General features: G+C 38.0%; 1 protein-coding gene across 1 annotated transcript; it reads right to left on the minus strand.

The window, feature by feature from the left end:
* Positions 1-593: 593 nt before the first annotated feature.
* On the minus strand, positions 594-37,517 carry SYNJ2BP (synaptojanin 2 binding protein). The gene is given in 4 exon segments (NM_001242552.1): positions 594-1,332; positions 3,376-3,471; positions 13,899-14,035; positions 37,430-37,517. Coding segments are annotated over 4 exon segments (438 nt in total). The 5' UTR covers positions 37,494-37,517; the 3' UTR covers positions 594-1,191.
* Between the last annotated feature and the right edge of the window lie 34,572 nt (positions 37,518-72,089).

Genomic DNA, 72,089 nt, shown 5'->3' on the forward strand with positions numbered 1-72,089 from the left:
GCCCTGGTGATCTAGTGGTTAAGAGGTAGCACTCTCACCACTACAGCCCAAGCTCGTTTTCAGGTCAGGGAACCTCACCACCCATCTGTCGGCTGTCAGGCTGTGGTGGCTGCATGTTGCTGTGATGCTGAAAGCTATGCCACCAGTATTTCAAATACCAGCAGAGTCACCCATGGTGGACAGGTTTCAGTGGAGCTTCCAGAGTAAGACAGACTAGGAAGAAGGACCTGGCCACTCGCTTCCAAAAAAACTGGCCATGAAAACCATATGAATAGCAGCAGAGCATTGTCTCATAAGAGCATCAGGTGAGAGGATGGAGCAAAAAGACCGGGCAGGGCTCTGCTCTGCGTACACAGGGTCACTAGGAGTCGGAAGTGACTCGACGGCACTAAAAACCAACCTCAACTTCACCATAGCTATTATGAGAAGAAATATTGTTCTAAGATTTTTAGTTAGTTGCTCCAGTTTTCTTTTCTTTTTTGATGACTCAGATTGGATATTATCTTTTAAGGCTCACTCTCTCATTCCCACTATATATCAAATTCTTCAACTAAGTTCACCCCTTACATCAGAAACCTAGAAACCACAGAGTAGCTTTCCACCTCTTTAATTCTCCATAAGGCATCACTATGATACTATCATATGTGCATATGTATGTGTGTGTGTGTGTATACATATATTTCCTTTTTTAAAAAAGTAAAAATGCTCTTATTATCCTTTGTTTGATATAGGCACCCAAGTATGTAGTTAGAAATTAAATAAAGGCCACAAAAACTTCCCAAGGAAGATCATTAAAAAGAAAAATCTTCTTTTTCTCTTTTGTCACACCGCTGGCCTTTGAGGCATGCCAACTAAGGAAAAAGGTATCAACCGTGGTGATGGAAAGACTGGACCTTTCCCTCTTTGGGTTGTAGCTGAACTTCTGTGGGTGGTCCTAGTAAAATATACAACTCCTCATTTGTTCTAAGCAAGTCTTTTCTTTAGCTTTCCTTCAAACAATGCCTTTACTCTCTCATCAGAATACGAGGACTTGGGAGATGTCGAACAGCAAGGTTCTGGTTGGGTAGCAGTCTCTTTAAGTCACGTGTTGGCTATGCAGAGAGAGGGAAAAGGTTGGGAGAATGGCAGGGGAACAGGATGAGAGAAATAGAAATGTATCTTCATCGCGAGCACTGGAAGAAAGCAAGCTTTTCAAAGTTGCTGCCGATATCTCATGAAGGCCCAGGCTGCTACCATGGTGAGGGCAAACACTGGCAACAGCACCATAGCTATGGGAATACCACCTGGCTCCCCTTCACCTCGATGTCCTATAGGCCCATTCTGCACCTGTAACTAGAAGGGAAAGACACATGTTAACTCTAGTGACCAATATGTGTTTACCACAACTGAAATGTCCAGGTTGACATATTACCTGGGTCTATAGTCTCTAGGCCACCCAAAGCTGTAGACCCCAAGCACTATCTAGCAGAAGGAATCCCCTCTGTTTGTCCTGAGTTGATACATCAGTGTCACTGATTCTTTGGAAACAAATAAGTCTGATGGGGAGGCATTTAATCTTGCTGTGCTTCTGACCTAAAGGGACCACTGAGGGTAAGTCAGATAACCTCTGTTTCTGTACTGCCTCCACCAAGCTACATGTGTATTCTATCATCAGGAAAATGAAGATATGAGATGAAGCCTACTGATCCAATAGGGAACCTGGAAATTATCAGGCAGGGGTGGGAGGTGTCTATCTTCCTAGCAATGTTTACTTAGAAAGATTACCAGTCATCAGAGTGCAATAAGAGCAGATCTGAGCAATGTTACCACAGGTACAATGCCATTATTTGGAAATACTTGCCAATTCTCAAAAGGCACCCACTCCATCCTAAGATGGGGTTGAGTTCTTCATCCCCTAATCTGTAATACTAGACACACATAAAGGTGAAAACTATATGGAACAGAGGTAAAAGACTCAGAGTTAAATAAGTAAAAAGAAATCATATCCTAGTGGTTATAATTTTCCATTGTCTAAGCATTCCTTTTTGAGGCTGATGGTCTTTCTTCATTTCAGCCATTTTTTTAAAGGTGGCCTTTCTTAATATTAACTTTTTATAGCTAACTTGCAACAATTATGGCACCATTTTGTTTCAGTTAGATTTAACCTCATTACAATCCAGGAAACTCTGACCCCTCAATCTGAAAGGCAAGACTCCACAAACTACTTTTCTATCCTCTCTCTCACCTCTACATCTTTCATTCATTTCCTGATGAGATGTCCTGAGTGGGCGTGCTCAATAGAAGACATGGTTTGTAGGGCTAGGCCCGAAAAATCTCCCTGACCACAAGAATCTGTTTTATTAGGAGCTATTTATGGATGTTTCCTAAAGAGTGAACTTCAGAAATCATTCCCCACATGCCTTCAAAAAGAACTCTAATCACAGCTGAAGTGTATGTCTATATTTACGTGCCTTTATCTATTGCATAAATTCTCCCATGTTTTAGAAACAGAGAAGAGCCAGGGGAGAAGCAGTTGATGACCGAGAGTGTCTCCCATTGACCTATTTTCTAATCCCTCTAAACCCAGATTCTGCTTGCAACCCCAGCTGTTTTCTCAGAGATCTTCATGACTTGCTCTCTCTACTTTTTTACTATCTCCTGTTGAACTCTTCTTCAGCCTCTGAAGCCTCACTCAGGAGCTGAGTGAGGCAAAGACAGCATCGATTTAAGAGGGAGTAACTTTAAAAGCACATTGAACCTGTGTTGTATATGTACTCTGAAGTCCTTGGTGCTGTGGGAGGAATTATGTCTATCCAGGCTTCTCTTCCCATTATCCAAATTATAAAAGCCCAGGAACTAAGAGGTAGACGCAGGGATAGGTATCAACTTCACTGAATTCTGAATTCAATTTCCCTTTTCCTGGAACTCCCCTTTGGGGACCTGAGCCTTGGTCAAGAGGGTCAGCAAGGTGATGAAAAAGGGTTTCACGGCAGTGACAGGGAAAAGTACACAGCGGGTATCAGAAAACCCACATGTACTTACAGTTTTATAAATAAAAATGCTCAAGGGCAGACATATGTTTCCTTATCTACTAAAAATTAAAATCGATTCTGGTTATATTTTTTTCCCCGTGTATTTTAATTTTGTTCTTGAGCTTTATCTTCAAGGCACATTACCTTGAAGCTAGGGGCTGGGTTGCAGGTGTACTGTTACGAATTTCCTTCAATAACAAGAAGTAGTCCCAGAAGACGCCTGCCTGTGCCAGACAAGCCCTTCGGCAGAGTGAGAGTGAAAGAAAGAAAGGCAAACACACTCCTGAAGGTGACACCACAGGGTTTATTCACCAGAATGGGACAAAAGCTTGGTGCCAGGCTGCTGGCTGCAAATACCACCTACCCTGTGCTGCACCCTCAGGGACACGGCATAGCCGGCGTTACGGAAGAGGTCTACAGCATCCTGGTGCAGCAGGTTCTTTAAGTCTTGGCCATTCACCTGTCAAAACAGCAGGGAAAAGGAGTAAGAGAGGGGGAATGCGAACTCTCATAAGTCAAAGATTTACTTTCATGTGACCAAACAGTTAGAAAACAAACTCTGACACCAAGGGCTAGGAGAATGGGTAAAGTGACTTAGAACTCAGAATAACTTTTTTCATTTTCAAAGCTATATCTTCCTAGAACTGAGGTTCCATGGGCCATTTGAAGAGCTCCTAAGTCAAAAAAGGAAAAAAGGTAGTCTCCTCTTCCTCCTAGCTCTACTGTCTGTCTCGTTTTGACACTTTGGATTCTGTTACTGGACTTCTATGTCTTCCACGAGCAGAAGCCTGCGTCCCTAGAGTTAACGCAGTCTTCCAGGTTACCACTCTATCCTTCATACTCCTAATCCCTGGCATTGCCAGCTTCAACTCTAGAAATATAACACTATGAAACTCTCCCACAATTTATTCCAATGTGGTGCAAATCTAGCCCATTCTATTGATCTTGCTCTATTGTGAATGATTTCGCTTGATTCCATGGATACTCCTATCCTCCTCAAATTTACTAAACCATATTTCTGTAATGATATAAACTCTTAAAAAATGTTTTAGTGTAGGTCAGTCCTACCACTTAGAGGTAAGAGATGTGACGGACTTCCAGTATTAATACTTTTCAGTGTCAGAAGTGACACTGACCAGAAGTGATATCTAGCTTATACTGACACAGCATAGCCCACTTTATGCAAGATCTACATATCTTTCACACAACAGCAACAGCAGCAAGAACATCTAATATATTTATTTGGTAGGTTCTGTGCTAAATGCTTTACATACATTATCTAATTTAATTCTCATAATAATCCTATGAGGTAGATACTATTTTTACCATGTTTTCACAGATGAAGAAACTGAAGCTTAGCAAGGTTAGGTAATTTATCCAAAGTCATAGTAGGTGTAGGAGCTAGGGTTAGGGTTTTTAAATACCGGAAGGAAGATGAAAGTACCTTTTCCTTTTACTCTTCCTTCTGCACTATTATTCCTCCATCTTGACTCACCAACTACTCTCCACTCAGCTGAAGCTCAAGCCGTTGATATATTCAACCCTCTCATCTTCCTTGTCACAGTCTCCCTTCTCTAAGAGGTTCATAGTCATCCCTCCACTCTATCTCCTGCCAATATCCTTAGTGAATCAATCTAACAATACTTTGGCCTTACAGTATGTCAACCTTCCCAAATGAATAGTTTCCAGGTCTAGTCTACTTTAGTCACCAATTGGCAGAAGCCTTGGACTTCAACAGTAGGCATGCTTCAGCTCGAGTATCTCAAAACTCTTTAAAAAACTGGCTACCATTTCTACTCCCTTCACACTTCTTATTCCTCTACTGAATTTCCTCTTTATCCTCATCAAAGCTTTTAACCTTTTTAGACTTGACTTGCATCCTTACCCATCTAGGAGTTCCTGTTGTTATTTCAACAAACCACTTGGTAAACTATTAGAATCCCGTGTCCCCATGGTCTTCTGTCATCTTTCCAGTCCTGGGCAACACACTGCATTTACTTTCCTTGTCATCACTGAGTTTAATATTCCTGGAGAAAGACACACAGTCACACTCTCCACCACAAATCCATGCTAGCTGACTCCAGCTATATCCTCACAACCCTTCTACTCATCTGGTGAACTCAGTAATACTCAGTGGTAGCTGTTCCACATCCTATCATCAAACCCCAACTCCAATCCCATCTCTCCTCTTAGCATTCCTTTGCCTTATCTTTCTTGAGAATATTAAGAACTTCTCACAGACACTCTCTCCAATTTCTTTCCTTTCCTCTCAAAGTTTCTTGATATCCTCTCACTGCTGCTTTCTCCTTATTTCTGAATTAGATTTATTTCCTCTATTGAGGCTAAACCATCCACTAGTGCTCTTGATCATATACCTTCTAGCCTCCTTACATAATAAGCAGTCATTTACTCTTCTTGATTCCTTAATTATATCCCTCTCCATTCCTTCTCAACTAAAATTATCCTCATCCATAAAGAAAACAGCTAGCCCTGGTAGTCTAGTGGTTAAGATTTGGTGCTCCCAACATCACGGCCTGAGTTGGTGTCCTGCTCAGGGAACCACACAACCCATCTGTTGGTTATCATACTGTGGTAGCTGCGTGCTGCTGTGATGCTGAAAGCTATGCCACCAGTATTCCAAATACCAGCAGGGTCACCCATGGTGGACAGGTTTCAGTGGAGCTTCCAGACTAACAGACTAGGAAGAAGGACCAGGCTGCTCACTTCTGAAAAATCTGGCCACGAAAACCCTATGAATAGTAGCAGAGCACTGTCTGATATAGTGCTGGATGGTGCAAAAAGATCAGGCAGCGTTCTGCTTTCCTGTACACAGGGTCACTAGGAGTCAGATCAACTTGACAACACTAACAAAAAGTAAACAATACAAATATTTCTTGGAACCCACTATCATCCTCCTCCCATCTTCTCTCCTCTTTTCTTCATTGTAAAACTTGTTGAAAGAACTGTTTGTATGCACTACCTCCACTTCCTCAGCATCCATTCACTCTTTATTCCATTGTAATCCCAGAATAAATGAGGTAGGAGGGAAGAACATGCTGTCCTGCAGGTCAGCAGTGACTTCCAATCACCAAGTCCCAGAGCTCTTTTTCAGTCTTCAGACCACCTCCTCCCTTTTGCAGTTCTCTCCTGTCTTAGCTTGTGAACACTTAGCTCCCTTACTTCTTGAACTGTTCTTTTTCAGATTCCTCTTCCCTTCCTTCCTTCTTAAGGTAGATAAATATTCCTTAATGTCGGTAGTCTTTTGTCCTCATATCTTCTCTCCTATGGTGATCTTTCACAAATTCAACTGTAATCTGCAAGACAACTCCCAAATTTTTATCCCTACTTCTACTTCTGGATTTGTCAACTTCCTGCCAAGTGCCTGTACTCGGATATTCTGGCTAGACCCCAATTCAACATCTCCAAAGCCTCTTTATTACTTCCCACAAAAGCAGACTATCCCAACTTCCCTCTTATTGTCACTCCATTCGACAAAAATTTTGAGAATATTTTAAAACTCTCTCCACTCTGTCAATCTTCATATACCATATATTGCCAAATCCTGTAGTCCAACATAATGACATTCCTCATATGCTATTTTTCTCTAAGCTGTGGATATTTTTAGACGAACTACTGTGATCACCTTCTCTCTGATCTACTTTCCTCTAGGTCCTCCCTCATTCTAACCTATTCAAATACTAAGTCTCCAGATCAATCTCCCTAAAGTGCAATTCTGTTTATCTCACTTTACCACTCAAAAACAGAAACAAAACTGGAAGCAGGGGAAGAAAGTGCATGCTTGTTTTCTCATTCTGGTAGGCAAAATCCTCTAGGAATTGGCTCCAACTTACCTTCCCAGTTGAATCTCTCATTACGCCCTTTGATATATCCTATGGTCTAGCTAAATCACAGAACTCACTGACTCTGGGACATAAAACATATATTCTTACCTTCATAACTGTGCTCAAGCTATATCCACCATCCGAATACCCTTCCCTTTTAAAAAAACTCTATCTTCCAAGATTGATATTAAATAGGATCAGTCCTGCTACCTATAATGTAGAAATGAATACAGGGTTTTTAATTGATGGACTTTGATTTCATGCTACCAAGCCTCCTTCTGATTATGCCTTGGTTTTTTGGGTAGATATGCCACAGGGAAAGAACTTTAGGATTTCTAGAACCATCACAATAAATTTTCAATGAACCCATTTTCTAGGTAATTCCTCAGGAGAGAGAATAGGTGTGAGATTGCTGATTGTAGTGTGAATGCTCACTTGACTAATCTAGCCCACGTGATAACTCTATTTATCATTGTAAAGAAATAGGTATTTTCTCTTAGAGATAAACAAGTAAGTTCGTGATGCAGTTATGTCAATGAATGCGAAAAATGTCATAGCTCAATATCAGAGCCAAGTTTCATAGTAATATGAATGCAAGTGGAAGAAGTGAGTCACTACATGACACTCAATGGCAGGAATACTGAGTTCAAAATAATCTTTCCCATAGTGTCAGTAATAATTGACAGAAATCATTGCATATTATGTCTGGAGCTATCTAATTCATTTTACATGCACTAACTTATTTAAGTCTTCAAAGGAGCCCTATAAGTTAAGAACCTTTGTTTTATAGGTGATAAAACTAGGGAGGCCATGCCAACTTGTCCATGGGCATGTAGAATGGAAATAGCAAAACCAGGATTCAAATACAAGCAGCCCAGCCCCAAAGCCTCTACTTTAAAACACTATAGAAATTTACATTGTAAGCAAGGATTTTATTTCAGCACATATCATTATCCATCACAGTAATGTTGCAAATTGAATCTGTATTGGTTTTGCAGTTTCATTTGTACCTATACATTATATACACTTTAAAATTTTACAGTTGTATAAAAACATAAGGTGTGTATATATTAATATTTTTATTCATTTGTATATATTGAAGTAACAGCAAATTAAGAAAGGAATTTAGTTAAGTGTCACTTCATTGACAAAGCCTTTCTAGAAAACTCCATTAGATGTGACTGATTTCCTTCCTAGAATCTCCACACTACATTACTCTCTTAAAGCTCAAACTGAACTTTGCCTTATATGATTATCACTTTACAGGCTACTATAAATAACCTGGAGAGGCTTTATCTCAACCCATCACTATAACCCCTATCATACCTGGATAGTGCTTTGAACAACACTTGAGTGTAATAAATGTCACATGATTTCCTGAGCTTTGGTTGTAGAGTGCACCCTGCAAAGGCTATAACTCTACAAAGCCTGACTGACATTAGTCCTGAGCTAACTGCTGCCAATCCTCCTTTTTGCTGAGGAAGACTGGCCCTGAGCTAACATCCATGCCCATCTTCCTCTACTTTATATGTGGGACGCCTATCCATAGCACGGCTTGACAAGAGGTGCCATGTCCGCACCCGGGATCCGAACCAGCAAACCCGGGGCCGCTGAAGCAGAACCTTAACTGCTTAAACACTTAACCACCGTGCCACCGGGCTGGCCCCAGGCATGGACTCTAACGGCAGCTTCCATCCTGATGACTCAGTGTGTAATCTTGGTCCTCACCTGAGACTCCTTCTGCTAACAGGGAAGAAAACACTGGTGACATCAGGTGCTATACAGGGCACAGGCTAATTATGCCAGTTCTGCCTTACAACCCTCTCAGTTAAGCCTAAAGCTATCTTAGTATAAGAGGACAGTTATTTTCATTGCTTTTTAAAAAATAAAACCCCAAACTGGAGACCTTTCAGAACTGCAAAGGGAATTTCTTTTTTTATTTTTATTTATTTTTTTGCTGAGGGAGATTTGCCCTGAGCTAACATACGTTGCCAATCTTCCTCTATTTTGTAGGTGAGCCACCTTCACAGCATGGCCAGTGATAGATGAGTGGTATAGGTCCACACCTGGGAACCAAACCCAGGCTGCTGCAGTGGAGCACGTTGAACTTAACCACTAGGCCACCAGGACTGGCCCAGGAATTTCTTTTTTAAAGAACCCTTTCTCATCCTCTGCCCAATGTAAACCAGTCCCATAAAGTAAATTGTGATTCTTTCTCTCTTGACAATGTCATCTCTATTCCAAAGCAGAATTTGTTTTCCAATATTTACCTCCTCCAAGCATTTCTATAGATTCCAGTTGACACTGACTAACCAACAAGCTCTGTTTTTTTAACTCCAAATATATGTGGAATCCACTCTCTTTATGACTATCCTTACTAATATTATAGACCCGAGGTTCTCAAAGTGTGGTCCCAGGACCAGCAGTATTAGCATCAACCTGGAACTTGTTAAAAATGCAAATTATTAGAGCCCATTGTGGCAATCTGTGCTTTAATAAGCCCTCCAGGTAATTCTGAAGTTTGAGTTATCTTTAACCTAAACTGCCTGAAATGGTCCTCTTACTGGTCTCCACACCCAGCCTACTTACCCTATTTAATACATACTCTATGCATCCATGGATTTCATCAGTATTTTTCCATTTGCTGGAGTAGTGGTTTTTCAAATATGGGTCTGCTGACCCATTAAAGAGGAAGTTGAAGTCAATCCAGTGGGTCAAGACCAGTATTTAATTTTTAAAAAAGCAAAATTAGAAGAAAAGACAACATACCAGACTGCGTCACATATAGAAGAGATAGGTATTATTTTGTTAAACTCTGCTTCAATTATATGTGCGTATGTGTGTATTTCCTATTACAGGTCATAATTTAAAAGGTTTGGAAAACACTTGCCTACAGCAGTGCTTCTCAACTTTATTCACAGACTCACCCAGGGATCTTGTTACAATGTAAACTTTGACTCCATAGGTCTGGGAAGATTCCTGAGACTCTACATTTCTAAGAAGCTCCCAGGTGATAACAGATGGATCCCTGGACCCCAACTTTAGTACCAACAGCTATTCAACTGCGAAACCATAGAACACTGCTAACTAAACTTGCTACTTCAGCTTCTGTAACTCACGTCATAGTAAGTTTTTCTGAACCTGAGATATGGCAAATTTGCAACGTGCTTGAAAATTTTGCTGACCAAATATTCAAGAATTAGGATGGTGGTATTCTAGTTAACTGATAGGGAAATATATAATTTTTTGCTTTAACTATAATTGTTAGCAGTCTTTAAAAATGAGTTTCCTATCTCCTGCCTTAGGAAATGAGTACACTGAGTTAAAATTAGTTTTCTCCGATGATTAATAATTTTGAATTGCCTCAGGATAATCTAACACTATCTCAGGCTCATGTTACAGTTACAGGAGCTCTAACTATAGGATGACACAAATGTAGCTGTAAATGATGTGGAGAAAGAATAGGCTCAATTTAATAAACACTGACCTCAGATTATACTTTGGATATTTTAATTTTTTATCAAGAACCTGAAATGAACCACAAAGTTGGGGGGGGGTCCCCTTTTTTCATCAGTTGAAGGAAGAAAAAAATAGATTATCTAGTTCCAACTAATCAAGCCCAAACAAAAAAAAGTCTGTTACACTATAATTCATTCACAGAGCAATTAACTTATTAGATGCTTACTCTGTGCCAGCTACAGGCCTAGGTGCTGGGGACACAGAGACGAGAAGACAAAGACTCTTCCATAGAGGCACTTTGTATTCTGTATATTTCAACGCCTCTGCAGCTGACTGGATGAGGGCTTCTGGTGGGTCATTCTCATTGATTTCTAAGCTAAGGGCAGAGACTAGTCTTTCATTTTCTTTTAATTTTCCATAGTCCCTGGCACAGCGCTCTGCAGGCCATCAAGTACAATAGTTGATAAATGCTGATGACTACTCAACTCTTTTATTCATCAAATTAAGAACCGTATTTGAAGAGAATATGAAATGCAGCTGACTAATGACCCAATCTGTGCCATTTTGTTATATAAGAGGTTTGGTCAAAATGGAACATTCATCTGTGCAGTATAATAATCAGCTGTATCATCCTGAGCTTCATAAAATTGTGGAGTTCACTGAGGGTTGACTATTCTTGACTATCCACCTCCCTTCATTTAGGTAGACACACAGGGGAAATGAGAAACCTAGACAGTTTATATTTCCCTCACAAAAATAAAATTTCCCCAGCTTCCCTGGTAACCTATACAAATATCAAACCATCCTCACAATCATACACACAAAATGAACTTTGGGTGAGAAATCTCCAGCCCTCAGCTCAATTTCAGGCCTGTTCTTCTATAGGTAATATCTGTTTTTGTTTAATGGTTCTTTGTCAAATGCAACAGGGCCTTAAAAATCATTTACATTCACTAATGAAAGAAATTTCTGTTCTTTTTTCTTTTTTGTTTAAACCATCCACAATGATCACAAAAAATTAAATTTCACTTTTGTTGAGAAAGGTAAATTGCATGATAAGTCATGAAGTTATTTAATCTTAGAACTTGCAATTAAGACAAAACATGGGCATTATTTAGGGAGAAACGGAAAGATTAAATTAATAGTGAATAATAACTGACAGGAAATTTAGATCACTTAATGATATTTCTATTAGTTATCCAAAATGGATATGTACTAAAGAAGGGACATATTCTTAGTCTGATTATCTAACAAAACTTAAATGAAAGAATTGGGGCATACTTTACAACACGGAAAAATAACTCATGTGAGGAAGACAGGAAGGCCCATAAAGAATAAATGGGAATATAGGCTAATAAATAATTTGGTATAATTTTACAGAGATGTCAAAGCCAATAATAAATGAGTACATAAGTACATCAAAGGGATGAAGTGAGCTAAAGAATTATAGATGTAACTGTTAAATGGTTATGCCTAACAAATTCACGTAAGGATAGAGAAGGAATAGGATGGTGAGTCAGGCAACAGAGGTGATGTTTCTCAAGGAATGGGATCTAGAAAGAATAATTGTGGAGTAAACACTTGCAAGGGAAACTGGAGTCAAAAAATATAGCCCTGGATAGAACGGAGAGGATAAACTGACCTTTTCCTCTTGTATATGTGCCATCTTTTTCTCTTTCTCTGTCCCCTTTCTTTCTATATCTGTCTTATATTTTTGCTTTTACTTCCCCCTCTCTTCTTTCACATGTCTTCTTAATTGGCCACAACATAAACTTGAATCTTCTTTGTAACATGTCTTATATATTTGTAATGTTTAATATCTTAGATAGATCTTTGTACTATTTCTTCTATTTTGATAAAGTAAAATCCTCTTTGCTATAAATTTTAAAGTCAAGTGAGCTGAGTTTTTTAGACATCGACTTTTCTCTTCATTGACATTTATCTCCTACAATACCCTTTTTAAAAACTTGAGTGGCCTTCCAAGAATTTCTTTTCTCTATAACGCAACGGCCCACATAAGAAAGGCTCTTCATCTCAGCTTATGTCTAATAAATTCTCTCACATTCAAGTTTTTTCCCTGTCTAATTCTATCCTTTATGGAAAGATTAATTTCAGTTTCTACATAAGACCATACACAAAATCCAGTATTAATTCATCATACAACTTTCTGTTTAGGATACCTAATCCTAGCTCCTCATTTACCTTTTGGGAGGCAGTACAGTATACTGGTTTAAGAGTAGAGGCTCCAAATTCAGACAGACCCCAAAGTTTTAGTCTTCTGCCACTTACTAGTTGTGTGACCTTGGGCAAGCTGCTTGACCTCACTAAGCCTCAGGTTCCTCAGCTGTGAAATAGGCATAATAATTGTACCCACCTCATAGGGTTACTACAACAGTAAGTAAGTTTAAAGTTCTTAGCATATTGTGTGGCATATATAGGACTCAAAAACTTCTAACCATTCTCATGTTTCAATAACCTACCTTTAACCAAAGCTTTCTAAATAACAGGCTCTCTTCTAAACCGCTATGCTTTTCAAGTCCCTCTTTACCCATGGAGCCCAGGGCCCAGTGTTCTAGAGAGAATGTGGTATGTGCCAAAATATAAGCTGCACAGTTTCTAATGACATGCCATAACTTTAACTCACTCTCAGGTTTTCCTTACTCTAACACTCAAGGTGATGTGTTTTTAGAATGTCTTTCTCCTGGCAGCTGTAGGAAATAATCTGCTTCTAAACTTCTCAATATCCTTTTGAGATAAAAGGAAGATTATCACTCTCTCTGTCTCACAGATTAATATACCACGTCTAGGAGAAGCTTAATGGACTGAAAAGAGGCAAACCAGTAAAAAGGACTAAAATAGGATATTACCATCCATGATACTATATTTATATTCTGGATCAGCCAACCTTTCTAAGTTTGCCTGAATTTCCTAACTTGTTCACTTGTTAGATATATATTGGGCACTGTGCTAGGATGTAAAACATTAAAAAAAGATCTGGTCCTTGCCCTTGATGAACTTCCAAAAATAATACAATTAATGGTTATCATGTATTAAGTCTCTTACTAGAGAAATTAGCAAAGAGAAATGGGAGCACGGTGGACAGATATCCAAATCAGACTGCATTCCAATTTTTCACATTAACAACGGATGAAAAAGGGCTGTGAGTCTCAGGAGGACACTTAATTGCTACCCTACTTTTCTGTCTCTTTTGGAGGAAGACACACATTAGTGTTTTAATTAACAAAAGGGAGGTGATAAAGTAAATGGAAGAACGACAGAAAGCGTGGGTTTTAAGTTCCCTTCCCCCATATCAGTCCCTCACCCTCCCTGTTCCATGTGTTTGGACCTTGGCTAAGTAATTTCACATTCTGGACTTAATTTGTCTAGTCTGTCAAGCGAGAAAATGTCCTCCACGCTCTTTGGTAGGGCTGAAGATGACTGATCAAGGTCCCTCCCACTGAATGCTATAATCTGGACATTTTCAGAGCCAACAAGGCAGGCAGGAATCGTCCCAAGGAAGGGTTAGAGGGTGGGAATAGGGTCTAGGGAGCCAGGGACAGTGAAGGAGGCCGAAGCCGGTTCTCACCGAGAGGATCTTATCACCCTCCTGGAGCCGCCCATCCAGGGCCGCAGCCCCATTCTCTTTGATGCGGCTGACGTAGATGCCACTGTCGTTGGAGACATACTGCTGATCTGTCCCACCGACGATGTTGAAGCCCAGCCCTGAGAAAATCATGGAGGAGTTGTGAAGGAGATAGGGGTGAAGAAGAAAGAAAAGGAGTTAGAGAAGAGGAGGATAAAGAGAGAGGAAAGGCCTAGCAGGGAGGGAAGGCTGGCAAGTCAGACTGTGACATAGCTAGTGTATAGTCACGAACAAGGTCAGCGACTAGTATCACCAACAAAGGTCAAGAGTACTCAGAGTTGTCCACTCAGACCAGGCAGGACTAAAAGTACAAACAAAGTGATCAACACGGTTTGTTGAATATAAAAAGAAGGATCTACACTGAACTCAGTGAAAGAATAATGGTGATTCTTGTAAGATGTGCTTCTGCTCACATTTGATTTTGATTCTGCTGGTGGCATTCATAGGATCCAGTTCTTGACTTTCCTGCTACTAATGTAACAGGGTTAGCTGTGTTCATGAGAAGAAACTACTTTTAACTAATTAGCAAATGAACTGTGCTTAATTTAGTGGGAGAGAGATACCTAACCAAACTGTCCTCCATACTTCTCTTCTTCCAACCTTTGAGAGAGTTTGTGTATGGTGGTGTTTGGGAAGAAATGGTCTTGGGAGTTTCATTAATTGTTTCTATTTTGAGTTGAGGGGGCAGTAGTGTAGGTGTTGGCAGGAAACTGGTGAACTAGAAAGGTAACTAGTGCTTCATGATAGGACTAAATCACCAAATTCACTCTTCTTTCCTTTTCTACCTCAAGTGCAAACAACCACATACTTGGGTGCAGTGATTGCCAAGTTTTATTCACTGTAGAAAACTGACTACCCATTGATTAGCAACTCCCCATTTCCCCCTCCCTCTAGCAAACACTGTTCTGTTCTTCGCTTCTTTGTGTGACTATTTTAAACAGGTGTAAAATTTCAGTTATGCAAGATGAATAACTTCTGGAGATCTGACGTATGACACTGTGCCTACAGATAATACTAGTGTTTTATACTTAATCTGTTAGGAGAGTAGGTCTCATTTAAGTGTTCTTACCACAATGAAATAAAATTAAAAAAAGAAAAAAACCTGACTGTCACTTTGACAAGTACCATTTCCATGGACCAACCACTAAGTTGGGGGAAGAATTTCACTATAAAAAAACCTTTGTTATAAAGAGATTTTACCTATGCATTAAAAAGAAAAGAAGAAAAGGAACTTCCTGAAGGTTTTCTTTATGTCAGGTACTGCAGAATTCAAAGCCAAGGTACAAAGAGAAAAGAGAGAGTTTAGAAACGATTAAAAAATCAAAAATCCAGTGGCACAACTGGAAGAGCCATAATCACTAGCCTACTATTGCTTTCGACAGAAAACAGATGCTTAAAGAGACACAGGTGGACTTTCTAACAAGTTCTCCCTATTGGTGGGATGAGAGCTTACACGTAAAGCTCACAGCATTAACATAAGCACTAGCAAACCAATCTGTGACTTAAGGAAACACATGACCAAAGAGAGAAGAAGCAGGAAACATCTAATTTAAATAGCATATCTTATGGACAGAGTATCTATAGCTGGAGAATGAAATGCAGGATTTAGAAAACTACTTCTGGAAGATGGCTATTTCAAATTCCTTGAAGGGTAGGGTATGAAAAATCTAAGTCACTAAATGGTTTCTCCTAGAACACTTTTAATTTGTATCATAGCGGTGGAAGGTATTAGAAAGGCGATGGTGGGTAATTATTTGAGATAAGATGGAAAGGTAGGTGGAGCCTAATTATGGAAGGCTTTGAAATGACTTCAAAACTGCGACAGGTTTGAGCAAGGAGGCTGAGGCTAATCAGCCTCTCTCAATACTGGAACAATTTGGAGAAAATCTTTCAATGAAATCCAACACCCTCACCAAACACTACAGCTGCCTCTGGCGATCTTGGGAATAGGAAGCATGTTATACGCAGCTGAATGCAATATATTGAGAGCGAGGAGGAACTTTGTTACTGGTTATTTAAAGCTACAGATCAGCGTCTAGAAAAGGAGAGTGGAAGAAATCTTACCAACATTTTCTATTAACAAACAATTACAGTCTACTCCCCCACAGAAATCACATTCCATAGGCATGTTTATAACCTATTATAAACATTTCAGTTGTAAAGGACCCACACCACTTAACACGAGAACTCCGGGACCAATGGGAAGTCCCTTTCTTCAGCCAGAACATTTACAGAACTGAACTTACCTATAATTCGAAGCACTGCTGCAATAAACAGGAGTCACCAAAGCCCCACGTAGCAGTATCACCAATTCAAACCTGGGCCCTGCGGATACCTACCTAATTCCCAGTCATCTGATCATTAAAAACTATTGATCATTTAGTATGTGCCAGGCACTGTGTGTTATGTTCTGAGGAAGACATAAAGCTAAATTGGATAGTCCCTGCTTTAACCACAAACAGAAGTTTATCCTTTTCCCTGCCTCTTTTAGCTTTTGCATAAGCGAATGAAAGCCGGAAGACCGGGTCACAAATTCAACACCATAACTTCGCAGATATGTGGACTAAAACAAGTCAGTGTATCTCTGACCCTCAGCTTCCTTTTCTGTAACATAAAGATCACAAATTTTGCCCCCTCCACCTCAAAAGGTAATTGTTAGGGTCCAATAACACAAAATCATTAAAAAATTTTTTTTTTTAATTTTTTTGAGGAAGATTAGCCCTGAGCTAACATCCATGACCATTTTCCTCTACTTTATATGTGGGATGCCCACCACGGCATGGCTTGACAAGCGGTGCGTAGGTCCAGACCCGGGATCTGAACCGGCAAACCCTGGGCCACTGAAGCAGAACATGCGAACTTAACTGCCGTACCACCAGACTGGCCTGATATAACACAAAATCTGAAAAAATCCTTTATAAAGTACATAGTGGTTGCTATATTGAGTAGACGCATTAAGAGTAGCTGTCAATAAACTAGTCTGCTACAGCCCCAAACCACATAGTTTGATGGATAAAGGATGACCAAATATATAGTACAAATGTGAAAAGTCCTGAAATATAGGAAGACAGGGAAATTAAAAGGTCCATCCACCTATTAATTCGACAAGGCTGGATCAAAACGAAAACTTATTGAAACTAAGTATGTCTATAACCTGTGACCCAGACATACCCTTCATGAGTAGTGTCTAGCAAAGGTGGTATTTAAAAGATGCAACAATCAGTCTAGCACATGAACCAAGCAATTCCAACAGATGTCACCTGGAAATAATCAGAAAGGGAAGGGTCATCCCAGTGCACATCTGCTGGTTATTGGCCGTGTCCTAGGAAAATCTTCCATAAATAGGGTGGACCACATGTCCTGGTTTGTCTGGGAGTCTTGATATACACTTCTTGTCCCAGTATTATTAAAATAGTCCCCTTCAATTTCAAAAGCACTTCAGTTTGGACTAATGTGATCATCCTATCTACAAAGGGTAATGTAAGAATATGCTAATTAGAGCATGTTTGGTGCTGATGGTAATTTAGGTGTCCATCCTTTGGGGAATAGATAACTAAAATATAGTTAAAATTTAGAAGCACTGAATAATCATATATAAAGTTAACAGAGTTTTAAAATGTAATGATATTAATAGCATAATATCTTCTTATAAATTAAAAACCCACGCACACAAAACATATTACCTATTTACAAAAATGCATGCACATTACGGACATATAAAGACACATTAGAGTGGGTACCTATGAAGGAAGGATACAGGATGAGGTTTAGGGATGAAGGGTAAAAATAAAACCAGAGAGGGACCTTGCATGTACTGATGATGACAATGTGTTATGGAGCTGAGACATAATTAAATTAATTCAGTTCCTGGCATCTACAGTCCAAAAGGGGCTGAGAGGAGAGGGAGAAAGAAAAAAACTGGGATTCAATAGACTTTTTAAAAAAGCGAATGAACGAAGAAGTATTGCTTAGTGAACTCTGGTTATAATGTATCAACAGATTTTAAAAATGTGGCAAGATTAAAATGCGTTTCTTGGTCTCTAATTTAGAAGAGAAGTCGAAACACAAAAAAGTAAAGATGACATTAGAATGATACCACCATAGGACTGAGAGAGAAAGAAAGTGTGCCTAGTATAAGAACCTTGGAAAATTAAACAAGAAACGCCTTCTTGCGGACTCTTCCCGTCTGCAGGTCAGGACCTTGAGCTCGTTTACGAATAAGAGCAGCAACAGCAGCAGCAACAACTAATATTTATTGAGCATTTAATACGTACCTGGTACCACGCTATACACTTTACATACATTACACACACACATAAATGTATTTATATACATCTAATTTTCTCAATAAACACATGAAGTGATTATTACTTATATATTATGATGAATTTAAAAGGTAAAGCATGAAGAGATTAAGCAACTTTACAAAAGGTCACTCAGCAAGCTCTTCCCAAAGCCAAGACACTAAGGATTTTTCTTTTTTTTTTTTAAAGATGGGCACCTGAGCTAACATCTGTTGCCAATCTTCTTCTTCTTCTTCTTCTCCCTGAAGCCCCCCAGTACACAATTGTATATTCTAGTTGTAGATCCCTCTGGTTGTACAATGTGGGATGACTTCTCAGCATGGCCTGATGAGCGGTGCCATGTCCGCCCCCAGGATCTGAACCAGTGAAACCCTTGGCCGCCGAAGTGGAGTGGGTGAACTTAACCACTTGGCCACGGGCCCAGGCCCACTAAGGATGTTTGATTTCAAAGTGTGAGTTTTAAACCATTTTGCTATACTGTATCTTTGTAGAAAATATGAACAACTGTTTTAGAAAAGAAGTTTGCTAAGCACTGCTGGCTCTCTTGGAAGTCAACTTGTCTTTGGGCTGGCTCTGAATAAGCAACGTTGGGACAATGATGGTAGGACAGTCCCCAAGGGTAATATATTCCAGAGGAAGAACTGGTCATTCTGAAGTTCTGTTGCCTTAATCAGGGTCACTACTGCTTACTTTCAGGCCATTCAGATTCTTGTCTATAAAATCTAAAGGTTATAAAGTAAAAGACCAGTGTTAAACAACCTGTTAGTCTGGAAATAATGCTGGATAGAATTAAAATGAAACAAAATGGTCCATTAACACCAATGATGATAGCCAATTGTTGAGTTATGAATAACAGCCTGACAAACACCTTATTTTCCCCCTATCTACCTGCAGGCTTTTTCTATCCCAAGACAATCTCACTAATTTTCCCAGGACATCAATCAAACTCTATTAGACACAGAACCCACTATTTACTTAATTATTTTGTGGTAAAATATACATAACATCAAATCAAACTCTATTACACACATAACTCACTGTTTGTTCATTTAGTGGTAAAATATATGTAATAAAATTTAACATTTTAACCACGTTGCAGTGTACAATTCAGTGGCATTAAGTACATTCACAATGTTGTGCAACCATCACAGCTATCCATTCCAGAACTTTTTGAGGAAGATTAGCCCTGAGCTAACATCTGCTGCCAATCCTCCTCTTTTTGCTGAGGAAGACTGGCCCTGAGCTAACATCCATGCCCATCTTCCTCTACTTTATACGTGGACGCCTACCACACCATGGCTTGCCAAGCGGTGCCATGTCCATACCGGGGATCCGAACTGGCAAACCCCGGGCCCCTGAAGCAGAACGTGCGAACTTAACCACTGCGCCACCGGGCCAGCACCTCCAGAACTTTTTGATCATACCAAACAAAAATTCTACATCCAATAAACAATAACTCCTCCCTCCCCCGAGGCCATGGTAACCTCTATTATACTTTCTGTCTCTTCGTTTGCCTATTCTATATACCTTATATAAATGGAACAATAGAATATTTATTCTTTTGTGTCTTGCTTATCCCACTTAGTATAATGTCTCCCAGGTTCATCCATATCATAACATGTTATCAGAATTTCATCCCTTTTAAGGGCTGAATACTATTCCCTTGTATGTATATACCAGATTTTGTTTATCTAGTCATCTGGACATTTGCTTTTTTCCACATTTTGGCTATTGTGAATAATGCTGCTATAAACATTGGTATACAAGTATCTGTTTGAGTCTCTGCTTTCAATTCTTTCAGGCACATATCTAGGAAATGAATTGATGGATCACACAGTAATTCTGTTTAACAATCTGAAGAACTGTCCAACTGTTTTCCACAGCAGCTACACCATTTTACATTCTAACAATCAATGCCCATGGTTCCAACTTCCCTATATCCTCAGCAACTTTGTTATTTTCATTTTTTCCACTTTTCGGATTTTTTGGATAATATTCTAAGGGATGTGAAGTGGTATCTCACTGTGGTTTTGATCTGCAATTCCCTAAGGCTAGTGATGTTGAACACCTTTTCATGAGCTTATTGGCCATTTGCATATCTTCTTTGGAGAAATGTCTATTCAAGTCCTTTGCTTATTTTTGAATTTTTTGTTTTGGTTTTTGTTGACTTGAAGGGTCCTTTACATATTCTGGATATTAATCCATTATCAGACATATGACTTGCTAATATCTTCTCCCATTCTATGGGTTATCTTTAACTCTCTTTATAGTGTCTTTTGATGCACAAATTTTATCTTTGGTAAAACTCAATTTATTTTTTTCTTTTATTGCCTGTGCAATTGGTGTCATATCCAAGAAATCATCACCAAACCTGATGTCATAACATTTTTTTCCCTATCTTTTTTTCTAAGAGTTTTATAGTTTTAGCTCTTACATTTAGGTGTTTGATGCATTGTTAGTTAATTTCTGTATATTGTGTAGGGCAAGGACCCAACTTCATTCTTACGCATGTGGATATCTAGTTTTCCCAACACCATTTGTTCAAAAGACTGTCTTTCCCCCTACTGAATAGTCTTGGCACCCTTTCAAAAGTGATTTGACCATATATGAGAGGGTTTATTTCTGGGATCTCTATTCTATTCCATTGCTCTATATATCCATCCTTATGTCAGTACTACACTGTTTGAATACTGTAGCCTTTAGAAAGTTTTGAAACCAGTAAGTTGTGAGTCCCCAATTTCCTTCCTTCTTTTCAAGATTTCTCTATTAGGGAGTCCTTTGAGATTTCATATGAATTTTAGGATGAGGTTTTCTCTTACTGCAAAAAGGCTGATGAGATTTTGATAGAGATTACGTTGAGTCTGTAGATTGCTTAACAATATTAAATCTTCCAATCCATGAATGTGGGTTGTAGTCCCACTTATTCATGTCTTTAATTTCCTTCAGCCAAATTTCGTAGTTTTCAATGTACAAGTTATTGCCTCCTTGGTTAAATTTCTTTCTAAGTATTTTATTCTTTTTGATGCTATTGTAAATGGAGTTGTTTGCTTAATTTCCTTTTCAGATTGTACACTGTTAATATATAGAAATTTAACTGATTTTGTATCCTGAAACGTTGCTTAATTTGTTATAATTCTAACAGATTTTTGTGTGGAATCTTTAGTTTTCTACACATAAGATCATATAATCTGTGAATAGAGACAATTTTACTTTTTCCTTTCCAATTTGTACACTTTTTATTTCTTTCTTGCTTAACTGTTCTGGCTAGAACTTCTAATATCATGTTGCATAGAAGTGGTGAAAGCAGGCACCCTTGATTAGCTCCTGATCTTGGAAGAAAAGCTTTCATTCTTACATCACTGAGTATGATGTTAGCTGTGCATTCTTCATATATGGCCTTTATCATGTTGAGGTGGTTTCCATCTATTCCTAGTTTGTTGAGTGTTTTTAACATGGGAAGGTATTGAATTTCCTCAAATGCTTTTTCTGTATCTGTTGAGATGATCATGTGGGTTTTTTCCTTCACTTTATTAATGTATTGTATTACACTGATTGATTTTCTTATATTTAACCATCTTCGTATTCTTGGAATAAATCCTACTTTATCATGGGATATAATCCTCTCAATATGCTGCTAAGTTAAAACAATGTAGCTCTATGATCACCCTAGCTTTCTGTGTGGAGGCAATTTCTGGATCATGACCACAGGGAGCGGGATCTAAGCAGAACCTAGCAGCTTCACCGAGGAGATAAAATAGAGATCAGTGGTTGGGGAGGGTGAAGTTGCTGAAAGCTGCAGGGCAAATTTCTGGAAAGGAGGGAGTTAGAAAAAAAAGACCTCCAGGGGCCGGCTCCGTAGCCAAGTGGTTAAATTAGCACACTCTGCTGCGGTGGCCCAGGGTTCGGATCCTGGGCGCGGACATGGCACCGCTCGTCAGGCCACGTTGAGGCACCATCCCACATCCCACCACCAGAAGGACCTGGAACTAAGATATACAACTGTGTACGGGGTGGTTTGGGGAGATAAAGCAGGAAAAAAAAAAAAAAAAGATTGGCAACAGCTGTTAGCCCAGGTGCCAAGCCTTAAAAAAAAAAAAAAAAAGGAAGATTGGCAACAGTTGTTAGCCCAGGTGCCAATCTTTAGAAGAAGAAAAAAAAAGACCTCCAAATGTCTGCATAAGTCTTTACCGGGTACTAGGCCATGCATATGTTGAGTGAAACTCCACAAGGCTGGACAAACAAAAACTAAGAAGTTGTATGCTGAATAACTCTTAAGAGCTCATACAAGGCAGGGAGACCTTCAAGTTCTGACCAGACAGAGTGGAACTCCTCAGTGATTCACTTGGAAATTCAGTGGAAACTCACTTAGAATATACTTCATTGTAGGGCTGAACTATCCCTGAAGTGAATGCTACTTTAGAACCACCATAGAAAAGTTTACAAAGAGGCCTTAAAGAGGTCAAACTGACCTGCAAGTTACTTAACTGCCTGCCAAAATAAAGTTCAATAATCTAACATTAACAATGTTAATGTAAGAAAACAAAATGCAGACACTCAACAATGAAATATTCACAACATCTAGAATCTAATTAAAAATTACTAACATGCTAAAGAAGGAAACATGACTCATAATGAAAAGAAAAATTGATCAATAGAAACAGAACCAGAAATAACAGAGGATGAAACTAGCAGGCAACGATGTATAAAAGTCTATTATAACTATGCAGAAATAATTAAAGGAAGTCAAACATAATGAGAAAATGGAAGACGTTTTTCAAGTCTTTAACCCATTTTGAGTTGATTTTTGTGTACATTGTAAACAGTGGTCCAGTTTCATTTTTTTGCAGGTGGTTGTCAAGTTTCCCCAACACCACTTATTGAAGAGACTAAGCTTTCCTCGTTGTATAATCTGAGCTCCTTTGTCATAAATTAATTAACCATATTTGTGTGGGTTTACTTCTGGGCTCTCTATTTTGTTCCATTGATCTATGTGTGAAAATGTAAGATTTTTTTTTAAAATGAAACTTATAGGTTTGAAAACTAAAATATCTGAAAGGAAAAATACACTAGATGTGATTAATAGCCAATTTGATACCACAAGAGAAAAGATCAGTGAACCTGAAGACATGGTAGAGAAACCACAGTCACATGTGGTTTAATATATATGTAACTGGAGTTCAAGAAGGAGAGGAAAAAGGGAAACAAAAAATAGTGGAAGAAATGAGTGGCTCAAATTTGATGAAAAATATAAACAAACAGACCCAAGAAGTTCAACAAACTCCAATAAGGATAAACACAAAAGAAAAAACAGCAAGGCATATCATAATCACATTGCTCAAAATCAAGTACAAAGAGAAAATCTTAAAGGTAGTCAGAGGAAAAAAAGACACATTATGTACAAAGGAATAAAGAACAATAGCCTTCTCTTCAGAAAGTATGCAAGCCACAAGTCAATGAAATGTCATCTTTAAAATGCTAAAAGAAAAATACAAGTCAACTTAGAATTCTATATCCAGTGAATATATCCTTCAAAAAGTAAAGCAAAATAAACACTTTTTCAGTAAAACAAAAGATGGGAGAATTTGTTGCAAGCAGATCTACACTATGATAAATGCTAAAGGAAACTCTTCAGGCAAAAGAAAAATAATATTGAATGGAAACTTGGATCTATATGAAGAAATAAATACAACCAGAAACCATAAACACATGGGTAAAAACAAGGTAAAATTAAAAAGATGGACATAGATATACTAAGCAGCTGGATTGGCTTTATTACTATCATAAAAAGTAGACTTCAGAATAAGGAATATTACAAGGGATGAAAAGAGACATTTCCTAACAAAAAAGGAGTCAATTCATCAACATTAAAACACTAAATATAAATGCATCCAATAACAGAACTTAAATACCAATGAAGAAAAATCAAAATGAGAAAAAGGCAAATCAAAAATAATAGTTATAGATTTCAGCACTTCTCTCTCCGTAAATGATAGAATTACTGACAAAACAAGAGAAAAATCAGTAAAAATATAGAACTTGAACAACACTAAGAACCAGCTTGACCTAATTTACCTTCACAGAACACCACACTCAACAACTGTAGAATAAACATTCTTTTCTATTGCACAGGTAATGTTCACAAAGATTGACCGTAGGCTGGATTATAAAATAAATTCAGTAAGTTTCAAAAGATAAAGTGAATTAGAAATCAGAAAAATAATTGTATCAGTCTTCTCGGGTTGCCATAACACAATACCACAGACTGTGTGGCTTAATCAAGAGAAATTCTCTTCTGGAGGCTTGGCAAGTCCAAGATCCAGGTACCAACAGGATAGATTTCATTTTGAGGCCTCTTCTCTTGATTTGTAGGTGGTGACAATCTGTGTGTTTATATGACTTCTTTGTGTATGTGCAGAGACAGAGAGAGATCTCTGGCTCTCTTTCTATAAGGACACTAATTCTATAGGATCAGGGCCCCACCCTTATAACTTCATTCAACCTTAATTACTTCCATAAAGGCCCTATTTCCAAATACAGTCACGTTAGACACTAATTCTATAGGATCAGGGCCCCACCCTTGCAACTTCATTTAACCTTAATTACTTCCATAAAGGCCCTATTTCCAAATACAGTCACGTTAGACACTAATTCTATAGGATCAGGGCCCCACCCTTACAACTTCATTTAACCTTAATTACTTCCATAAAGGCCCTATTTCCAAATATAGTCACGTTAGGTGTTAGGGCTTCAAAATTTGAATTTGGGGGGGGGGGTACACAAACATTCAGTCCATAACAATAAGATATGTAAAAAATCGCTAAATGTTTGGAAAACAACCCATGAGTTAAAGAGGAAATTATAAGGGAAAATAGAAAACATTTTAGTTGAATGACAATGAAATCACAACATATTAAAAACTGTATGAATGCAGCCAAAGCAATGTTTAGAGGGAAATTTGTAGCTTTAAATGCTCACAACAGAAAAGGAATAAAAAAGTATAATATCAATGATACAAATTTCTATCTTAAGAAGCTAGAAAAAGAAGAGTAAATTAAACTTAAAGGAGGTAGAAGGAAGAAAAATCGTACAATAACAGCAGAATCAATAAAATAGAAAAAAGTTTAACAGAGCCCAAAGATGGCTCTTTGAAAGGATTAATAAAGTTGGCAAATTGATAGCAACACTAATCCAGAAAAGCGGAATTTACAAATTACCAATATCAGAATACAAAATGGATTATCACTGCACATCCTAAAGATATTAAAATGAGAATATTATGAATAATTATGGTATTTCAGAATGAAAATGAATGAAAACAAAAAAATTCTTTCAAAACATCAGAAGTTATCAAAATTGACTCAAGAAGAAACAGGATATCTGAATATCCCCATTTCTATTAAAAATATCTCCAAGTGTATTAAAGATATTGTATTCACAATCAAAAACGTTCCCATAGAGACAACTTTGGGCCTAGATTGTTTCACTGGCATATTGTGGGAAACATTTAAGGAAGAAATAATTCTAACCTTATGCAAAAAATTCCACAATACAGTTCAGTAATTTCACAAAATGTTTCTCAACCCATTTTATGAGGACACTATAATCTTCATACCAAAATATGAAAAATAAAGTACAACAAAATATTCCTCAAGAACACAGGCTCAAAAATCCTCAAGAAATTATTAGCTAATTGAATCCAGCAATATATAAAAAGGATGAATATGGGGTTTCTCTAAGGAATGTAAGGTTGTTTTAACATTGGTCAGTAAAATGAACAAATTCAGCAATTAATAAAATAAGGAAAAAATTGTATGATTATCTCAGTACATGCAGAAAAGTCAGGTGGCAAAATTCAACACCTTTTCATGATAAAAATTCTGTCAGTCTGATTAAAGGATCTACAAACAGATAACACCCCTAAAACTAGGTATAAGGAAAGGATGTCTACTCTCCACTCCTATTCAGTATTGTACTGGAGGTCCTAGTCAGGTCAAAAAGAAAAAGAAATAAAAGACAAAGATTAGAAAGAAAGAAAATTATCTCTGTTCAAAGGTAACCTGATGGTCTATATAGGTAATTTGAATGAGTCTAAAAACAAAAAATACACAAACTACTAAAATCAATAACTGAAATTATCAAGGTTACAGGATACAAAGTCAATATCCAAAAATCAATTGTAAAATGAAATTTTAAAATAATACTATTTAGGAGCTGGCCCAGTGAAACAGCAGTTAAGTTCGCATGCTATTCTTCAGCAGCCCAGGGTTCACCGGTTTGGAACCCAGGTGCAGACACATGCACTGCTTATCAAGCTATGCTGTGGGAGGCCTGATATAAAATATAGGAAGATGGGCACAGATGTGAGCTCAGGGCCAATCTTCCTCAGCAAAAAGAGGAAGATTGGTGGCAAATGTTAGCTCAGAGCTAATCATCCTCAAAAAAAAAAAAAAGTAGAAAAAAAAATACCATTTAAATCAATGAACCATAAGCACTAAGGAACAAATTTCCTGAACAATGTCGAAGACCTCTATACTAAAAACTATATGACATAACTGGGAGAATTCAATTAAAAACTAAATAAATGAAGCTATACCATGTCATGGACTGGAAGCCTTAGTATTTTTAAGACAGTAATTCTCTCTAAATTGACACGGATAGTTTCAAGGTAATCCCAGCAGATGTGTTTGCAGGAATTGACAAGCTGATTTTAAAATTACATGGGAATTTACATTCTTAAAGTTCTATTCTAGAATAGTTAAAATATTTCAAAAAAGAACAAAATTGGAAGACTCACACTACTTTATTTCAAGGTTTATTACAAAGCTACATTTATCAACACCGTGGTATTTGTATAGAGAAAGACAGGCCAACAGAGCCAAACAGAGATCAATAATGGGTTCACATATAAACAACCAACTGATGTTTGATATAGGTAATAATGTATTCCAATGGGGAAAGGATAACGTTTTCAACAAACAGTGTTTGGACTAGATATCTATATGAGATAGAGATAAAATTGAACTTCACTACTCAAAACATCTATTAGTTTGAAATGGATCATAGAACTAAACATAAAAGCAAATATATTAAGTTTCTATTAGAAAACAGAAGAAAATCTTCTTTACCTTGGGGTAGTTAAGACTTCATGACCAAACAGCACCAACCATAAAAGAAAAAAAACTGACAAAGTGGTCTTCATAAAACTTAAAGCCTTCTACTCTTCAAAACACGCACCCTACCCCTCAAAAAGGAAAGGCAAGCCAGACCAGAAGAAAATATTACATATATTTTACACATATACATGAAAAAGGACTTCTGTCCAGAATATATAAAGAACTCTTAGAATCCAATAATAAGAAAACAAACAACCCAGAAAAAATGGGCAAATTACATGAAGAGATACTTCAGAATATATACGAATGGCCAATAAACACATAAAAATATGCTCATCATTAGTTACCAGGGAAATGCAAATAAAAACCACAGTTCCACTCTACAACCCCAAAATGGCTAAAATAAAAAAGAATGACAACATCAAACGTTGGCAAGAAAGTGAAACAACTGGGACTGTCCTACATTACGGTAGAAGTGTAAACTGGAATAAATACTTCGGAAAACAGTTTGGCAGTTTCTTTTAAACCTAAACATACATTTATCATAAAACTTAGCATAAAACCCACTCCTAGTTATTAGGTATTTAACCAAGATAAACATAAACATGTCCACACAAAGACCTGTATATGAATACTCATAGCAGCTTTATTTATAATAGTCAAAACCTAGAAAAAATCCAAATATCCATTAATAGGTGAATGGATTATCACACTGTGGTATATTTATACAATGAAACACTACTCAGAGACAAAAAAGAAAAGCACAGATGAATGAAAGAAGCCTAATACATACTATATGACTCCATTTCTATGACATTCTATAACAGGAAAAACTAATCTACAGCGTTAGAAATAAGATCAGTGGTCGCCTGGAGCGTAGGGTTGACTGTAGGCCTATACAGAGAGAATTTTCTGAAGTGATAAATCATAATTACAGAAATGTGTATTTGTCAACTTCTTAGAACTTTACTTAAAATGGATGCACTTTATTGGATGTCAATCATACCACAATAAAGTTGATTAAAAAACAAACCTGGCAATTCTTAAGTGCAAAAATGCAAGCATTCTAAGCATCTATAACTGACTTTTATGATTAGCCAAAAAAAAGAAAGTTACTTGAAGCACCAATTATTTGGTGGTAATTAGGCAAGAAAATTTGGTTACCCTACTTCTTACAAAGTACCTTTTCTATGCAAATATGATAAAACAATTTTTTTAATCCTAAGCATAGACTCAAGACTAAATGTTGGGGCCAGCCCCATGGCTCAGCGGTTAAGTTCGCGCACTCCACTTTGGCGGCCCAGGGTTTTGCCAGTTCAGATCCTGGTGTGGACACGGCACCGCTCATCAGGCCACGCTGAGGTGGCATCCCACAAAGCACAACCAGAGGCACAATTAGAATATACAACTATGTACTGGGGGACTTTGGGGAGGAGAAGAAGGAAAAAAAAAGATTGGCAACAGTTGTTAGCTCAGGTGCCAATCTTTTTTTAAAAAAAGATTAAATGTTAATGTGACTGGGAGTTTAGAGTAAAACAAACAAACAAACAAAAAACTAGAAAATGCTGACCTAGAAGACAAAGTTTAAACTTAAAATCCCCATAATCTACCTATCTGGCCATTTTGGACACTCCCTACTTTGCACTATAGAGTAACAACAAAATTTAATAATCGCCTTCACCAAAGCAGATATCAAATAAGCACATGAAAAGATGCTCCACGTCATATGTCATCAGGGAACTGCAAATTAAAAGAACAATGGGACACCACCACAAACCTATTAGATCTAGAACACTGACAACACCAAACGCTGACGAGGCTGTGGAGCAACAGGAACTCTCAGTCATTGCTGGTGGGAATGCAAAATGGTACAGCCATGTTGGAACACAGTTTGGCATTTCCTTACAAAACTAAACATGCTCTTACCATATGATCTGGCAATCACATTCCTTGCTAATTACCCAAAGGAATTGAAAATTTAAGTCCACACAAAAATCTGTGCACACCTATTTATAGCAGCTTTATCCATAACTGCCAAAACACAGTAGTGGCCAAGATGTCCTTCAGTAGGCAAATGAATAAATAAACTGTAGTATGTCCAGAGAATGGAATATTATTCAGTACTAAAAAGAAAGGATCTATCAAGCTATGAAAGGATGTGGAGGAATCTTAAATGCACATTACTAAGTGAAAGAAGGCAATCTGGAAAGGCTACGTACTATATGATTCCAACTATATGACATTCTGGAAAAGGCAAAACTATGGAGACGGTAAAAAGCTCAGTAGTTACTAGGGTTGGCGGATAGGGAGGGATGTTTAGGCAGAGCACAGAGAACCTAGGGTAGTGAAAATACTCTGTATGATACCATAATGGTAGATACATGTCATTATACATTTGTCCATTCCCATAGAATGTACAACACCAAGAGTGAACTAATGTAAACTATGGACTTTGGGTGATTCAATGTGTAGGTTCATCAACTGTAACAAATGCACCACTCTGGTAGGGGATGGTGATAACGGGGAAGGCTATGCATATGTGGGGATGAGGTGCATATGGGAAATCTCTGTCCCTTCCTCTCAATTTTGCTGTGAAACTAAAACTGCTCTAAATAAATAGTCTTAATTTAAAAAAATTAATAAGTCCTACCTCCCTGCTTTTCACCCTTCCACACACAGCTGTTCCATATCTCCATGCCTTTGATGTCTTCCTCCCTTTGCCTGGAAACATACTTCACTGAAATGACTTGTTTAATTTCCTCTTTATCCTACTGCAATAATTAGTTCAATTATGAATAAAGCTGCTATAACATCCATGCACAGATAGGGCTTTTATTTGTTTTATGTCTCCTGTGCCCATATAGTACCTAGTACATATACAGAATTCAGTTGGTGTCAAGTGACTATTAATGCCTTTGGAAATAACACCTAAGCCAGGAATTCCTAATATCTCTAGGCCTGGGGAAATCTAGTAAGGTTAAAAATGTCTCTGTGAGCCTCTAGGGAGGCTTTTTCATAACTCGAAAAAGAAGGCACAAAAGAAAAGAAGGAAAATATAAAAGAGGAAACCCAACATCCTTAAAATTCCCATGACACAGGTTACCCTGCTTTTCTTAGATGACTCAACCCTTGCCCCACTAAAGCTATTCTCTGCATAGCAGCAGTAATAACAGGCACCATTTAAGCACTTTAAATGAATTAAATAAGTTATCTTTTTTTTTTGAGGAAGATTAGCCCCGAGCTAACATCCCCCGCCAATCCTCCTCTTTTTTGCTGAGGAAGACTGGCCCTGAGCTAACATCTATGCCCATCTTCCTCTACTTTATATGCGGGATGCCTGCCACAGCATGGCTTGACAAGTGGTGGGTAGGTCCACACCTGGGATCCAAACCAGCAAACCACAGGCCACCGAAGCAGAACGTGCAAACTTAACCACTGCACCACTAGGCCGGCCCCTAAATAAGTTATCTTTTGGTAAATTGCTTAGAACAGTACCTGGTACAGAGTCAACACCATAAAATTATTTGCAAAACAAACAAAAAACAAATGCATTTAATTCTCACAACAACTCTATGAGTAGGTCCTATTAATACTCTCACTTTATAGCTAAGGAAATTGAGGCCTACAAATGAGGTAACTTGCCCAAGGTCACACAGCTAGGAACTCAGGCATTCTGGCTCTTAATCACTGGGTCTTTTATCTGAAATGGTCCATTGAGTCTGACTTCACAAGCAACAGAACATATCTTATGATGGTCCATAGCTCTTTGGTTATTGTACATCCTGAGGGTACTTTAGCACATGCCTTTCATAATTATCTTCCTACTGAACTGCAAAATTCTTAAAAATAGGGATCATTTCTTATTCTTTATTCTAGTATCCATGATTCCTAATCATAGTGTAGGCACACAGTAAACACTAAATGATATTTCTACAAACAGTTTCCCTTTGTTTCTGAGTCTCCTGAAACCAAGAGTTTCTTTTGATTCTATCATCTAAGTATAGATTTTCTCCTCAATAAATAATTTCATATTTATTCAAATACAGTCACTGGCTACTTGGCTGCCTAGTCAAATGGCTTTACAAAATGTTTCTACAGTTGAGCATCTATCAACTTGCCTTTCTACTTCTCCAAAGTAATTCCTAGACATTTTACTTTACAGTTATTAAGAACTGTCTTGAAAAAAATCTTTAAGACAGATCCTTGAAGCAATCTTCAGAGACTGGTACCATATATTCTTCTCGCTCTATGTGGTTTTCCATCTATTCCATCTCCTTGTTTCTTGTATCTTAGTCAGTTTCCTACCCATTATAACACATTATGTCCAAATTCATTCCTTCTCTCTTAAATTGTATTTAGTGGAGAACCTTGTTAATCACTTTTTGAAAGCTGAAACAGACCATGGTACTAGTTCTCTTAACATTCTATCATATTTTTCTGATATTCATCAGCCTGCCTAAGTCATTTCATCAACTTGTACTGACCACTTTGTGTCATGCACCAGGAAACAAGAGATGAAATACATATCCTTTGAATCAGAAGAGCTCAGAGTGAAGTAGAGGGAGGAAGAGACACAAGTAAGGAACCAAACATAGAAAAAAACAGTAAGCTAGGGCATGCAGAGAGCCCTGTGGGAGCACAAGGAGGAAAAAAACTTTGTATGATGGTTCAGAACCTCAATTTTTAAGTCACACAGAGTTGGAGCCAATTCTTAACTCTGCCACTTACAAGAGTTGTGTGACATAAGAGTCAAGGTTTTCTCATTTGAAAAATGTACAATAACCATTTCATCTGTTCCTGCTTGGGAATAGATGAAATAAAGTGCTTAGTTTGAGAAATCATGACAGGCACTCAGTAAGTGGAGTATGATATTTATAATAAGGGGGCATCTAGCCTAGGCAAGGAAGCCTAGGTAAGTCACCTGGAGGAGGAGACTCTTGAATTGAGTCTTAACCAACGCATAGGAAGTGGAAGGAATCAAGAGGGAACCTTAGAGAAAGGCTAAGTTTCCACACTGGCATTGAGAACTTTTCATAACCCAGTCTCTACCTACCTCAGCAACCTCATCTCCCTTAACTCTCCTAAATGACGCTTCCTTTATCCAGGCTGGTTTACTCACTGACCTCAGAATATGCTTTATTTTTCTTTTCTCTATTACTGCTTAGGTCATACCTGTCCCTGTTCCTAGTATTAGCCTAAAGCCTGTCCATAAGACCAACATAAGTTCCACCTTCTTGTAATTGATCAGTCTGGCCCTTATCATGCCTCCAGTCTTTGAACTTTCCCAGCAGAGGGTCAGATTAACACACCCTCCTCCACACTTTCTTTGCCCTCCCACTACATACATGCTCATCCTAGACCTTAACCATCTACACCTTTGCACTGATTTAACTTTTTACATGTGAATGTCATGTCTCCATTAGAACAGAGATTCCATGAGGACTAGGCTTCATTTATCAAGAGAAAAGAGGGCAAGGATACAGCACTTTAATGTCAGATCTATTTAGTACATGATGGAACAGATCAGAAAACTGTTAGCAACAGTCTCAGGGTTAAATGCAAATCACATGACAGGTCTGTAGGGGCTTAAATGCTTGGACTTAACGGTGTTTCTTGTTTTTAGATTCTCACTTTGATATGCCCTTAGCTCTACCAACAGCAAACTGTAAAAACTTTCCATTGTGGAATGCAAACTGATGCAGCCACTATGGAAAACAGTATGGAGATTTCTCAAAAGACTAAAAACAGAAATACCATACGACCCAGCTATCCCACTACTGGGTGTCTAGCCAAAGAACCTGAAATCAACAATCCAGACAGAGTGACTTATGCACCCCTATGTTCACTGCAGCATTATTCAGAATAGCCAAGATGTGGAAGCAACCCAAGTGCCCACTGACTGATGACTGGATAAAGGAGATACAGTATATATATACAATGGAATACTTCTAAGCCATAAAAAATGACAAAATTGTCCCATTCACAACAACATGGATGGACCTTGAGGGTATTATGTTAAGTGAAATAAACCAGACAGAGAAAGACAAACACTTTATGATTTCACTCATACGTGGAAAATAAACAAACACATGGACAAAGAGAACTATTTAGTGGTTACCAGGGAGAAGGGGGGTCAGGGGGTGGGCACAAAGGGTGAAGTGATGCACCTATATGGTGACTGACAAATGATAATGTACAACTGAAATTTCACAATGTTGTAAACTATCATAGCCTCAATAAAAAAATAATAATTTGGGGGGGGGGGATGATCAAAAAAACCAAAAATAAAACGGCATAACAAGAAGTCAAAAAAAAATTTTTTTTTTTGATAGTGATTACTTGCTGAAATTGATTACATACTGAAATATTTTGGATCTTTAGGGTTAAAGAAAATAAGTTGTTAAAGGTAAAAAATCAAAAACTTTCCATTGTAGATTGTCTTAATCATTTAAGATGTCTCAAATCCTTCTGGGAATAAGCCATGATATAACAAAATAAAGGTCAGGTGAAAGCTTGGCAGTCAAGTCCTTAGACATGGCTATCATACCGGGAGGTAGTATACAAAGTAACTAGCACAGTGCCAGAAAGATAATACTTCCTTAATTACTCATTATTAAAACATTGTACCAACCCATTATCCTCTGCAACTGCTTTAAAGAAAGTAGAAAAACACAGATTCTTTTCCCTTTTTAGACAGTATACCAGGAGCAACTTCCTGAACCCCATTGAGGCCTCAGTCCTGAAGAAGGAATCCTAATCCTAATACCCAATGTGTACTGGGGTTGTCTTTTTGGACAATCTCTACATGTTAAGAGTGAAAAAAAGCTAGATTAGATTCTTGTCATATTTCTTAGAGTAATTGAGTCTTTCCAAAATCAAGAACTCTCAATGTGATACAGGAAAAAGTGGGAGGCTTAGAGACTGCAATCAAGCTGGACTCCCACAGAAAGAAAAGAGATAAATACTGTCCCATAAAGGATAAAAGGTGAACTCTTCAAACTCCTAAAGGCATTTGAGATTGTGACCACTGCCTCTGATGATTCTTCAGACCACCCACTTTCAGTCCAAAATGGCAGGAATGATAAAATAACACAAAGAACGGGCCAAAGAATCATGAACTCTTGGAAGTGGAAGAAACCTCCAAAGTCATCCAGCCTAAGCCTCTCCTTACACAGTTGAGGAAGTAGGCATAAGCGAGATGCCAAGCTACATGCCAAGTCTGTTTCTGCCTCCCCAGATACTCACTTCATTGTCATAATTTCCCCAAGATTTTATTTTTTCCCTTGCAGTAAGCAAGATGAGAGAGAATAGGCTCATTTGCCTTGCAAAACGGGCCCCCAAACTGGAAATATCTAAGACTCTTGCCTCTGACAGAACACTGGCACAAAAAAGTAAAAGTATATGCATTCTTGCGGTTACCTGATTAAACTAGCAAGTCCCTGCATAGGAAGCTGTATACAGACAAAGAGTGACAATGCTGACTACAAACAGAAATACATACTTAGAACTGGAAGCTTTTCATGTTTCTTCTATAGAAAGAAAGATCTCTATGGGACGACCAAAATTATTGGAAGTTTCTAGTGGTGATAACCGCTTCTTACCTGTGTATCTTCATGATGACACACTGAAGAAAAGCTGAATTAGACCCTGTGACTTCTTAGGAGTCCCACATATCAGGGCATTAGCTCTGGGAGGTGACAAACAGAAACTTGAACCCTTTTCTTGTTAACTGAACCAACCAAAGTTCTAATGACTGTTTTTACCCAAGTTCAATCCTAAATTTGTGTTCTACTCTCCTAAACTCTAAGTTTATCAACTTATATGAGTAAGACAGGACAATGCTTAGGAAAATTAAAGAAGCCACTTGGTGAATAAATCCATTCATGTGGAATAAATGCACATACAACACAGAAATTAAACCACTTTTGGGGGAAACATAATAGTTAGGTATAATTATTCTTCTTCATCAGTCCCTTGAAGTTTGTCCTAACTCCAGTGATTCAGAAAAATGAGAACACTAGGAACTTCACGTCCGCAAGATCAACAACATCAGAAATTTTAGTGAATGGTGAGCCAAACATTAAGCAACAGATTATGCAAATACTCAAAAAGCTGAAGTGATATTATACTGAACTTTAAATGTATTTAGTGACTAGAATGCGCAAGATAATGTCAGAGTTCTGCTCTGCTCTGTCAGGAGATCCTGGAAACACTACAGGTGCTGCAGCAAAAGGACAATGTCAAAGTACATTAAATTCTTAAGCAAGGGGACAAGAATCAAACCTCAAACCATATCACAAGAGAGTTAATGTAATAACTAGCGAGATTAAAGCTATAGAAGGAAGAGACAAGACGAGAAGAACAATTAGATGCCTTTAAATACTTGCCGGGCATCAGGAAAGGAACTACCGTTGTTTTAATTGCCCCTGAGAAGAACAAGTACTCAGGAATGAAAAGTACAGAAAAACAGATTTTGCTTTAACAATAATTTTCCACGTTAGCCTCAAAATTCAATAAATATTAAGAGTGAGAGAAGGAAAAATCTACATAAAATAGGAAGAGAGAATCGAAGAGACTTGGGCATACTGAATGAGCTTTTGACAAAAGTTTAGGAGCTTATATGGAGCATGACACTAAACCATGCAGATTAGCAATGAATTATAGTCTCATAAATAAAGTTGGCTTCCAGTGTTTTATAACACAAAAGAAGACAAAAAGTATAGATGATTCTGAAAGCCATATTTTATGAAGAATAATCCATGAGCGGTGGTCAAGCTATTGCAAAATTCCAGATGAGAAAAGACGACGGACTGTTCTAGGCAGTGGTGATGGGAACAGAAAGGAATGGAAGGCTTACAGAGTAGAGAGCTCACAGTACTTGATGACTTATTGGAGACTCTTGGAATAACAATATTTAGCAGGATTTACCATGTTAATCTAGCCATTCAGCTATTTACAGTAACAACAAAGCAGCAAACACATACAGAGTACTTACCATATCAGGCAATGCTCTAAATGTTTTACATAGGTTCATTCATTTCATTCTCAGGATTCTATGAAATGTATTCTATCATCATGCACATTTTACGATGAGAAACTAAGGCTAACATCAGTAAAGTCAGTCAGCCAATAAATATCAAAGAACTAGTGAGAGATTAGGTACCAGGCTCGGACCTACATAATCCCAAAGCTAAAGGTCTTCATCGATACACTAGACAGCTGTAAAGAAAAGGCGACAAAATCCAAAGCAGGCAGCATGCAGCAATGTTAAAGACCCCAGTCGACAGAAAAGCGTCAGTGGGGAAGAGGACCGAGGGGTAAGTGAGGATTTGGCGGTATCAGGATCACGGGATGCACTTGCTTAAAAAAGAAATAAACAAACAAACCAAACAAAAACCCTGCATTGAATCCAAATTCCTAGAGATGGGACCTAGGAACTAACTTTTTAAAAGCAAAACCAAAAAACCCCGGGTAATTTTTAGGCAGACCCAGATTGGGGAACTCCTGTAATAGATCTCTAAGTTCTCTTTCTGCTTTAACATTCTAGTTGACACGCTAAATGAACTTCCCAGAAATGAAAGGAAGGAAGGTGGGTACAGCAGCAAGAAAACGGCTATGCATTTACAGTTCACACCATTCATGCTCCCTATGCGTTTACAGTTCACACCACTTATGCCCCCACTTTTACTAAAGTCTCTCACAGGAACACGGATAGAGCAGGCAGTGGAAGGAGGGGTGGGGTGTTCACGGTACTCTAGGTAAAAAGCAGGCTTTTGTCCAGGATTTTCTAGTAACAGTAGCACAAAGAAACCCTTCCTAACTACAAATACATGTGGTGATCGACTGCAAAACGAGGTGGATCCCTCCGATGATCCGTGTCTGGCTAACGATGGATGCCAATATATCCTTCTACGTGCTCACAAGCGTTGCAGGAAACCACGAGATTGCGGCCTGCCTGCTCGGAGTCCAAAAGAATCTGGCTCAGCACCAGAAGCGTCTGCTCTGCAATTACACCCTCCAGTACCCTACTCCCAGAGGTGACCTGTTCCGCACATACCTGAGGGTCCTCGGGTAAGATTTATCTCTTCCTCGGTGACCAAATAATCCACCCTTCCGTTCATGTTTTACAGCTTGTCTGCTTCCCAGGGTCAACTACGACTCACACAGGTAGAGGTGAACCAACCTCCGCGCGGGCGCCCAACGCACAACACTTTCGGTTTCAGCGGACCCCGGACCGGAAGAGGAAGTCGGGAGCGCTGGACGCGCCAGGAATGCTGGGAGTTGTGGTTCTGGACGCCGACGTGCTGCTTTATCTTACTCGCTCCTCAAAGCAACGTGTGAGATGAGCTAGCAGGAAGTTACCGTTCTAATTTACCATTGGGGGAGGGGTTGGGGGTGGGGGATAGTAAAGGTAAGAGAGATAAATGATATTGTAGAGGAAAAATTGAAAATAAAATCTGCCCTCTCAGAAAATCTCCACAAATGTAGAAAAGGAAAAAAAAAAAGAGAATTGTATTATTCAGTAAGCATTAAACCAGAGTGGGATGGGCGTCACAGGCAATCCGCTAATGAGATTGCAAAGATACAGAAATCTCACCTTTTTACATAGCCGGGCAGATAACATCGGTTACATGCATGTTCTTGTGTAAGAGGACTTAACACCGTTTGCTTTGGTAGGTCACCCTGGGTGTGGCCATCTGTGTTAGTTAATTGCCTTATCTCAAGGGAAAATAAAACTTGTCCATCTCCACAACAAGCGCGTGCTTGAGGCTTGGAGCAAGGCACCTAGGGTAACTCCTGTGGTGACAGGGAGATGGGGCACTAACTTCCTTGGTTATTTACGTTTCAAAGAGTTGGCTCCCAGGACCTTACAAAAAATTTTCCTGGGTTGTAACCTTGTTATTCCAATATCAGACCCAGATGTATTATCATAGCTTCTTAAATGTGCTATTTTTTCCTTTTGGAGAGAGTTTGCCTGCCTGACGTCTTAAGTCATCCTTCCACAGACTTCTTTTGTAACAATTGATATGGACATGATCTTTTTATGACCTTATGAAATGAATCTTCAATTTTTTTTATTTAAAAAAAACGGTTAGCTGCCTACGTAAGTATTCTGTTTCTCTCCTATATAATCCTTCATAATGTCTCTGAATTGGTCCACTTTTCTTTTTTTAGTCACCTAACTGAATTGTTTGTTAAGAAGTTAATAAAATTTGACATGCGCTTGAGATAAATTTGTCTAAGAAACTTTTGACTAGTCTCATAGTCCCTACAGTTAAGACATTCAGAAAAAATATCTGTTCCTATTACTTTATTCTCTGTTTAGGTGAATCATGTCTCTATACACCCAGCAACTTAAGCACAAAACCAGGGAGATAGTCCAGACTCTCTCTCTCTCTAATTTCCTTCCTTCCGCCTTCCCTCCGTCAATCAATCAGTAAGTCCTAGTGCTTAAGTATCGAAACTATTTCTTCCTCTCTGTTTTTAAATTAATTTCTTTAGTTAATATCCTTGAAATCTTATCTGCATTGTTTTAGGAACCTCTTAAATGGTTTCTTTGACTATAGTCTCATACACTTTAAATTCATCCTCCGCATGTTCCCAGGTTATCTTTTCTAGAATCCAAATTTTATGCTATTACTCTCCTGTTTAAAATCCATCAGTGTCTTCTCTTAGCCTCCAGGTAAAAGCCAAATTTCTTAGTAGGGCACACAGTAATTCATGATCTGGCTTTCCTGACCTTTATGTTTCTTTCTAACATTTTCTTGCTATAAAAGTGTAAATTGGATTATGTTATGTCCCTGCTCAAAACCCTTCAATAGCTATCCATTTCACAAGAAAAGCCAAAGGCTTAATGATGCCTATAGGGCCTATATGATCTGGTCCCTTTTTAGCTCTTTAGCTCATCTACTACCACAGTCTCTCCCTCTTCCTACCATCCCAATCCTCTCCAACCCTCCCCCATTCTCCCCCCTCCACCCCCCCCCCCAATTTTGCAGCCACACTGGTCTACTCTCTACATGTTCTTGCTTTCAGCCGAAGCACTCACTGGGTCATCTGCTACCAGACCTTCACATGCCTGACTTCTTGTTCACATCTCAAGTAAAATGTTGTCTCCTTAGTGAGGCATTCCTAACCACTAAATACTGAACATTAGGCCTTTCTTCTTTACTGTAGAATTTATCACTACATCTCAAATTATCTTGTTCATCTATATGTTTACTTATTTATCTTCACTCTCCTTCTCAATACAATCTAAGTTCATATCAAGCCATACTCAATTATAAGCAGTTTCTCACATTTGGCATAGTAGTTAAAATTCTTTGCCTTTGCATATTCTATTTATTCCCTGTACCCTGATTATTCTTCTAGCCTTTCTTCTTGGATAATTTCAGTTTATCGTTACATCTTAGTAAAGAGGTTATCTCTTCCAGGCAGACTTCCCTGACAATTTCTGCCTCCCCAGGCGAGACTAGTTTAGTTGCCTTCTATCTGGGTACCTCAGATTTCTAATGTGCCTCTATCACATTGTATTAAACTATACATTTTATCTGTCCACTTACCTTAGATTTTAGATGAAGGAATTGTGTCTTTCCTATTTATTTTATTTATTTATTTTTATTTATTTATTTTGAGGAAGATTAGCCCTGAGCTAACATCTGCTGCCAATCCTTCCCTTTTTGCTAAGGAAGACTGGCCCTGAGCTAACATCCGTGCCCATCTTCCTCTACTTTATATGTCGGAGGCCTGCCACAGCATGGGCTTGCAAAGCGGTGCCATGTCTGCACCCAGGATCCAAACCAGTGAACCCCAGGCCACTGAAGCAGAATGTACGAACTTAACTGCTGTGCCACCGGGCCAGCCCCTGTGTCTTTCCTATTTATATCCCCTGTACAATGATGCATCCGTAGTGATTATTCACTAAATATTTGTTGAATAAGTAAATAACTTAAGTGTCCTGTCATTGGACCAGAGGATATTTGAGTGACAGGATCAATTTCTCAGGTAGCTATTAACTGTTATCTCTGAGCAGACTACAAGATCCCCTCTCAGTTATTCCTTCTAAACCAGCTCTCCCCTCATGCCCACTCCCCAATTATAGAGCAGCCTTTATCATCTCTTGGTTTGTTAAATTTAATTCTAGTGTCAATCTTGAAGTCCACTTTATCATTTAACTAGTGGTGGGGTGAAGTGGATTTGTTTCACTATATTATTTGATTTAATCTTCACAGTAACTTTTAGAGTAAGTACTACTGAGTCTATTTTATATATAAGGAAGCTGAGGATCAGGGAAGACTTTGACTTGCCTAAGAGTGCATGACTAGAAAGAAGCATTGTCAGAATCTGAATTTAGGGCTTAAGTGTTGATGTTCTTTCCAGTACGTCTCCCTCCCCGAGTCCCAGAGACTCTGATACAATTAGGACTCCTGGTAGCTTGCTATAATAATTCAGCGTTCAGAAATGAGCATGTAGATTCGGACCAACTACGTTAATAACCATTTCTGAATTTCAAATTCACTGCTCATAGAGCAGGTGAAATTAGAAAAATAGTAGTGATAATTACAGTAATGGTGGTGGTAATGTCATGAATTGTGCTGTGCTAAATCTGGCTGAACTTGATTACGCTAGAAACTGAGTTTCCCAGAATCCTTCTCCCTGTATGACTCTAATTAGATTTTGCTGAAAGAAAAATGTGTGCTTGGTTTGGAAGGCAGAAGTGGAGTAGTAGTTTTTGAAGGTCTTTTGCAGTTATGTATGATGATGGACAGATGCAGAGGTGACTTGTGGCTTCTAGCTTGTCCTTGTTTTCCTCTGTTCCATCGACAACTCTTCTTCCTGTCCCAGATGATCGAGTGGCCCCAGGCCTATCACCAGAAACTTGACTGGAGACACACAGAGGAACACAGGCAACAACTTCCCTTTATATTCCTACTTCGGAAGCTGGATGTGCGTGGCTTCTCAGATTGGTTGGTTGATGATCCCTTCTCTGATTCACCAGGACCCCCTCTGGACCTTCACTTCCCCACTTTCTCCACAATTGTTTAAGTTCTAATTTCTTTCTTTCTTTTTTTTTTTTTTGAGGAAGATTAACCCCGAGCTAACATCTGCCACCAATCCTCCTTTTTGCTGAGGAAGACTGGCCCTGAGCTAACATCCGTGCCCATCTTCCTCTACTTTATATGTGGGACACCTACCACAGCTTGACTTGACAAGCAGTGCCACTTCTGCACCTGGGATCCGAACCGGGGAATCCCAGGCCGCCGAAGCGGAACGTGTGAACTTAAGCTCTGCGCCACTGGGCCAGCCCAGGTCTAATTTCTTTATATGGACCCCTTATCCTAAAACACTGATAGTGATTCTGCAACCCTGATTGAGTGCTGAATGATATAGTTATTGGTACCAAAGCTTGTTCCAGAGAAATAGAATCTAAGGTGGGAATGTGCAGTTGGTTCTCCATAGCATTCAGCGGCAAAACAGTTACTTAATTTATCACCAGTGGTGACCTGGAGTCAAATATCTGCTGCCATAGAACATTTTAGTCAAAATAAAGCATTTATGAAATGTGGGGTTGGTTAGTTGCTTTATGTGCAGTAAGAGAACTTGGAGAAAGAAAATGATGAGATCAGAGTTGCAAATATTTAGCCCAAGGTCTTGGTACAAATATAAATGTGTCTATGTATCTATATCAATATATATATGTATATCTCTTTATATTTCTTTTGACAAAAAAGTAGAACTCTATTGTATATAGTAGTTTATGACTTTTTTTTTGCGTGTTTGCTTGGTTTTATTCTGGTAATAATACAACACAGGGACATTTATTCAGTTATAAAAAGTTTTTCTACGCACTGTTAAAAATAAAAAAAATAGCCAAGAACCATATGAAAAGATACTCAGACTCACCAATTAAAATAATGAGATATCTATCTTTTTTTTTTTTTTTTGGTGAGGAAGATTCACCCTGACTTAACATCTGTTGCCAATCCTCTTTTTTTTGCTTGAGGAAGATTAGCCCTGAGCTAACATCTGTGCCAGTCTTCCTCTATTTTGTATGTAGGATGCTGCCACAGCATGGCTGATGAGTAGTGTATGTCCTTGCCTAGGATCTGAACCTGTGAACCCCAGGCCAGTGAAGCAGAGCCAGGTAAACTTAACCACTATGTCATGGGGCTGGCCCCATAAAAAAATAATGAGATATTAATTTTTTGACTTTGAGTTTGGCAAAAGTTCAAAAGATCTTCTAATTATTCCTCACTCAGTAGAACAATGAAAACCTGTTTCTAAAATTCACTAAGCTCATTAATAAAACCTCTGGTGTTGATTAGGGTAAAGAAAGCTAAAAGACAAGTAGTAATCATTTCTGGAGTACGGGTTTTCTGTTCAGTCCTAGCCAGTCATCCCTGGAGTTGATACTTCTGATTAAGGCAGCTAAGTATATATGCTGAATTATTATGAACTAAATCATGGACAGCATAGCAAAATTTATGGTAGGAGTAAAACAGTTTATAGTAAATATAAAACAGAATTCAGAAGGACTAAAATGGAAAGTAAAAGTTTCCTTTTCCCCCATCTTTATCAGTCCCACTCCCCAAGGGTAACTATTGTTAAATATTTTTTATTTAAGTGTCTAGAAATTCTTAGTACAAAATTCACAGTCTAGTCATGAACACAAAAGCCATACTAATATTTCAAACTACATGGATTTAATCAATACAGGGAATTGCCCACCCAGCGCTCACAGCTAGCTAGTGATGGTAGTTTTAAGGTGGGACAGCACTGCTGGTGATGGGATCACCAAAACAAGGTGGAAGTTGGAGCCAGACTGTGTTTTGCTGCTAGAGAGAAATGCCAACAGAAACTACAAACAAGAAGGAAATCCCTTTTCCCAACTTCTGAACTCATGCTAATATCTCCAGTTGGCAGAATCTATCCAGAAGGCAGCTATCAAGGGAATCTGGGAAATGTAGTTTGCAGAGTCCCAGTACTAGTATTAAAAAGCAGCAGAGAAGGGTAGGCCTACTACTGTGATACAAGTGAATAATTAGCAAAATATACACAAACACATACACAAACCCAAATACACTATTTTTTTCTGTGTCACATTATAAGTGGTAGGAGACCCAAGTCATACTAGCACACTCTTTCTCTCTGTATTCTTTCCAGCAGAGGACACGTGAAATGATCATTAGATGAGTCACAAATTGGTACCAATTTTATTAATTTGAGCAAGTACCCCCAAACCGCCAACATTAGTGCTCCTCCTACAACTGCGTCAGAAAATATGGCTTACGTATGAGGCTGAAGATAAGCTTGGTATCTCTTGCCCAAAATCTAGATTTTAGTATCCTGCAGATTTTCCTGGAGAGGTATGACTGATCCTATTGCTTCATGATAAGGACTATAATTTACCTCTGGGAGGATGGCGAAAGAAGACTAGAGAATAGCCAGGGAGTCTTGGCTTTCAATGTGTTGGCCCATAAAGTTGGTTCTGAAAGGGTCAAACCCTAACTCTTCAGATTCACTATTATGTTAATTAAGAGGTGGTCGTGGAGTTGAGACAATTGGAGTTTCCTGTGGATCAAGATGGATGCAGGGTGGGAAGCGTAAGAGTATTACTTCCTGCTCTATAACTATCTGCAGCTTGATTTGTTTAACATTATATTTAGGCTATCTACTTTGATCTGTAGTAGTATACTTCATATTATGGAAGTTTCATAAAATTTTAATTTCCCTTGATGGGTCTTTTGATTGTTTTAAGTTTTATTCCCACAACAAACAATTCTAAGTGAAAATTCAGAATCAGTGTGAGTATCTCAGGAGAATAAAATTTCTAGGAGTGGACCTTCTGGGTCAAAGGTGTAGGTATGTATTAATTTTGGGAAAAATATTCCCAAATTTTACTTCAAAGAGCTTGCACCAATCATCCTTCTACCAACATTATATGAGAATGTCTTTTTTCCATACTGGAATTATCATCACACCCGTATATCCTTACTAAAATGATAGTTGGGAAATAATATTTTATTTTAATTTGAATTTTTGCACTTATGCATCTTGTTGAGATTATTTTAATATATTTATTGGCTCTTTTTATTTGTTATCCTTTTTGGTTTCTCTGAAAAGTCTTGCTCTTTTCCCGTTATTCTATTGGAGTGTTTTCCTTTTTCCACATAGGTTTGAATTAGCTCTTACAGAGAAGTTGCAAGATTACACAGAACTTCCATAGACCTTTTACCTGCTTCTCCAGTTTCTTATAATGTATCCCCTTCACTTTATCCTCTCTCTCTCTCACTCTTACTCTTGGTTTCTTGGTATGTGTGTGTATGTGTGTGTATATATATATATGCATATATATACATATGTATGTATTAATGTACATTAATAGAAAGAAAGAAGATAGTAGGAAGAAAGAAAGGAAGAGAAGGAGTAATGGAGGGAGATAGATAGATGGGGACACATAAATACATGAAAAGGTGTTATACATAAGTACAGTATAGTTATCAAAATCAGAATTTTTAATATTAATACAATACTATTGTCTAATTCACAGACATATTGATCTTTTCCCTAAATGCCCTTTATTTCTTTTTTCCCCGCCTGAGTTCTAATCAAGAATCATACATTTCATTCAATTGCCGTGTCTTTTTAATTTCCTTTAACCTGAACCGGTTCTTTAGTCTTTCATTGTCTTTTCATGACAAGAATGCAGAACAGTTGTTTTGCAGAAAACCTATCAATTTTAGTTAATGTACTGCTTTATTTTTGGAAGCAGTACTACCACAGTGATGTTATGTTCATCTCAGTCCATATTAATCAGTAGGAACAAGATGTTGGTCCTATTGCTGGTTATGTTAACTTTGAACACTTGCAGTGTTGTCCAACAGATGGCTCCACTGAACAAGTGACTAAGTTTCTCTTTATAATTAATAGGAAGCTTATGGAGAATTACTTTAAGACTATGTAATTACTCTTTTCTTCATCAAATTTTCACCCACTAATTTCAGCATTCATTGATTATCATCCACTGAAACAGTTATTACAATAAATATTGTCAAATGATGATTTTCTACCATAATTCCATCTACATGTACTGTTTGGCATTCTACTATAAGAAATGGCTTCCCCCTTTCCATTATTTCATTTATTTATTATATCAGTGTGGACTCATGGATTTCTATATAATTAAATGGTTTATAATCCATTACTCTTATTTATGTATTTTAATGCTAAATTGTCTTGGATTTGACCCTTGGGAGCACCTTTAAGCTGGCCTCTGTGTCCTTTCAACATATCTCCTTCATTCTTTGAGCATTTCATTACTTTTTCACACAAAATGTTTTAGACTCATCTTGTATTTTACCTACCCCGGTTCTGGAATTATCAGTTGCTCCCAAGGATCCGTGCTTTCTTTGAGCAGATAATGATATTTATAAAACAAGATCTGAGGATTAAGTGTGCTCATTGCTACTGTGGTATAATTGCTTCTAATCCCTCTCAGAAGACTGAACTAGATAATACGTTTATCTATATTTATGTTTCTAAATCTTTGTCTGTTGGTGGACAATTCTCCGTGGATCTCTTCAATTTCTGTACATCTTGTATGCAGAGGTGCTGACAGATATTATTCCAGACTATCATTTCAAGGATGTTTATATAGTGGACAGAATTGGAAGATAAAATTTCACTCTCCAGAGAAGAGGGCAGGTTTGTTTACAGTCCAATATAATAAAGATAATGTCTTCCCCCAGGGCAAAAATTGGGCAGGTTTGCTAGTAGCCTACCATAAAAGATTTAGTTTCCCAAAGCTCAGAGTTCCTCAGCTGCAATGTAAAATCACTATGTGTGCAGTATCCCTAGGACCCCTTTGCATTGCCCCCATGAGATTTTGAAGTAAATTAAGTTGATAAGAGCATGACACTCATGTTCCTTGCTGTGTTGTGAGTAACAAAGTTGTTTGTCTCTGAACTAAGTATCTCATTATCTTCTGCCAGCATCCATAAAACTGTGGCAGGCCAACTTGTTAGCTTGCATGTAGGTAAAATCTCAGACCTATCACATTTCTTGACAGTTTTTGGTGACAAAGATGGGATGCTGACAGACACATGGCTTTCTGGAATAGAAAGAACAAAGGCCCCCACAAGCCAGATTAGAGGATACAACAGGACTCCCTAGGATCCAAGAGTCAATGCTCTTGCCCAAGTGATGGACAAGAGGAAGTAAGAGTTTCCCTCTGTCCTACTTTTAATAAATGCTTAGAGGATGGACAGCGAGAGTTAGGATTAAAACAAGTCAATCAAATGCTTCTTTGATTGTTGCTCATTCTCCTCCAAAGTGGGATGGGGAAGGGATGTCATTATGACAATGGAGGCAGAAAGCTCTGCAGCCGCAGCTAAAATGCACTGTGGCTGTAGCTACTGAGTTGTGACATCCTCAAAGCAGAAATAAATGATGTCTACAATGAAGATTTAGAGATCGGGTAGGCCAAAAACTTTAGATGTTAATTTCATTGACCCATAAGCAGAGTGAGTCAGGATTTAGTGTAAGTGTCTCTGTCCTCTAATGCCCAAAGATTTCCCTATATAGATGATGTCTTGTTAGATAGCGTGTCAGAAGCCACATTCTCATGGCTCTCACTCAGATTTTATCACGCCTACACCAGCAGGGCTGGCTGATAAACCCTGACAAAATCCAGGGGCCTTCTCATTAAGCAAAGTTATTTAGGGTTCTGTGGGAGAATTTACAAAAGTCAATCCTTCTGGCAGACAAAGAAAAACTGCTGCTTCTTTGACCCCCAACCACAAAAAATTAAGTTCAGCACCTTTTGAACTCTTTGAATATTGAAGAGAGTGCGTGCCTCATTTGGGCATCCTACTTGGTTCTTTATACTGGCTAATCTGAAATCAACATCCTTTGAGTAAGACCTGCTGTAGCTTGAATGTTTGTGTTTCTCCAAATTCGTATGTTGAAATCCTAACCCCCAATGATGATGGTATTAAAAGATGGGGTCTTTAAAATGTGCTTAAGTCATGAGGGTAGAGCCTTCACGACTGAGATTGGTGCCTAATAAAAGAGGTTCTAGAGATATCCCTAGCGACCTTCACCATGTGATGACACAGCAAGAAGGCAGTGGCTATTAACTAGGAAGTAGGCTCTCACCAGACACCGAATCTGCTGATGCCTTGCTCTTAGACTTCCCAGCTGTCAGAACTATGAGGATTTCTGTGGTTTATAAGCTACCCAATCTATGATATTTTGTTATTGCAACCCAAATGGACCAAGACAAGATCCAAACTAGCAGGCTATGTTGGAAACTGCCCAGCAAGTTGTTGCCTACTCTCTACCTTTGAAGCCCCACAACCATGAACCTTTCGAGTTACCAGTCTTTATGACTAGATGATATTACAATTGAAGCCTCTGGCAAAGGGAGGCAGCTTCTATTCAGAGGCCCTCTCACTTGAGGTTTCAGATTCATTAGCTCTCCAATGTGGCTACCAGGTATACCCCTTTTGAAAAGCAGCTATTAGTTTTCTGCTGGCTCTTGGCTAGACCGAATGGCTGACCCATGCAGATCTTATAACTCTTATGATATTCCCACTTTGGAATGGGAAAACTTGAACTAAGCAGATAATAAGAGGGAATGGCCCAATAAACCTCACTCTCTCTTGTCAAATGTAGGTGGTATATTCAAGAATATAACTAGCTTGACCTCAGCAGCATCTTAGCATTACATGAAAAAATGACTACTCTCCCTTTAGGTGAAATTTTATCCTCCTATTACCTTCCTGCAGCAAAACCACTGCCTCAGGGATGCTCTCAATTGCAGAGGTTTCCTAAATGCCTGGGTCTGGTTCACTGATGGTTCCTCTAAGCTGGTATCCACTAGGCTGCTGTGGCTATTCAGCCTCAGTACTAACTATGCAGAACCAAAAGCAGAAATTATCACTCTGCAGAAGTCAAGGCTGTTCTCATAACTCTGGCCAATACTCTCCTTGATTTACCTTATTGTACTTTTACTCATTTTTGCCCATTGCCAATGACCTACCTGCTTGGTCTGTCACTTAGAATACTACAGACTGGCACATTAATGACACCCTTTTGGGGCCCAAAACTCTGGAAGCAAGTTGTGGAGATTGAACCATCTGGGTCACTCATGTAGATATCTCTGCTAAAGACCTGTTCTCTGCTGAGATCCTAGGTAATCAAACTAATTACGGAGCTTGTACTACCTAGGTTGCTGTCATTGCTGCCTAGACCCATCATCATACTATATATGGCCAAACATCTACCATCATATACTGGGCACAAACTTATTTTTCAGGAGTTACAAGCATATGACACATCAATTTCTACTATACTAGGCAGAAAGTAGAAGACTCTGTTTCTGATGCAGAGGCTACCACTGCCAGCCAGACTTGTGATTCTTGCTAAAAGTTGACCTGTTTGTTTCACAGTAAGAGAGCCCATGGTGCGTGAGTGCTGCCCCCACCTGCTCCTGGCAGATTGACCACATTAGAACTTTGATCCTGTAGGGGAGGAAGAACCATTCCTCTACTCTCTAGTTCCTTCTGGCTGGTCTAAGAATTAAACTGACGTGAGACAGAACATCGGGAGAAACTCAAACAAAGTTTAATAACATGTATACCTGGGAGAAACCCAGGTAAACTAAGCAACTCATCAAAATGACTGAAGCCACCACCTTAAATACCATCTTCAGCTAAAGACAAAGGCAGATGTTGGGGGCAGTGGTTTTGGAATTAAAGGGAAGGAAGGCAATTCACATGGAGATAGAAAAGCAAATGTTTGGTAAACAAATGTCTGCTATACCTTGCAAAGATAATGTGATGTGGGGAGGACTTTGATCAAATTGGCCTTGCTATCACACTATCACACCTAGTTTATATTATACTATAGGTATCTTAAGATATTAGTTCCTTCTTGGAAGAGGCCTTCTATCTTGAATTCTTTTGGGCACTTAGGGGAAAGGTCAAAGTTTTTTTCTGGGTCTTTTGTTCTTAAAGATGAAAAAGCCAGTGGCCAAACCCATGGTGTAGTGGTTAAGTTCAGCGCGTTCCACTTTGGTGGCCCAGGTTCGTGGGTTCAGAGCCCAGGCATGGACCTACACCACTCATCTGCCACACTGTGGTGGTGACCCACACATAAAGTAGAGGTAGAGTGGCACAGATGTTAGCTCAGGGCTAATCTTCCTCAGGAAAAAAAAAATCAAGCCAAAGAGACATATTTTTGGGTGGCAAATTCTGATCTACCACAATCCCTTCTTGGGGCTACCAGTGGTGCCTTACCACTGTTGACACTTTTTGAAGTTACAGTATCGCTGTTCCAGACTGATCAACAGACCTCAGCCACACAGTTGTGACCTTTGAAACTAATCTGTGTTATGTTTTCGGCTTTCTGAACCACTTGCAGCCTGACAATGGTGCACATTGTAGTGTAAGTGCCTGACAATAGGCTTTTCTGATTATAAGTTGTAAGTGCCTGAAGTTGAGCTTTTGATTGCTGAGGCATCCATTTCAAAGATACCATCTCTGGGGCCGGCCCCGTGGCGCAGTGGTTAAGTTCGCACATTCTGCTTCAGCGGCCCAGGGTTCACTGGTTTGGATCCTGGGTGCGGACATGGCACCACTTGGCACACCATGCTGTGGTAGGTTTCCCACATGTAAAATGGAGGAAGATGGGTATGGATGTTAGCTCAGGGTCAGTCTTCCTCAGCAAAAAGAGGAGGATTGGCAGCAGTTAGCTCAGGGCTAATCTTCCTCAAAAAAAAAAAAAAACACACAAAACAAAATAAAAAACAAAGATACCATCTCAATAAACATACTGCTAGCCATACAAGTATATAGCCGGGCCACTCCCCCGTGAAGTTCCCCTTTTAGAAAGCCCTGGGTAACCTAGATAACTGACAGCTTGAGTGAACCTACTTTTCCCTTCCTGCACTTTAATGCCTGCTCTTATGTTTTAAATTCACCAATAAGGAGTAAACCTGCAAAACCCTAGGCACCCCACCCTTGACCCCAATAAAGGCAGAACTCCAGGTCCACACCCTCCCCCAACCTTGCCATGTGGCCCAGGTGTGCTGTGTACCCATCTAGGACTTGTGAGTAATAAACCTGATTTTTTTCAAAGTTTCCTGATGGTTGCTTAAGTGGGTCTTGCAATCATTATAAGAACCACAAGGGCCAGTCCAGCCACAACATTGGCTCTGGTGGGGGAAATGTCTGTGGGGGCTCACTAGGAGTAGCACAGGCCCAGATGAGTGCCCCCAGGCATTCCTAGTCAATAGCATCATTTTTGATAGGCTGAGACCTACACAAAACACACATTTTATCACTAAAGCCACTCAACAATGGGCTGACAGTCAAGGTATTCAGCAAACCTTCCACCTTCTCTACGATCCACAGACATCTGGTATTATCGAGTGTTGGAACAGCTTCCCCCAAAATTGATTGAAGAATATTTCTGCTTCTACCTCCCTTATCTCCTCCTGGCTCACATAATTTAGTAAGGTGATTTAGTCACTTAATGAAGCTATCTCTAGAAAGGAATCATTCCCTCATCATTATCCCCAAGTCATCATTCCTTCCTAGATAATGATCAGGACAAAAGGGATGGAAGGGTTTATAGCACTATTTTGAAAATTCTGGATTCTGCCATGACCCTTTGTAGGCATGATGCATCTTTCATTCCCCAGGTGTACCACCCTGGCAGTACATCCTCTGGGTGGCAGCCTGAACAGAAGGAGGCTTAGAGGATTTAAACTTAATTCATGTTAAATTTTATAAAAATGCCCTGGTACCTCTTTTTCTTGGCTGCTCCAGAAGGAAGGTGTAGGTCTGAGTAGGAGATTTAAAAAAGATTTTTCAAAGGTGAATTTTTGCCTACAGGGATGACAAATACCAATTTTGTAGCAGTAGAAGGAGAGGAACAACCATAGAACTGAAGGAAGGAATGCCTTAGACCCTGGGAGGTATGGAGGAGAGAGGGACGCAACAAACTTTGTCTTTCAGAACTGTCACTGGGACCTTCCTCATGAAGGAAGGAGAATGCCCTGGGGAAGCTCTCCCAAACTCTCGCAAGCATCTAAAATTTAACTAACTGCTGAGTCTGCAGTCCCATATTGTGGTTCTGACCACAATTTGATTACCATTCCCCTTAACTTTACTGAAAATTCTATTGAGTTATTTTTTATATGTGATATTAGGGAAGCGTCCAACTTCGTTCTTTTGCCTGTGGAGATTCAGTTTTCCCAGTACCATTTGTGGAAGATACTGTCCTTTCCTGATTGAATGGCCTTGGCACCCTTGTCGAAAATCAATTGACCATGTACGTGAGAGTTTATTTCTTGGCTTTCTATTCTATTCCATTAATCTTGATATCCGTCTTCCTGCCAATACTGCAGTGTTTTGATTACCTTAGCTTTGTAGCAAGTTTTGAAATCAGGAAGTGTGAGTCCTCCAGTTTTGTTCTTCTTTTTCAAGATTTTTTGACTATTTGGGGTCTCTTGAGATATCATATGAATTTTAGTATGGGTTTTTCTTTTGTTTTTATTGAGGTAACATTGATTTATAACATTATATAAATTTCAGGTGTACATCATTATATTTCACCATCTGTATAGACTGCATTGTGTTCACCACCGAAAGTCTAGTTGCCATCCGTCACCATACATATGTGCCCCTTTACCTGTTTTTGCCCTCTCCCTGCCCACTTCCCCTCTGGTGACTACCAATCTGTTCTCTGTTTCTATGTGTTTGTTTGTTTATTTTCCACATATGAGTGAAATCGTATAGTAATTGTCTTTCTACATTTGATTTGTTTCACTTAACATAATACCCTCGAGGTCCGTTCATGTTTATAGCTGAGTAGTATTCCATTCCATTTTGTTTGTGTGTGTGTGTGTGTATGTGTGTGTATTACCACATCTTATTTGTCTATTCATTCTTTGTTGGGATGGGTTTTTCTATTTCTGCCTAAAGCATCAATGGATTTAGACAGAGATTGCATTGATTCTGTAGGTCACTTCAGGTAGTATTGACTTTTTTTTTTTTCCTGAGGAAGATTTGCCCTGAGCTAAGATTTGTTACAAATCTTCTTCTTTTGGTTGAGGAAGATTTACCCTGAGCTAACATCTATTGACAATCTTCCTTTATTTTGTACGTAGGTCACCTCCACAGCATGGCTGCTGCCAAGTGGTGTAGGTCTGCACTAAGGAACTGAACCTGGGCCGCAAAAGTGGAACACACTGAACTTAACCACTAGGCAACCAGCCCATCCCCAGTATTGACATTTTAACAATATTAAGTCATCGAATCCATGTACAGAATGCCTTTCCATTTATGTATGTCTTCTTATTTCTTTCAGCTATGTTTTGTAGTTTTCATTGTACATGACTTTTACTTCCTTGGTTAAGTTAATTCCTAAATATTTTATTTTTTTAATGCTTCTGTAAATGGACTTGTTTTGTAATTTCCTTTTCAGTTTGTTCATTGTTAGTGTATAGAAATGCAACTAATTTTCGTGTGTTGACTTTGTATCCTTCTAATTTGCTGAATTCATTTATTAGTTCTAATAGTTATTTTGTAAGATCTGTAGGGTTTTCTATATATAAGATCTTATCATCTGCAAAAAAAAAACCAAATTAACTTCTTTTCTATTTTGGCTGCTTTTAATTTCTTTCTTTTTCTTTTCTTTTCTTTCTTTCTTTCTTTTCTTTTCTTTTTTTTTTTTTTTTTTGCCAAATTGCTCTGGTTAGAACTTCCAGTACTATGTTGAATAGAAGTGGTAAAAGAAGGCATCCTTGTCTCACTCCTGATCTTAAAGGAAAGCTTTTAGTCTTTCAGCATTGAGTTTTATGTTTGCTGTGGGTTTTTCATACATGACTTTTATTATATTGAGATAGTTTCCTTCTATTCCTAATTTGTTGTGTGTATTTCTGGAAAGGTTTTGAATTTTGTCAAATGCTTTTTCTGCATCAATTGAAATGATCATGTGGTTTTCTCCCTTCATTCTTCTAATGTGGAGTATTACATTGATCGATTTTCATATATTGAACCATTTGTCCATTCCAGGAATAAATCTCACTTGGTTATGGTGTATAATCCTTTTAATATGCTACTGAATTCAGTTTGCTAGTATTTTGTTGGGGATTTTTGCATGTATGTTCATAAGGATATAAGTCTATAGTTTTCTTTTTTAAGTAGCCTTCTAGCCTTTGTCTGGCTTTGTTATCAGGCAGTGCTGGCCTTATACAATGAGTTAAGAAGTGTTCCTTCCACTTTAATTTTTTGGAAAAGTTTAAGAAGTATTGGTATTAGTTGTACTTTAAATGTTTAGTAGAATTCATGTGTGAAGCTATCAGATCTAGGGCTTTTCTTTGTCAGGAGATTTTTGATTACTAAGTCAATTTCCTTACTAGTTATAGATCTATTCAGATGTTCTATTTCTTAATGACTTAGTCTTATTAGGTTTTGTGTTTCTAGGAATGTGTCCACTTCACCTAGGTTACCCAATTTGTTGATGTAGAATTGTTCATAGTACACTTTTATACTCCTTTTTATTTTTGTAGAATCAATAGTAATGTCCCGATATTCTTATCTGGTTTTAGCAATTTGAGTCTTCTCTCTTTTTTTAAATTCATATAGCTAAAGATTTATCTTTAATTTAATTTTGTTGATCCTTTTGAAGATCCAACTTTTGGTTTCATTGATTTTCTCTATTGTTTTTCAATCTCTATTTTGTTTGTATGAAAGGAAACTAGCAATACTTATGCTATACACCATATTAACAGAACAAAGGATAAAAATCATATGATCATCTTGATAGATCACAAAAGGCACTTGCAAGATTCAACATCCTTTTGTGATTAAACAAAACTCTAAAAAAATTAGGTATAGAAGGAATTTACCTCAACATAATAAAGGCCATATATGACAAGCCCACAACTAACATCACACTCAATGGTAAAAGGCTAATACTTTCCCTCTAAGATCAGGCACCAGACAAGGATGCCCATTCTTGCCACTTCTGTTCAAAATAGTATTGGAGGTTGTAGCCAAAGCAATTAGGCAAGAAAAAAATAAAAAGCATCCAAATTGGAAAGGACAAAGTAAAATTGTCTCTGCTTGCAGATGACATGAACTTGTATAGAGAAAACGCTAAAGACTACACCAAAAAAATGTTAGAACCAATAAACAAATTCAGTAAAGTTGCAGGATACAAAATCAACATATGTTTCTATACACCAAATCAACTGCATTTCTGATATCGACCCTGATATCAGTTTTCCCACATTAAACCCAGCATATATGGGGTTAAAACCAAAACACTCATTCCCTGCTTACTCTCTGGCTTCTTGGATCCAGAATCCACTATCCTCCATGGAGACAGACACTGTCAGGGACAAGCACCCCGATCACCTCCTCCCCGCAAAGAGATACAGGCTGGTGGGAAAGCTGCTGACCAGCAAGGTCACAGGCTCCCTCCTCTCTGTAAGTGTCTCAAGGCCAAAGACAGGCTGGTGAGAAAGCTCTGACCAGCAAGGCCATATGCACCCACTCCCCTACCTAAAACTCCCAATAAAAACCCTTCCTTTTAGCTTTTTGGGGAGTTTGGGATTTCAGCATTAGCTGCCCTCTCTCCTTGCTCAGCACTGTGCAAAAAATAAAATCCCTACTTTCTTCCATTACCCCTGGTGTCAGAGATTGGCTTGCTGCACAATGGGTGAGCAAACTCACTTCAGGTTTGGTAACATTTCTATACACTAACATGAGCTTTCTGAGAGACAAATTAAGAAAATAATCCCATTTACAATAGCTTCAAAAACAATCAAATACTTAGGAATAAATTTAACCAAACAGATGAAAGATCTCTACACTGAAAACTATAAGACATTGATGAAAGAAATTGAAAAAGACACAAGCAAATGCAAAAATATCCCATATTTATGGATGGGAAAAATTAATATTGTTAAAATGTCCATACTACCCAAAGTGATCTACAGATTCAATGTAATCCCTATCAAAATTCCAATGGTGTTCTTCACAGAAACAGAATACACAATCATAAAATTTGTGTGGAATCACAAATAACCCTGAATAGTCAAAGCAACCTTGATAAAGAACAAAGCTGGCAGCATCACACTTCCACATTTCGAACTGTATTACAAACTCTAGTAGTTAAAACAGTATGATGCTAACATAAAAACAGACACATAGACCAATAGAACAGACTAGAAACACCAGAAATAAATTCATGCACATACAGGCAAGTAGTCTTTCACAAAGGTGCCAAGAAAAAACACAGTGGGGAAAGGTTAGTCTCTTCAATAAATGGTGTTGGAAAAACCAGGTAATTACATGCAAAAGAATGAAATCGGACCCTTATCTTACACCATACACAAAAATTTACTTGAAATGGATTAAAGACATAAATGTAATGCTTGAAACCATAAAACTCCTAGAAGAATATATAGAGGAAAATCTTGTTGACATTGGTCTGGGCAATGATTTGTTGAATCTGACACCAAAAGCATAGGCAACAAAAACAAAAATAGACAAGTGGGTCTATGTTAAACCAAAAAGATCTGCACAGCAAAAGGAAGAATGAACAAAATGGAAAGGTACTCTATAGAATGAAAAAAAAATTTGCAAACTATGTATCTGATAAGGGGTTAATATTGAAAATATATAAGGAACTCATACAACTCAATAGTAAAAAAAAAATCTGATTAAAAAATATGCAAAGGATCTGAATAGACATTTTTTCCCCAAATATGTCATACAAATGGCCAATGTGTATGTGAAAGGGTGCTCAATATCACTGATCGTCAGAGAAATGCAAAACAAAACCACAATGAGGTATCACCTCACACCTGTTAGGACAGCGATTAACAAAAAGACAAGCGATAACAAGTGTTGGTGTGAATGTAGAGAAAAGAGGATCCTTGTGCTCTGTTGGTAGAAATGTAAATTGGTTCATATGTTATGGGAAACAGTATGTATGTTCCTCAAAAAATTAAAATAAAACTACCATATGATCCTATAATCCCTCTTCTGGAAATATATTTGGAAGAAATGGAATCAGTATCTCAAAGAGATATCTGCATCCCCATGGTACTGTAGAATTATTTACAATAACCAAGATCTGGAAACAACCTAAGTGTCCATCAATGGATGAATAGATAAAATATGATATATGTATCTCACATAATTATACATGTCACATTATATATATATATATATATAAAATTCAGCCATAAAACGGAAGGAAGTCTTGCAACTTGTGACAACCCATGGGTGAACCTGGAGGACATTGTGCTAAGTGAAATAAGCCAGAAAAAGTCAAATATTATATGATTTCACTCTCTCACTCACATGTAGAATTTTTTTAAAAAAAGTCAAATTCACAGAAACTGAGAGTAGAGTGGTGGTTGCCATAGGCTGAAGGGTAGCTAAATGGAGAGATGTTGGTCAAACGATACAAACTTTCAGTTATAATACTAATAAATTCTGGGGATGTAATGCACAAAATGATGACTATAGTTAGTAATACTGTATTATGTACTTGAAATTTGCTAACAGAGTAAATCTTAAGCATTATTACCATACACACACTCACACACGAAAAGTAAAACCATGTGAGGTGATGGATGTGTTAATAAGTTGATTGTGGTAATCATTTCACAATGTATACATATATCAGATCACCATGTTATACACTTCATATATATGCTTTTATATATATATATACATATATACACACACACACACACACACAATTTTATTTGTCAATTATACCTCAAAACCCTGGGGTGGGGGCAGAAAGTGGTCAATCTGTCCTAGTGTGTAAGAAGCCTTACAACTCCATCTTTTCCTCATTAGAGACCCTATTCCAATTCTATGGTCATCAAGAGATCTGTAAGGTATAATATATTGGGGCAGCTATGTTTTTGGCTCTTTGAATCCAATAAAGCATCTCTGACTTTTATAAGAAGAAGACTTGCTGTGGCCCATTGATCCTCATCTTGTCTTAGTTTAGTATTACTGACTCGAGCTTTGACAATCAAGATAATTTACCACACATGCTGCCACTGTTGAAGTAAGTGTATACCTCAATGGCATTCTGTAATAAGTCTGTAAGACTCAGACAGCACAGCATCAGGGACAAGGTCCAGCTCCACTACTTAGCAACTATGCAGCCCAGGGCAAGCTGCCTAGCTCTTTGGTCTCAGTTTCTTTATGTATGAAATAAGGATAATAACATCTGTGACCTAGTATTACAGTGAAGATAAAATGAAATAACATAAAGCATTTAACATTGTGGCTGGAATACAGTAAGTGATCAATAGAAGTAACTATTAATTTCACTATTTGTATTACTATTATTATTATACAACTATGGGTCTGCCACACATTAATTCTTCTAGATTCTCCATGAACACATTGGATAATGAATTCTATCTAAAAGCCATTTGCTAAAAAAATATTTTGTCAAGGTGTGTGCTGCTCATGGCAGCTAAGATGTGTTGCCGTGGCCACAGCAAAGCAGTAGTTCCAATTAAAGAACGCAAATCCTAGTAAACTTAAGAGATGGAAACTAAAGGGAAAAGTTCCCCAAGAGAAATAAATTCTTGTTTACTTTACAGTTTTTTTAAACCAAAAGTCTTACTAGTGCTGTTATGTTAAAACCAAATACTTTTCTGTTTAATTCTCTTCTATTGCAAACACAATAGCTCTTTAAAGTAAATGGGCCATTTTCATAACAAGCGATATAAATCAACTTAAACACCAAAGGAGTCACTTATATGAAAGGTTCCAACAAATCAGGAGAAAAGACAAATGATCTTATAGAATAATAGAGAAAGGACATGAACAAGAAATTTGCTTAAGAAGAAACATAGATGAGAAATATTCATAAGATAATTGTTCATCTTCATTCATAATTTTTAACATGATTTAAAATGATGAGGTCTGTTTCACCTATTAAATTTGCAAAGGTTTAGAAGAGTCCCCAGTATAGGTAAGGGTGTTGGGAACACAGTCCTGTCATATACCACCCAAGAAATATGACTTGGCTATATATATTGTAGGGGAACAGAATTTACCACCTGTCTCTTTGAATTGATTATTTTAAGAACAAAACACTCAGGAAGAAACTTTGATCTTCCCCCCAGCAGACTAAAAGAATTTAAGTTAGAAGTCCTATTCCAGGAAGGAACTTTCACCATACATAGCTGTAGTATAAAATAAACTATGTAGTGTGGCAGACAGGGAGGAATCTAGCAAGGCCAATTTGATTAGAGTTCTTTCCACGTCCCATTGTCTCTACAAAGCTTCGAAAACATTTGTTTACCAAACATTTGCTTTTCTATCTCCACATGAATTGCCTTCCTCTCTTTGAAGTCCCAAACCACTACCCCCAACATCCTCTTTTGTCTTTAGCTGAAGGTGATATTTAAGGTGGTGGCTTCAGCCATTTTGGTGAGTTATTCAGTTTTCCTGGGTTTCTCCCGTGTGTGCATGTTATTAAATTTTGTTTGATTTTCTCCTGTTATTCTATCTCATGTCAATTTAATTTTTAGACCAGTCAGAAGAACCTAGAAGGATAGAGGAAAATTTCTTCCTCCTCTACAATATTGACCTAGCAACGCAGATCAAAAGCCTTAAAATGCACTTCTTATTACAATTCTAGGATTTTTTCCTAAGGATAAAAGTTGCTAAAGTGCATAAAATTATCAGGATTAGTAGAGCTTGGTTTCTAAAAATAAAATAAATTTAAGTTTTGACTTTTCAACTTTCTGCCTCTAGTTCTGAGCTTATGAAGACAGCTATTCCCTTCTTTTATTGAGTTCTGATGAGGACAATGAAGATTTCTAGAGAAAACCCTGAAAAAAGTGAATAAACCACGGATGTTTGCAATAACATGGATGAATCTGAAAGTTTGTATACCAAATGAAAGAAGTCAGGCACAAAATGATAAATTTGTAGGATTCCATTTATATGAAACTCTAGAACAGGTAAAACTAATCTATAGTGACTAGAAGCAGGTAATTGCTTTTCTGCATCAGTGGATGGGAGCATTGACTGCAATGGGGCACTACAGGCTTCTCATGGTGAAGAAAATATTCTGTCTTGATTGCGGTGGTGATTGCACAGATTGTCCAAATTCATTGAACTGTATATTGTAAATGAGTGAATTTTATTCTATGTTATACCTCAATAAAACTGAGGATAAAATAGGATATAAACAGATTTTCATATAAACCAATGCTAAGAATTTGTTACTTTAAAACTTATACTACAAGATATGCTAAAAGAATTTTTTCAGCAACAAGTGAAATGATACTAGGAATAAATAGTATATCACAAGGGTAAATATACAGGACTGTTTTGTGTTTTAATATTCTTTGAAAACATTGAATTATTCCAAGAAATATTAATAACATATTGCAGTGTTCACAAAATATGAAGAAGTAAAATATAAGGTCACAATCACACAAATGATGGGAGTGGTTAAAATAAAGCATATTGGCATGCAGTGATACAATGTTAATTCTAAGTATTCTGTGAAAAGATACATGAAAAAGTCATATGAAATTTTTAAATGCATTAAAAGTGTTTGATACATTTTAGCACCATTCATGGTTTAAAAAGGACTTGACAAACTCTAGAAGAGTGCTTTCTCAATTTGATGAAGAGCATTGTGGGGACCTGGAATTGGCCACCCCAAGATATGTCTCTTTGGCATCAGGATTATTTGAGGCTGATTGCTTTTGATAAACTGGGACAGGGAAGGAGGCTCTGAGGAATGGAACTTGCCCTTTGTTAGGACACGTTTACATTTCTAAGGTAAATCTATCTGTAAAAGGTGCCTCCCTCTCTGTACCAGGAAGAAGAAAGGAGATGACCTTCTCTCTAAAAACTCTTAATCAATACCAAAGGCAAGGACTTAAAATCTGCATTTTATTGTGCTAGTCTGGTAACCTCCTGTCACTGACTTCCTTCCCCCTCCCAATGTTGGCATTCCTTAAGGATTAAGCATCTTTCCTTAGGCTAGGAACCGATTGCTGCTGCGCTCACCTGTGACCGCCCAACTCCAGACATAGACTTGCCTCCTGCTACGCCCACCGAGATAGCAGACCATTACCTGCTGTGTCCATCAAGCACTGTGCCGACAGGGCAATCTTGTGACTATTGTGGGAGGGACATTTCAATCACATGTGAAACACCCTGTTTGGGGGTATATAACCACTACGTGCACCCCACTTCTTCGGTGCCCTTTCTTCCTTCGGGAAGAAAGGCCCCGGGCCATGGTTCCTCATTAAAGCTTTGTTTAATTTTCTCTTGCTAGTCTGTCTCATGTGAATTTAATTCATTCTCCGGCCAGACGAACACCCATTTGGGGAGAGGAAATGTCTTTCTCCCCTACAGCATACACCAAAAGTAAGCAAATAAACAGCTATTTTCATAGTGAATGGAGATGTATTGAATGCTTCCTCTCTAAGATTGGGAAAAATAAAGGGTACCATCTTTGACCACATCTATTGAACATTTTACTGGAACAATTGCTAATATAGGATGACAAGAAAAATAAATAAACATAATGTTGAGTTTGGAAAGAAGATGTAAAACTGCTGTTTTTGTTGCTGTTCACTGACAACGTGATTGTTTATTTAGGAAACCCTAAGATATTTATGCAGAATTTATTGAATTGATAAGTAAATTTTGCCCAAGTTTTGAGTATAATATAGAAACTCTATTGCATCTCCACATCCTCACAATTAACATTTGGAAAACTAAATGCAATAAACAGTATCTTTACATTATCACTGTGGTAGATTGTTTGCAAAGATGCTCACAGTAATCCCTCGCATACATATTGCTGATATCAAGAGTTATTATGAAGTTACAGTAATCAACATAATGTATATTGTCATAAGAATGGTCAAATAGGTAACTGAAAAAAATAGCGTCCAGCGATAAACGAATATACAAAATTGAAGAGGAGCGATGTCAGCATCATGATGTAGTGAGTTCCCTTTGTCTCTCCCCTCTAAGTTACAGCCAGTTGAACATCCATTGATCAACAAAGGACTCCCTGCATGGAGTTCCAGAATGCTAGAGAGATCCTTGCATCTATACACCTGAAGGTGAGTGGACTGGACATCTGGGAGGCAATGGAGCTAAAGGAATAGCCCTCTACACCTTCCCCTACAGCAGTAATCCAAAACAGGGACCCTCACATTGGCAGTGTGTGCCAGGGACCAGAGGCTGCACAGCAGCAATGAAACTCACTCACAGCTTGGCCTCTGCCCCCCCAGCAGTGGCAGGTGGTGCACATGTCCTGAGGCTTCAGGACACAGTGGAGCTGGTGACTCAGCCACCTCCCTCCCTCAGCTTGGTGCCAGTCTTTTCAGCAGTAGGAACACTTTCCAAAATGTGGATTTTCCTGGCTGGAGAGGGATGCCCTGACCTGAGGTTTGCAAGCAAACCAGTGTGTGCCAGGGACTGAAGCCTGCAGGAACAGCAATGACATTCACTTTCAGCTTAACTCCTGCCTCACCCCCCAGGAGAGGTGGGTGGCACCTGTGACCTGAGGCCACAGAAACCAAATCAGAACCCCTAACCCGGCCCCCAGTCGTGGCACCACTGACACTGCCTCTACCAGCATCAGAGGCTCCATATAAGACCTCAGGCCCTTGGCAGCAACAGCAGCACCCATAAAACAAGCATCTCTGTCACCTGCTGCCAGCACCCCCAGGCAACCCAGGAACATCAGTGAGGGGGGATATGGGGCAGCAGCACCCGAGCCTGTGGAGAGCCCATGGAGAGCCAGTGGAAGAACATAAGACCCAGGCAATTCTGGAAGCAGTAGAAGTGCTCACAGCCTGGTGACCTTAATAGTGATACTTGAGACTACAGCAACATCATAAGCAGCAAAGAACCAGCAACCTCAGAGGCACAAACAGCACAAGGAGGGCACTGACAATGCCTCTAGCAGATGCAGTGGATGGTGGAAAGTACAGGCTCTCAAATACAACCAGAAGCAGCTCTGAACCAAAGTAACCAAAGCCCTACCCAGATAAGAAAGGTGTTTACTACCACAAATGTGCCAGCAGAAGATCAACTCATCAAGTACCATGAAGAAATACAATAACATGGCAGAACAGAAAGAAAATGACAACTCTCCAAAATCCAAACTTGAAGTCTCAGAAGATTGTTATCTAATTGACAGAGAATTCAAAATAGCTGTCATGAAGAAACTCATTGAATTACAAGAAAACTCAGACAGACAGTTCAATGGGCTAAGGAGTAAAATTAATGAACAGAAGGAGTACTTTATCAGAAAGATTGAAACTCTAAAAAAACACCAAACAGAAATTCTGGAGAGGAAGAACACAATTAATGAGATGAAAAATAAAATAGAAAGCATTGAAAGTAGTGCTGACAATATGGAAGAGAGAATTAGCAAGCTCGAAGATAGAAATCTAGAAAAGATTCAGGTGGAGGAGGAGAGAGAACTAAGATTTTTTAAAAAATGAAGATATTCTACAAGAAATATCAAACTCAATTAGAAAAAGCAACATAAGGATAATAGGTATCCCAGAAAGAGAAGAGAAGGAGAAAAGAGCAAACAGCTTATTCGAAGAAATAATAACTGAGAACTTCCCAAACCTGGGGAAGGAACTGGATATACAAGTACATGAAGATAATAGAATTCCTAATTATCTCAACACAAAAAGACCTTCTTCTGGCATATTATATTAAAACTGTCAAAAATCAATGACAAGGAAAGAATATTAAGGGCAGCCAGTGAGAAGAAAATGACTTACAAAGGAACACCCATCAAACTATCAGTGGATTTTTCAGCAGAAACTCTACAGGCTAGGGGAGAGTGGAATGATATATTCAAAATACTGAAAGACAAAAACTATCAGCCAAGACTACTCTATGTAGCAAAGTTATGCTTCAGATATGAAGAAAAAATAAAAGCTTTCCCAGACAAACAAAAGCTGAGGGAGTTCATCATCACTAGACCTGCCTTACAAGAAATGTTGAAAGGAACCCTCATGCATGAAACAAAAAGGCAAAGGTTTACAAAGCTTCTGGCAAGGGGACAGGCAGACAGATGGAATCTGAAAATTGGAACTCTTTATCAGACTAGATCAGTAAACAATGAATTATAACATAAAGGCTATAAGGAAAGAAAGCATAAAAAATAACTAAAGCCACATCAATCACAAAAGCACAGCACAATAAAAAGATGATTTGTGACAACAAAAACAAAGAAGGGGAAGAAGAATAGGACAGAAACTGCATAGGCTAATGGAGATAAGATTTCTATCAGCAGAAAATGGACTATCTCATCTATGAGATCTTTTATACAAACGTCACAGTAACTACAAAATAAAAAATCAGGGCAGAGTCACAAACCATAAATAAAGAGAAAACTGAGAAAAACATCACAGAAAACCAACAAACAAATGGCAGAAATGAATGAAAGGAAAAAGAAACAATGGAAATAGAGAGAACAATGAGAAAACAAAAGTAAAATGGCAGTATTTATGTGATATATGAGACTTTATAAAGCCCTCATATATCAATAATTGCTCTAAATGTAAATGGATTGAATTCACCAATCAAAAACACAGAGTTGTGGGATGGACTGAAAAACAAGACCTAAAAATATGCTGCCTCCAAGAGGTCCATCTCAGCTATAAAGACAAACATAGGCTCGGAGTGAAGGGATGGAAGATGAAACTCCAAGCAAATGGCAACCAAAAGAAAGTGGGTATAGCCATACTTATATCAGAAAAAACAGACTTCAAGTCAAAAAAGATACCAAGAGAAAAAGATGGATGTTATATAATGATAAAAGAGACATCCCATCAAGAAGACATAGCACTTATTAATATATACGAACCTAACATAGGAGCACTGAAGTATATAAAGCAACTATTAGAAGACCTCTATTGAGAAGTTGACAGTAACAAAATAACAAAATAATAGTAGGGGACTTTAACACTCCACTTACGTCAATGGGTAGATCATCCAGACAGAAAGTCAGCTAGGAAACAGTGGTTTTAAGTGAAACACTAGACCAGATAGACTTAATAGATATATATGGAACATTTCATCCAAAAACAGTGGAATACTCATTCTCCTCAAATGCACATGGAACATTATCAAAGACAGATGATATGTTGGGAAACAAAAAAAATCTCAGTAAATTTAAGAAGATTGAAATTATATCAAGCATCTTTTCTGACCACAATGGTATGAAACTAGAAATCAACTACAAGAAGAAAGTGGCAAAATTCACAAATATGTGGAAACTAAACAACATGCTACAGAACAACTATTGGATCAATGAAGAAATCAAAAGAGAAATTGAAAAAAATGCCTGGAGAAAGATGAAAATGAAAATACAACATACCAAAACTTATGGGTTGCAGCAAAAGCAGTACTAAGAAGGGACATGTAGAGCAATATAGACCTACCTCAAGAAACAAGAAAAATTTCAAATAAATAATCTAGCAATCCACCCAAAGGAACTAGAGAAGAACAAACAAAGCCCCAAATCAGTAGAAGGGAGGAAATAAAAATCAGAGGAGAAATAAATGAAACAGAGGCTAAAAAAAAAAAGGAAAAAATCAGTGAAACTAAGAGTCAGTTCCTTAAAAAGATAAACAAAATTGACAAATCTTTGTCTATACTCACCAAGAAAAAAAGAGAGAAGGTGCAAATAAATAAAATCTGAAATTAAAGAGGAGAAATTACAGTGGACACTACAGAAATACAAAGGATTATAAGAGAATACCATGAAAACCTGTATGCCAAAAAATTGGACAATCTAGAAGAAATGGATAGATTCTTAGAATCATATCACCTTCCAAAACTGAATCAAGAAGAAATAGAGAATCTGTAGACCGATCACTAGGAAGAAGATCAAAACAATAATCAAAAACCTCCCATAAAACAAAGGACCTCCCAGGACCAGACAGCTTCCCCAGTGAATTCCAGCAAACATTCAAAGACTTACTGCTGATCCTTCTCAAACTCTTCCAAAAAATTGAAGAGGAGGGGACACTTCCTAACTCATTCTACACGGCCAGCATTACCCTGATCCCCAAACCAGACAAGGACAACACAAAAAAGGAAAATTATAGGCCAATATCACTGATGAACATAGATGCAAAAATCTCCAACAAAATACTAGCAAATTGAATACGACAATACATTAAAAGGATCATACACCACAATCAAGTGGGATTTATTCCAGGCTTGCAGGGATGCTTCAACTTCAGTCAATGTGATACAGAACATTAACAAAGTGAAGAATAAAAATCACATAATCATCTCAATAGATGCAGAGGAAACATTTGATGAGATCCAACATACGTTTGTGATAAAAACTCTGAATAAAATGGGTATAAAAGAAAAGTACCTCAAGATAAAAAAGACCATTTATGAAAAGCCCACAGCTAACATCGTACTCAGTGGTGAAACTGAAAGCTATTCCTCTAAGAAAAAGAACAAGACAAGGATGCCTACTCTTGTCACTCTTGTTTAACATAGTATTGGAAATCCAAGCCAGAGCAATTAGGCAAGAAAAAGAAATAAAAAGCATCCAAATTGGGAAGGAAGAAGTAAAACTGTCCTATTTGCAGATGACATGATTCTATAGATAGAAAACCCAAAGAATCCACAAAACAACTATTAGAAATAATAAACAAATACAGTAGAGTTGCAGGGTAGAAAATCAACATACAAAAATCTGTTGCATTTCTATACACTTAAAACAAACTAGCAGACAGAGAAATCAAGAATACAATCCCATTTACAATCACAAAAAAAGAATAAAATACATAGGAATAATTTTAACCAAGGAAGTGAAAGATCTATACAATGAAAACTGTAAGACGTTATTGAAAGAAATTGAAGAAGACGTAAAGAAATGGGAAGATATTCCAGGCTCATGGATTGGAAGAGTAAACATAGTTAAAATGACCTTATTACCCAAACAACCTATAGACTCAATGCAATTCCAATCAGAATCCCAATAACATTTTTCATGGAACTAGAACAAAAAAATCCTAATTTATATGGAACAACAAAAGACCCTGAATAGCCAAAGCAATACTGAGAAAAAAGAACAAACCTGGAGGTATCACACTCTCTGATTTCAAAATATACTACAAAGCTATAGTAATCAAAACCACATAATACTGGGACAAAAACAGACACACAGATCAGTGGAACAGAATTTAAAGACCAGACGTAAATGCAGACATCTATGGACAGCTAACTTTTGACAAAGGAGCCAAGAACATACAACGGAGAAAGGAAAGTCTCTTCAGTAAATGGTGTTGGGAAAACTGGGCAGTCACATGCAAAAGTATGAAAGTAGACCATTATCTTGCACCATGCACAAAAATTAACTCAAAAAGAATAAAAGACTTGAATGTATGACCTGAAACCATAAAACCCTTGGAAGAAAACTTAGGCAGTATGGTCTTTGACATTGGTCTTAGCAGTATCTTTTCGAATACAGTGTCTCCTCAGGCAAGGGAAACAAAAGCAAAAATAAACAAATGGCACTACATCAAACTAAAAGCCTTCTGCACAACATTGAAAAATATTTGCAAATCATATATCCAATAAGGGATTAATTTCCAAAATATATAAATAACTCATACTACTCAGCAACAAAAGAACGAACAACGTGATCAAAAAACGGACAGAAGATATGAACAAACATTTTTCCAAAGAAGATATACAGATGGCCAACAGGCACATGAAAAGATGTTCAACATCACTAATTATTAGGGAAACGCAAGTCAAAGCTACAGTGAGATATTACCTCACAAGTATCAGAATGGCTATTATCAAAAAGACAAGAAATAACAAATGTTGGGGAGGATGTGGAGAAAAAGGAACCCTCATATGCTGCTGGTGGGAATGTAAACTAGTACAGCCACTATGAAAAACAGTATGGCGATTTTTCAAAAAACTAAAAGTAGAAATACCATATGATCCAGCTATTCCACTTCTGGGTATTATCCAAAGAACATGAAAACACTAATTCAAAAAGATATATGCGCCCTTATGTTCATTACAGCATTATTCACAATAGCCAAGGCTTGGAAGCAACTTAAGTGCCTATCAATTGATGAATGGATAAAGAAGATGTGGTATATACATATAATGGAATACTACTCAGCCATAAAAAGATGAAATCATGCCATTCGCAACAACATGGATGGACCTTGAGGCTATTATGTGAAGTGAAATAAGTCAGACAAAGAAAGACAAGTACCATGGTTTCACTCATATGTGGAAGATAAATAAACAAAGAAACACATAGATAAGGAGAACAGATTAGTGGTTACCAGAGGGCAAGGGGGTAGAGGGAGGGCAGAAGGGGTGAAGAGGTATGTACGTATAGTGATGAATGGCAACTAGACATTTGGTGGTGAACACGATGCAGTCTAAACAGAAGCTGAAATATAATGATGTACATCTGAAATGTACACAATATTATAAACTGTGACCTCAATAAAATAATTTTTTGAAAAATGATAAACACAGTTGTTGCCCTCAAGAATTATGGGAAAATGTTCATTACATAACTTTATATGAAAAAAAAAACACAAAATTTAAGGCTGTACGCTAGAAGAAAATGCACAAAAGTCTTAACAGCATTATCTTAAGAGTTTTAGGGGGGTTTATGCGAGTCTTTACATATTTCTATGTTTTCTTTTTCAAAAAAGTTTTCAATTTGCATGTATTTCTTTCACAATTGGAAAAACATATTTTAAAGAATCAAAAAAAAAATCAATTTATCTTTGAAAAAGCAAGCAGAATAATGCTCCCCAAACCACAAGGATGTTAGTGTCCTAATTTCCTGATCATGTGACTATGTAATCTTTCATGGCAAAAGGGACTTTGCAGATATGATTAAGGTTAGGGGCCTTGAGATGGGGTGATTAGCCTGGATTATGCAGGTAAGCCCAATCTAAACACTTGAGTTCTTAGAAGAGGAGAACTATTCTAGGCTGTAGTCAGAGGCTGACTTCAAAGGAATGGTCAGAGAGATGCTGTGCTGCTGGCTTTGATGATGGAGGAAGGGGGCCACGCACCAAAGAATGTGGATTGTCTCTAGAAGCTGAATAAGGCAAGGAAACAAATGCCCCCTGGTGCCTCCATACAGGAATACAGCCCTACCGAACTGTAAGATAATAAATTTCCATTATTTTAAGCCTCTAAATATGTGGTAATTTTTACAGGACCAATGGAAAACTAACACAGGCACCAAGATAGTTTAATGAGGAAAGCACAGTCTCTCACACACAGTGGTGGGAAAACTGGATGTTTATGTGAAAAAAGTTAACCTGGACTCTTACACCTACCATACACAAAAATTAACTTGGGAGGATCTTACAACTAAAGATAAAGGCTAAAAGGCTTACATTTCTAGGAATTTTAATAAAGCAAATATTCTTGCTAACTTTGGATAGGCAAAGATTTCTTAGGATGTAATAGACATTAATGATAAAATGATAAGTTGAGATTCATCAAAATGAAAAATGTCAGCTCTTCAGAAGATTTCATTCACAAAATGGATAGACAAGCCACAAATTTGGAGAAAATATTTGCAATACACATAAGAGCAAAGAAATATGTATCCGAAATACATGAAGAGCTCTCACAATTCAGTAACACTAAGACAAATAGCTCAACACAAGAATGGGCAAAAAGACTTGAACTGTCACTTCATAAAGGGAAATATAGAGCTGTTCAGTAAACATAATAAGGATGCATAATGTCATTAGTTATCAGGGAAATGGACATTGCAACCAGATTGAGATATTGCTTCCCATCCCTTAGCATGCCTAAGATTAGTTGGTTTGGGTGAGGCTGTAGAGCAACTGAAACTCATGCACCCTTCTGGTGGACTGTAGTATGGTACAACCACTTTATAAAGAGTTTGGTAGTTTTTTAAAGTTAAACTTGTACCTACCCTATGACTCAGCAGTTCCTCTCCTTGGAACTTACATCCAAATACATCTTGTGCGAGAATGTTCATTACAGCTTTGTTCAGAATAGACAAAAAGTGGAATCAACTCCAATGTTCATTAACAAGTGGAATGCTAAACAAAATATTGTATATCCATAAAATGGAATATTATACAGCAATAACAATGAACAAATGTGGAGACACACAACAACATGGATGAATCTCACAGCATTATGTTGTATGCAAGAAACCAGACATCATGATTACATATGGTATGGTATGACTACTTTTATATGAACTTCTAGAACAGCTAAACCAATCTTTTATGAAAGAAATCAGATCAGTGGTTATGTGGATCAGGGATGGGGAGATTGCTTGAAAATAAGTATGAGAATTTTCTGGGGTGATGGACATATTCTTTATCTCAGCTGGATTGGTTATTATATGGATATACACTTTTTTCAAAACTGACAGAACTATATACTGAAATCTCTTTTTTATTTCATGTACATTATACATCAATTTATTTGAGGAAATAACAGTTAATATAACATTGGTAGCTAAACCTGCTGAAATTTTCACAAAATGAAATATAGTCCAATCTATGAATAGCAATGCAAAAATCATATAAAGTGAAAAATCAGAAACCAATTTCTTATTAAAATATAATACAGAATGATCAAATAGTTGTCATTCTGAATATGTAAAGATGGTTAGATATTATTGATGAGGATTATTTTAGGCTAGTTACTTTTAAAAACTGCGGATGGGAAGGAGGCTCTGAGGAGTGGAATTTGCTTGCCCTTTGATTAGAGACATTTGCATTTGTGAAGGAAGTCTCCATCTGTGGGGGTGTCTCCCTCTCTGCACCAGGAGGAAGTGGGGATGACCTTATCTCTAGAAACTCTTAATGGGGACAGCAAGGACTTAAGTCTTGTTTATTGCGCTTGTCTGGTAACCTCACGTAGCTGACTCCCCCACCACCAACATCCTCCAGGAAGCATAGGACATCCTGACTTAATCCAGTGTGATTCTTATCTAAAGTTATAGGACCACCCAATAACCAGACCCCACCTGCACTGATACCATTTTAATGACTTTTTAACATATTCTTTCCTTGGTCTTGTAAAGAGATAACTCACATACCTATGCCTTAAATTTAGCCCTACCCTCAACCCATGTTTGCAGCAGCAGCTCTGACTGCCCATGGGTCCTGTCCCCATACAGCAGCAGCTCTGATTGCCCATGGGTCCTGTCCCCATGCTATTCCACACTATTCTCTAAATGAAAGAGCACTACTGCCAGACCTTGAGAGTCCAAGAAATGTTTCTTTCGACTCCTCGGCTCACCAACCCCCATGATTATGAGAAACAGTAAAATTCAATACATTAAAATGTCTAAAAATAAAAAAAAATATGATTACTCTCAGGAACATTGGAAATGTTTTTGACAAGATTCAGTACCCATTCCTGATTTAGAAGTGAAATCCCTCCACATAATTGCGATTGGTTAATGCCTTCTTAATACAATAAAGTCAATATTTTCTTAGCTCTAAAGTCAGTATGTTACTGAAGGTGGAAACAGTGGAGGAAACAGGGGAGGTATTCCCGCTAAAGACAGGAAAAGGACTTAGATGCTCATTATCTCCAACATGACTTAACATTTAAAAACTATTTTCCAAAGCAATCAGGCAAGATAATATAGTGAACAGCAGAAGAACTAGGAAGTGAGAAATAAAAATTGTCTTATTGACAATTGATGTCAAAATATACATGGAAACCCCAGGTGAATTAATGATTAAATTGATGATTAAAAGTAAACTCAAACAGCAATGAATTCAGTTATTAAATACAAGAGAAAACAACTCTAAAACATATGGCTTTCACATATATAAACTATTACTATTTACAAGGTTCAATGGAAGAGAAATTCCCATTTACAATAGCAACATCAATTATGAAAGATTAGGAGCACTTTTAATGAGAAATATTATACTATAGATAGAAATTTAAATCTTGTAAAACAAGGAGATGCAATGGCTTAGGTAAGAGCTCTAGTTCTTGAAAGTCCTGGAGCAATGGTAACTATAATTGTGAAATTGTATGGCAGTTTTAAATTTCTATAGAATCCCTGAATGTTCAGATCAGCCAGCTCTCAAGTTGGAGTACCTTATAAAACCCAGAAAGGTTCCATTTAAAGAGGTACTCTTCTCCTGAAACTGAAAGGCAGAGTGTGATGAAAATCAGGCCTAATGCTCAGAGAGGTGGGCATGCTAGAATGAATTTAACATGTAAGACTAGAAAATCCACCAGCTGGACATGTTGCCTGGAAGGGCTCAGAGGCATCTCTTCACTACATGTGCAAGGAATGCACTGGTGAATGGGGCACTGGCACCCATGAGAAGGTCAGTAGTGGTTATCTTCTGTAGACCTAGGTTGATGCTGCTATGGAACTGGGCCCCTTAGGCTCACTGAAGATGACAGGATTCCAGAATGGCAGGGGCCAGGTGGCAACATTTAACCAAGCAAGGCAAAGCGTAATTCATGTAACATTAAGGAAGGTTGGAATGTCAACCCTGTGAACTTTGACCCAGAGGGGTCTATGATGATGTCTAGTAGAACATGATATTCCTATGATAGAGATAGATGGGGAGTCCGTGAGGGTATAGCATAACTTACGCTCGC

The sequence above is a fragment of the Equus caballus genome, chromosome 24 (assembly GCF_041296265.1).
Source record: "Equus caballus isolate H_3958 breed thoroughbred chromosome 24, TB-T2T, whole genome shotgun sequence".
In the NCBI taxonomy this organism is placed as follows: domain Eukaryota; kingdom Metazoa; phylum Chordata; class Mammalia; order Perissodactyla; family Equidae; genus Equus; species Equus caballus.